The sequence below is a fragment of the Chenopodium album genome, chromosome 21 (assembly GCF_948465745.1).
Source record: "Chenopodium album chromosome 21, dcCheAlbu1.1, whole genome shotgun sequence".
Classification (NCBI taxonomy): domain Eukaryota; kingdom Viridiplantae; phylum Streptophyta; class Magnoliopsida; order Caryophyllales; family Amaranthaceae; genus Chenopodium; species Chenopodium album.
Genome location: NC_137854.1, coordinates 19,842,993 through 19,915,081, shown reverse-complemented (window position 1 = coordinate 19,915,081; position 72,089 = coordinate 19,842,993). Strand labels below are relative to the sequence as shown.

Genomic DNA, 72,089 nt, shown 5'->3' with positions numbered 1-72,089 from the left:
AATTAAATTGAAATCAAGTTAAATAAAGTTTAGACTGGTTTTGGACCAAACCCTCAGAAATTATCAACCTTGCACGTCTAGGGCGAAGGCAACTTCGAACTTGGCTAAGAGACTCAAGATCTTGTGAATGCGGAATATTTTATTTGTAAAAAGCTAGTTTAGAAAGAGAGAGAAAGAAAAGAATTAAGTAATTCTTGAGAGGGAATAGAGAGAATTAAGGAAGAATTGATGACTGTGAATGATTTTGTAGATGAAGAGTTTTTGAGATGATGATGAGAATTGATTTCTGAAAATAGAGATTCGGACGCTATTTATAATGAAAATAATCCGGAAAAACATAGAATTTGATAAGGAATAAAACTCCACACTGTCGCCAGGAATTCACTCTGTCGCGACGCGACAATGTCTGTCGCGCGGCGACAGGGTCTGTCGCGCGGCGACAGACTTGTCGTTTGGCGACAGCCTGTATTAGCGCGTTTTTCTTCACGCGGAATCCGATCTTTAATCAACTTGATCTACGGAATCCGTACAGAAGATAAAATACGTATTTAAGATAACAAAATAATATTTTATTCCAAATAAAAATCTTTTAAAGATAATTAATTATTAAATCTAACAATATTAGAATTAAAAGGAACTTTCTAGAAACTTCTAGAAAACTATAATTAATCCTAATAATTTTAGGAATAACAATTAATATTGGGCCCTCCTCTAGATCATTGGGCCGTATTAAAATAAATAACTGGGCCCAGTTTAGTATTTTAGCCATAACTTCCTCAATATTCATCGGAATCGGGCTTATAATATATCGTTAAAAAGGTCTTTTAAAGCCCCATCCATCTACACCATTATTGGACCCTTATCATGGACCAAAATAAACTGAAATGGACGTTTTCATAAAAATAGAGTGGGTTTTCAAAAACAGAGAGAGAAGAATTTAATTAAAACTAAACCGCAACACTTGACTTTCGAATCACTTTCACCTTATTCGATTATAACACAACGTGCAAGGCATTCATCACTGGGTTTGGTTTTGGGGAGACACAAATGGGTGTCTACAGAAGCCCCCACTTTGACTGAGTTTGAAGAAACTTAAGTTTCGAAAAACGAGAGTCAAAGTATCGATAGGGACGGAGAATGATTCAAAATGTTCTGCGATTCCAAATCATTCTTATAACGCCGATACCTGCAAAACAATCATTAGTTAAACAGATAAAAGAGTTAAGAAACGCGTATCTTGCACCGTCGAGCACACGTCTCTGAAAGTAACCATTTTGTTGTTTCTTCTTTTGTTGTTTGTGACAACCTCCACTATGCCTCGTGAACGCCATCCTTGAAGATAACCATATGTCGTCGCCTTCAATATTCTTGGTGACAATCCTCCACAGTATTTCGGGAACATCATCAAAAATAACTGTATGTCGTCATTTCCTGGGTGTGGCCGTACGTCGCCACAGCAGTATGTCGCCGCTATAGACAATCTCTTCTTTACCTTGAGGGACCGCCGAAGGTGGCCTTGCTTCGCCATCTCCACCATTTGTGACACTACCTCGTCACGACCGTACTTCGCCGCTAAACAATTTCCCTTTATGTTGAGACATTGCCAAAGAATCACTTTACCTATTGACCCTTAATATCATTATTTATCATTGTTTTTTTATATTTGTGCCGATACTTTGGTGCTTTTGCCTTTGTAAACCATACTTTGGTGCATCTATTGAACCAATATTTCGGTGCCTTTATTGAACCAATATTTCGGTGCCTTATTTGTTGAACCAATATTTCGGTGCCTTGAACCATTATTTCGGTGCCTTGAACCATTATCTCGGTGCCTTATTACGAGCCAATACATAGGCGCTTTAAGCTAAATGAGACGATCTTCATCAAGTCGATCACTCAGTGCATTTTCGATCAAGCTGACTAAATCATGTCAATTGCTCAAAGGGGCTAACTGGCATACCAAGGAACCCAAAATTGCTAAAATGGACCCACAAAAACCATAAGGAAGAGCCCAGCACTCTGTCGCCGCTCTTGCGCTGACCAGAAGTGCCTGTCGCAAGCTTTTGCATCTGTCGCCGCGCGACAGAGTCTGTCGCCTCGTGACAATTCTGTCGTTTGGCGACAGAATCGGGGTTTTAAACCCGTCTTCTTCTTTCTCATTTCGCTGCTCTGCTTCACAAACTTCGCGAAAACTTCAAATTACTCGTTCTTGCTCATTTCTCAACCAAATTCGCTCAAACTTGTTGCAAATCGAAGCTTTTCTCATCTATTTTCCCGATCTATGTAAGTTTTGCTCAAACTCTACTCGGTTTTTGACGAATTACTCGTTCTTGTTCGCGAATTTTCGAAAAATTCGAAAAATCATTTTGCTTAATTTGCTTTGCTCGTTGAATTTTATGCCTTGAATTTGTTTAATTATGCTTATATATTACTTTGGGAGTATTTTGAGACTTGTTTGACTCAATTTGGTGAAGAAATAAACAATTCACCTTTATAGGACCTCTTAAGGTCGTGAAGAACAATGTGGGTCGTTCTTTGCATTTTGACTGCTTTTACTTGTACAATTTGTCACAATATTCATCATATGTTTGCAAGAAATTGTTTGTTTCCTCAAAGAACACTTCCATGCTTGTTTGAGATTTTGCTCTGTTTTAGTACTACGTACTCTGTTTTTTTTTTTTAACATAGTATCATGCGGCTTAGGCGAACTTTAGATACTGTAGAGCCTTAAACTTAATTACTTTTACATACTTTAGCATGGCTAGACGACGCGGTTCCGGTTCTCGGTCGAGGGACACACGTCGAGAGGACGAGCCTACAAGCGAGGGCGAGGACGTGCCTTCTACTTCCGGGCTGGGTATCATGCCTGATTGGGACGAGCGCACTCTATTTCACGCGCCGGCTCATCATCTGTCGGAGAGAATCCGACGAGGTCTAGCGAGTGGGAGGACCCGTAGCCATGGTTCGGGTAATTCCACCATCATCTCCCTGTATGACAACTTCATCTGCCGCGATGAGGGGCTTCGTCGTCTTTGGGAGTCATGTGGGTTGACTCCTCTGCTGCAGGCCACTCGGGCCATGTTTTCATACGATGGGGGTAACCTCGTCGTCCGAGCTTTGGTGGAGTTCTTTTGGGACACCACTAACACTTTTCACTTTCCCTGGGGTGAGATGACAGTCACTCCAGCTGACTTTAGTCTCATTACGGGGCTAGAGTTCCAGTCTACTCCTCTACCTTTCGATGCTGGCGTTACTGTTTACTCGCCGGAGGTTCTGGAGTTATTGGGGCCGATCGTTATTCGGGCCCAGGCTGAGGCTCAGTCGGGACAGCTGAGTTCCCGATGTATCCGTCGCGGCACGCTGGCTGCAGCTTTCGAGGATGATGCAACTACCCGAGAGCAGCGGGTGCGCATCTTTGTGCTGATTCTGCTATCAGGGACATTTTCCCCTGATCGAGGTAGTAGAGTACTTCTATACTACCTGTCCGCCGTTCGCGACCTCCAGTTGGTTGGGACATATGACTGGGCCAGCATGGCCTACGCTGATTTTTTACTGGGCTTGCGGCGTTCCTGTCGTCACAAGGCCTTGTCTGGAGAGATAGCCCTTTCCAGTTTCTGGAGGGTCGTAGAGGTACATCTCCTTTCCTTGTGACGTTTTAACTCTAAATTTAGAAGCACAATCTTTACTAATTTTCATTTGTTTCGTATAGATCTGGTTCTACGAGTACTTTCCTTCTCTTGCGCCTGCGAGGCCTTCTCCTCGCGTGCTTCCCATTGCTGCTAGTTGGGGAGGCCGCAGAGGTCCGCCGGAGGTGCTACGCCTTCGAGAGATGATCCTCACGGTGGGTTTTTCTTTAATTCTTACTTTCTCTTTTATCACCTTTTAGCGTTAGTATCTTACTTAGAGATGTTTCAGGAGCCTAGCCCGGTATATCGACCTTGGGCTGCTTTTCCTATCCCTGCGCTGGCGGCGCAGTATACGGCTGAGCGTCGTTACTTTATGGGGACATATGGCGCGGTGGTCTACCTAGGGGAGAGGGTGGCCATCCAGCACTCCTCGGATACTTTTGTTGTTCCTGCTCCTCCACCTCGGCATATGTTCCACGATGCCTTGCAGCGGGATCGTGCTAGTGGGCCTTCGCGAGGTACTCCCTGGAGGTCACACGTTCTCCTCGAGCAGAGCTATGAGGAGGACCTGCTACCATTGCTAGCACCGGCTCCTGTCCTTTCAGAGGAGGCAGCGGTATGTTTTTATTCGTTTAGTTTATCTTTCTTAGGTAGCCCCCAAGTATCTTTCTAACTTTTACTTTTAGCAGGCGGGTCCTAGGGAGTTCATCCCTCCGAGGATGTCTATACGCTACCAGGGTACGTATGGACCGATTGAGGAGCTTATTCCGCCGGCTCCAGTGGGAGAGCAGTTTGTGGAGCGGTCTATTCCTCGTCACCAGACTCGAGTAAGTAGTTTTTTTTTTGTATACCATCCTTATGTTGGCTTTATAATTGTTATTAACCTTGGCTATTTTGGCAGTTCTCTCGTGAGGTGGTGACGGCTATGGCCAGGTGCATTGACGCCTTTCGCAGCCAGCTTGTGAGGTTGCGGAACCGTGCTACCTGTCGTAGCAACGACGCTGAGGAGGTATTACTTTTACTTTTACTGCTTTTGACTTTATTTTCGTTGCATTTGCTAACTTTGATTTACCTTTGCAGGGGCAGCCTATTCCTTCTCCACGCACTCGATCGAGGCCCGAGCCTAGGAGGGAGACTACTAGGTCCGACTCGAGGCGTCGCCGGACTACTTCTGGTGGTCGAGGTGGTCGTTCTGAGGCCGCCGCTGTAGAGGATTCGGCGTCATCACCTGAGGACATTCCGACCGGGCCGACCGTTCGAGGTGGGATGGGTGGTGGGACATACGAGTTTGGCTCGTCGTCGCAGCAGCCTTTGCAGCCCCAGCCTCTTTCCGTCGGGTTTCAGGGTGAGGTTAGATGGCCTGGTCCTGAGTTGCAGTTTGCGCCGTCTGGTGGTCCAGGGGACGATGATAGACATACTCCGCGGAGTAGGGCATTTTTCGATACATTTGGCATTCCTCGCGACTTGCGACCTCCAGCGCCATAGTTGTACCTGTGTTTGTTTTATGTTTGACTTTTGTAGGACTTTGCCTATTTTATTTATATGACTCATGTACCAGACACTAGTATATATATATGCATTTTATTATTTATTGAACATTTTATTTACTTAGTTTGTTACTTCATAATGAATGCATTGTGTATGTAAGTGTGTGAGAAAGTGTAATTTTTGCGCAAAATTTTTCCGTCATTTTTAATATTAATGGAGGGTACCGACTCTCCCCCCCAAAAAAAAGAAAAAAGAAAAAATGAAGGCAAGCTTAAAATTAATTCAGCTTTAATATAATAATAATAATAATAATAATAATAATAATAATAATAATAATAATAATAATAATAATAATAATAATAATAATAAGAGTAATAATAATAATAATAAAAATCATAATATTGAGGGTATGAGAAGAGGAATAGAACAGTAAGTCAAGTCAAAGTCGAAATCAAATACGTAAAAACACGGTTTCCTACGCGCAATAGGTGACGCTGCTAAGGAAACAACTGGCGCCGCGTAAACCATCCTGTCGCCACGCGACAGGCTCTGTCGCCACGCGACAAATTTGTCGCCTGGCGACAGACGCGCTTTCCTGTTTCCTACAGGAATTGAAGTCTGTCGTGCAGAAAAAGTTATAAATAGCCCCCGAATCATCCGTTTACTGCATATTTTAACCAGCTTATTAAATAGTTAATTAACTAGTAATCATGCCTTTAGCTAAAAGAACCTTTTGTGGGTACATGGATGAATGGTGTCGTCACTTAACTGCTAAAGATAAAAAAGCATTAGATCTTTCTCATATGGGGGGTATGTTTGGAGTCAAAGGGATGAGTCTTGATATTGACTTTATTTATTCTGCCATAGACTATTGGAATATTGATACTCATTGTTTTAGATTTTTTCATGATGAAATATGTCCTTTACCGGAAGAATTTGGGGCCATCATAGGTTATTATTCCACAGACCTTGCGGTAATGCCTAGAATCAATGAATATTACTATAAAGATTTCGAACACTTTTTTGATTTGAGGGGGGCGGCTTTAAAACACATAGTGCATGGTAACATGGTTAATTTGACAGAATTTGCACATTATTTTTATGATAATCCCAATCCCGATTTCCGTGTCTATAAAAGAAGGGCTTTCCTGTATTGTTTATTTAACCAATTGCTCTTAGTGAGTGGTAAAGATAGTGAAGGGCAATCGATAATTATATCTGTTATAGAACAAGTTGAATCTGGGAGAAATCCAATGCCATTAATTGTTGGAGAGACTATGCTGTGGTTAGATGCACTAAGAAAGAATTCAAGAGCACCTTTAAGAGGTTCTCCAATTTTATTACAGGTATAAAATAATGTTATTATTAATTTATCAAGAACTAAAGAATATTATTTTTACACTGTAACACATATTTGCAGATATGGCTCATGGAAAGGCTGAAGCTTATTAATCCTCCTGATGATATTCACACATATGTTCCAAATTGCATAGTCCGCCGAAAGAAGCGATTTTTGAAAATCGGTCGCCGTGAGTGGAGCAAGGTGTTCGCTGCCGGTGACTTTACCATAAACTGGATTGTTCCTTGGTGGAGGATTGAGGCGATGATTGGTTGTAGTAGCCAAGCATATTGTCGTCTCCCGAGCTTGTCGAGGCTAACCTTTTACTTTCCTTGTAGAGTCATGAGACAATATGGTCTCGCACAAACCATTCCTACAGGAGATCTTCGCCGTCCTTATGAATTTCCTGTGTCATAAGAGATTGAGCGCTTTGATGGATACTGGGGTGGTAGGCCCTTATGGGAGGTGATTACTCATAAGGAACCACCTTGCTTGTCAAATAAAGTGAAGAAATGGCTTGATGGAAGATTCCAAAAATCTCAAGTTACAATTGAAAAGACCAATGTGAAGGATCGTCTAGGTGACAAGAAGGTCCCTGCTAAAGAACGCCTAGGGGAAAGAATTGAATTCAAGACTCCTATTATGCCTAGAAAGAAGAGTGCCAAGAGGAATCAAGGAAAAAGAAAAGTCGACTCTACTAAGAAGGAAGCTTGGGTAGAGAAGAAACATGGAGTCCTAGCGGAAGGAGAAATTATCTATACTAAAATAGAATGTAGATCTTCTAACGGTTGTCTCCTAGCGAAGGTTATGGATCAAGAGGAAGAGAATGAAGACACAAATTGGAAAAGAATGAAGAAGGAGAAAAAATATTAGAACATTGCTTTTCTTTTGATTTATTAGACAAAGTTAATTTGTTTTAGTTAATTTTTCAGCTTTTATTTTATCAATAATGTGCTTTCTTTATTAATCAATAAAATGTCAGCTTTTATTTTAATTAACTTTCAATTAGAGCAATGAAAACAATTACAACATTTATTTTTCGGAGTATTAATTCGAGTACGAAAGTCGAATAAATTTCCAGAACATGCGAAACTGGTCTAGACACTTGCAGAAGACTGGCGCTGCTATCTGATGTACTGTCGCTGACAATTGGGCTCTGTCGCCTGGCGACAAAATTGTCGTCTGGCGACAGAGGCTATTGTCTGGAGCTGGTTTTGAAATTTTGCAGACATGCGCGTTTTACTTCGGGGATACAGAATTTGAAGGAATTAAAGTGGCCGCACCCTGTACGGGTTGCCTACGTATCCTTTATTTAAGGAATCAGGCCGAACGTAGCTCTCTTGAGCGTTTCACTCAAGTACTCATGGGTAGTATTTCTTAAGTTGGTCAAGGTTTGTCATGTTTGAAAATTCATTGCCATCCATATCAGTTAATTTAGCCGCGCCTCCTGACAGGATTGTTTTAACAATATATGGTCCAGACCAATTAGGCCGGAATTTGCCTCTTGGATCTAAGACATTTTTCCTTAATGCTTTTAATACCAAGTCCCCAACCTTGATATTTCTAGTCTTGACCTTTTTATTGAAATGTCTAGCCATGCGGGTTTGATAATATTGGGTATGATGTAGAGCTTCTAGTCGCTTTTCATCGAGTAGGATTAGCTCTTCATATCGTGGTCTAGTCCACTCAACTTCATCGAGTTTACTTTCTAACGCAATGCGTAAAGAAGGTATTTCTAACTCTACAGGTTGTACGGCATCCATTCCATATACTAAGTTGAATGGCGTATTTCCTGTTGATGTTCGGATTGACGTGCGATAACCCCACAGTGCAAAGTGAAGTTTGTCAGGCCAATCTTTATAATTTTCAGTCATTTTCTCAATGATCGTTTTCAAATTCTTATTAGCGGCCTCAACTGCTCCATTTGCTTGAGGTCTATACGGGGAAGAATGGTGATGTTGAATACCATACTTTTGTAGCAATTCTTCACATTCTGCTTGAAAGTGAGTTCCATTGTCACTTATCATTTCATGTGGGACTCCGTATCAACAAATTATGTTTCTTTCGATAAAGAGTGCTACATGCTTGGCGGTGAGTTTAGCATATGATCGTGCTTCCACCCACTTTGTGAAGTAATCTATTGCAACCAAGATGTATTCATGGCCTCCTATTCCGGGAGGTGTAATCTTTCCAATTATGTCTATTCCCCATGTAGAGAAAGGCCACGGTGAAGTGTAGGTGTAGAGAAGAGATGGTGGGATATGTTGCAAATTTGCGTAAATTTGACATTTTGGGCATCTTTTTACATATTGATGACAATCTTTATTCATGGTAGTCCAGTATTATCCTTCTCGCATTATCTTTTGGACTAGCATTTTGTTGTTAACATGTGTTCCGCATATACCCTCATGGATTACTCTCATAGCCCTTTGAGCATCTTTTTTGTCTACACATAATAGAGCTCGTCCCTTAGGTACCCTTTTGTGTAGTTCATTTCCTATGAGTACGAACTGGGAAGCTAAGAGTCTTAATGCTCTTTTCGCTCTTTTGTCAGCATGAGGAGGATATTCTCCTTTGGTGACATAATTCAATATATCTACGAACCATGGTTCCTCCTCTGGTTCTCCTTCTTGAATTACTTCGCCGTCTTCTATGGCCTGAATGTATGCTGGTTCATGCCTTTTTTCGATGGTTAAAGGCATTTGCTCAATTTCCTTAGGTATTCTAACCATTGAGGCTAGCCTTGCCAAGGCGTCGGTGAATTGGTTTTCCTCTCTAGGTAGGTAAGTGTATTCCACTTTTTCCAATTGATCGGTGAGAGTTTCCAAATATGTTTGGTAAGGAGCTAGACTTTCACTCCTAACCTTCCATCTTTTGGAGATTTGATTAATAATTAGGGATGAATCTCCAAATATCCGGAGTTTCTTTACAACTAGAGCTAAAACGGTTTCGAGGCCTACCACGCATGCTTCATATTCAGCTGCGTTGTTGGTGACGTCGAAATCTAATTTGATGGATATAGGGACATGTTCTTCCTTAGGTGATACTAATAAGACTCCTACGCCGCACCCCTTTTGGTTTGAGGCTCCATCAAAATATAGAGTCCATGTATCATCCTCTGTCATCATTAAATTTTCGTCCGGGAATTCATTCTCTTCTAAGGGTGTTGAATCTTCTATTGGGAAATCTGCTAGAAAATCCGAGACCACTGATCCTTTAATTGCTTTTTGAGGCATAAACCTTATGTCGAATTGGGCCAAATTCACTATCCATCTTGAGATTCGTCCATTAAGTGTAGATCTTTCGAATAGATATTTTAGGGGATCCATTCGTGAGACTACGTAAACGGTATGCACGAGCATGTAATGTCTCAATTTAGTTGTGGCCCACACCAACGCGAGGCACAGCTTTTCCAATGGTGTGTAGCGTGTTTCATACTCGAGCATTTTCTTACTTAAGTAGTAAATAGCATTTTCTTTGCTTTCTACCTCTTGTGCGAGCATAGCTCCCATTGTTTCCTTTGTGACGGTTAAGTATAGTCTTAAGGGTATTCCGGGGAGTGCTGGGGCTAATACGGGAGGATTCGCAAGATAGGCTTTGATCTTCTCAAAGGCTTTTTGACACTCACTGTCCCATATGATTGGTACATTTTTCTTAAGCTTTTTGAATATTGGTTCGCATATCGTGGTTAACTTGGATATGAACCTACTTATGTATTGCAACCGGCCAATAAATCCTCGAATTTGCTTTTCAGTATTGGGCGGTGGCGTGGACATGATTGCTTTAATTTTGGTGGGATCTATCTCTATCTCTCTAGAGCTTATGACATAACCCAAGAGTTTCCCTGAGGTAACTCCAAAAGCACATTTAGAGGGGTTTAACCTCATGTTGTATTTTCTTAATCTTTCGAAGAATTTCTTTAAGGCTATTGGATGTCCTTGGCGGTCTTTTGATTTTACATTCATGTCATCTACATAGACCTCCACTTCTTTATGCATCATATCATGGAGTAGGGCAGTTGCTGCTCGTTGGTAAGTAGCACCCGCGTTTTTTAACCCGAATGGCATTACCGTATAGCAATAAGTACCCCAAGGCGTTATGAATGTTGTTTTCTCCATATCTTCTTCGGCCATGAGGATTTGATTGTATACTGCGTATCCATCCATAAATGAGAGAAGTGCATGGTTTGCTGTGTTATCTACCAAAATATCGATGTGTGGCAAAGGGAAGTCGTCCTTTGGACTTGCCTTATTTAAATCTCGATAGTCGACACACATTCGAACTCTACCATCTTTTTTCGGAACCGGGACAACATTGGCGACCCATTCGGGGTATTTGGATACCCGGATAAAACCTGCAGTTATTTGTTTTTGTACTTCTTCTTTTATTTTAAGGGCCACGTCGGGTTTCATTCGACGTAACTTTTGTTTTACAGGTTTCATTCCTGGAATTAATGGTATAGTGTGTTGAGCTATTTCTCTATTAATGCCTGGCATATCTTCGTATGACCAAGCAAATATATCGATAAATTCTTTAAGTAGATTAATTAAATCGGTTCTTTCTTCTTTGTTTAGCGTCAGTCCGATTTTAACTTCTCTTTTAGTGGTTGAATCTTTTGAGATATCAACCGTTTCTGTATCCTCAATTATTGGTGTCTTATTTTCAAGTGTTTCCATTGCTTTAATTATTTCTTTGTCATTTTCATCATTAGTTAAGCAATGCTCGTCATCTTTAGATAAAGAAAAACAAGAGGAATAAGGGGAAGAAGACATATTATTAAACTCAGAAGTCATTACATCAAATAAAGAGATGTCCACCGGGACTTGATTGCTAACTATCCTAGGAGTAGAAAAAGAAGATGAGGGTGCTACAACTAAAGACTTAGAAGACTCGATGAGGGAAGACTCTAGCTCAGACTCTGACTCAGACGACTCTTCGAATATTGGTCCTTGCCCTGTAGTTATTGAAATCTTCTTTCCATTTATAGTAACTATCTTCACTGTCTTGCGCCATCCACGCTCTTGATCTTTTATTGGAGTGATAAATTTGGAGGGGTCAAAACTTTCACTTTGGAGAACCGCTTGGATAAGTGAAGAATCATCTTCCGCATATCTTGATTCGTTCTTTTCCCTTCCAAAGAGGAGTCCCATGACATTAAAGTCGAAACAAGGGGGTGCCTTTTCCTTATATGTTGGGGCTGGGATCTCGTCTAGGAAATAACAATCCAAAAAGATTTCGAATCCAGGCTGTTTTATACCATTCACAACAAAAGGTTCAGGAAATTCGTGACAAGGGTAATCCTCTCCTTCTCTTATAAATTGCCCGTTTAAAGTGAGAGGGTATTGATCCATGGGTATTTCCTTTTTTTGTATGCGGGCATTTCTTCGTGCTTTTGATTTTTCCTGGGCTCGTTTTAGGTCTTCACGGGTTGGTTCAAAACCAAGTCCAAAAGTATCCAATTTAGGGAGGCCAGGTAAGCTTATGTGTTTAGCTACTCCTTTCTTCTTTCCTAGAGTCATTCCAGGAAAGTGTCCTTGTTTTCTTAGGATAGCATTTGTTATCATGTTTGAGTGGAGGTCATAATGAAGAGGGGTCCTTTCATCTTCCTCTATTAAGGAGACCTCTTCGCTAAAGCCCCACAAGTCTTCATCGTTTTCGTCGTGTTTCACATTAATTAGTGGATTTTCTACTGTTTTAATCCTCATAGATGAAGCATCAATGGTTATTGGAATGCCTCCAACTATAGCCTTTACTTGTTGATGGAGAGACGAAGGGACGACCTTTAAATCATGAAGCCAAGGGCGTCCTAATAGCAAGTTAAAAGATGCTTTGATATCTACTACTTGAAATGTAGTAGCATGTTCAATTGCGCCTGCAGTTACATTCATAGTGATTGTCCCTAATGCTTGACGACGTGAATTATCATAGGCTCTTATTCCTTGGGTTGACGGGGATAAATCCTCCTCTCTTATTCCTAACATTCTTGCGGTTCTAAGTGGGCACACATTAATTGCTGAACCGTTATCCACAAGAGTCATAGGGACATTCATTCTTTTGCATATGACTGTTAGGTTTAGAGCTTTATTGTGTTTGTCACCTTCCGGTGGTAGATCTTTATCCGAAAAGGTGACCAAATTAATTGGACTTGGGAGATCGCTCGTGAGCAAGTTTGCAAGTCCCTCAGGAGTGGTGTCCGAATCTATGCCTACCTTAGCCAGTGCATCCATGACTGCGACTCTATGCTCTCGAGATGTGGCTAAAAGTCTCCATACATTCATTTCTACTTTAGTCTTTTTTAGCTGTTTGACAACATCGTTGTCCTCTATAATAGGCACGGGAATTTGCTGAATAGAAGGTATGGGTTGTGTTGGAGTGGGAGGTTGTATTCTCCTGGACCTAGTGAGGACATCTATGGGTGAGTCCTTCTCGTCCCAAATGTCACTTACTGGGTATATTGTTGATAGAGGAGTTTCTTCAATGTCTTTAAGGTACACATCCTCATCGTCACTGTCCCATACTCCATTAATCATGGCGTCTTGTGGAAGTCGAACTAACTTTTTCTCATCAATCAAACGTTGAACCAAGTCCTTAAACTTGAAGCATTGCTCTATTGTATGTCCTCCTGATTGATGATATGCACAATAATATTTGTCTGTCCTTTTCAGCGATTCAAATGGTCTTGGCTCGAGAGGTTGAACTTTTCCATTCTCAAAGAGCATTTTGAACATATTTGTGTACGACGTCCCAATTGGAGTATATTTCCTATTGTTCTTTTTGGGAGTGTCAATTAATTGGAGAGAAAATGGTTTCTTTTGCTTAAGTGGAGGTTTATTTTTAAGCAGCTCATTTTTCTCTTTTATGGCCTCGAAGGTTTGTGAGATTAATTTTTTCAATTCCGAAAGTATTAATGTCAATGCCACTACTTCTTGCTTGGTTGCGGTTTCTTGGCCATGGAATTCGAGAGCATCTTCAAAGATTTCTCCTTCAATGGTCTCGATAGGCTCTATGAGGCTAGATGGATCCTCTTGGTTTTCTTCATCGGAAATAGCTAAAGAGTCCGATAGTGGTGCAGTATTGATACTTGGTTTCTTACTTGCAGGAGGTAATGGGAGCTTGTTACTATCAATCAAATCTTGAATGGCTTCCTTTAATCTCCAACAATTCTCTGTAGGATGACCCCTACCTTGGTGATATTTGCAATGTTCATTTGGGTTCCAGCTAGCCGTTCTTCTTTCGACAGGTGGGTCCCCAAATGGTCCAATAGGAGTTATAAGACCTTTTGCATGTAAGCGATCAAATGCGGTGTCATAACTCATACCAATGGGAGTATAATTCTTCCTAAATGGTTTCTTTTATCCTTGATTATTATTCATTGCCAATACTTCATTAAGAGGAAAAGTGCTAACATTATTTGAGTGGGTAGATTTGGATGAAGAAGGATTGTCGTTCTTCTTATTTTTCCAGCCACTACTTGAGTTGTTATTAGCAATTTTCTGTTTAGCAAGGTCATCTTCAATGTTAATTCCAATGTCATATACCGCTTTGAAAGTATTCAAGTTGCTTTGATATTTGAGATGCTTAGAATATTTTTCTTGGAGGTTTTTAATGAACATCCTGACGGATTCCTTTTCACTAGGCACTTCAACCATTTTTGCAGTGGTTTCCCTCCATTTATTGAAGAAGGAAGTAAAACCCTCGTTTTCTTTTTGTTTCCGCATTTCTAATTCTCTATGATCGGTTTCAACTTGTATATTGCATTTATATCTTTCAATGAAAGCGCTCACAATAGATTCCCAACTAGAGGTCTTTTCTTTATCAAGTGAAAAGTACCACTGTTGACATACAGCTTCTAAGGATAATGAAAATACAGAATGAAATGCCTTTCTGTCTATCCCCTTAATACCCATTACAGTTTCAAAAGCTCTTAAATGAAAATAGGGATTGTCCATAGCCTTGAACTTAGGGATGTCATTTGGATTGAACTTTTGTGGAAGAAGGTCCTTATCCACCGAGACCCCTTGGGAGCTAATCTCTTGAAATCTAAAGTCGCTGGACAATTTGCCCAAGCTTTCCTGGATTAGGTCCATTTGTTTTTGTTTTTCAGGATTACTTATTTGCAGTGATAGGTTTTGCAGCATTTCAGCCAAGTTGGCTACCTGTCCCTTGACTTCATTAAGTTCTTCTTGACTAGCCATTTCCTTCTTAGCTTTCCTTTTCCTACCGACTGGTTTGTCGAAAAGTAAAACTTGAACAAAAGTGTTGTCTTTGATTAAACGCCCTTCCTTTCTTAACCACGCGCTGTAATTTAAACCATATTTGTTTTAATATTTGACTCTAATTGACTTGACTTTATGTTTAAAATATTTAGAAGAAAAAGTGAAAAAATGGGGTATATATCTTAAGGGAATTTAAAAATTGGGGTATATATTTAAAAATTGGAGGATTAATATCCGACTTACCCCCCTAAAAAAAATGACGGAAAACACGCATTCAAGACTCTCTAGACATGGTCATAATGTGACAAACATGTTATGTGTGTGCTTTTGATGGGACGGAGAACGGTAGGTCGTTGGTCTACCACCCCACCCTATCAAACAAAATTTGTAGCTTAACTAACCCCTATTTAGCGTAGTGGCAAGTCAAGGTCGAACCCAAGGGAATGGATATCAAGTGCACGAAGTCTAGATCAAGCTATTTCGGAATCAAGAAGGGGTTTGAGGTAGAACTAAGGCTAACTAGGTATGCAAACTTGTATTAAATCAATCTAAGACACTAGGGCAATGGATCCACATGCAATCATAATGGAAACGGTAATTTGGGAGGTCAAACCGACTAAGTCAAGCGATATGAAGGAAAATCATCATGTATCCAAAAGAGCATACTAAGGTGGTTCACCTAGAGGTCTAACTAGCGTCAACTACGCTAAACACTACCTAGGGAACGTCACAAAGCACCTCAATCGTGAAATTGCAAGTCTACTAATCAATGGTCCGTATCATAGCAAGCTTACAATGCAATCTAGTGTATTAATCAAAGATGGCCAAACCTCAATTAATCACACACATGCACATGAAAAATCAACCAAGTTTAATCATATCATCAACTCCATCAATTATCCCCAAATTACACTATTCCATCACTCATACATGCTTCACCATCTCCCTAGCTAGGAAACTACTCACTAGCCATAGAAATGGAGATCAAAACTACAACAATCATCAATTCCATCATCAACATACTTGAATTCAAAGACTAAACCAACAATCAATCAAAGTCAATCAAAATTCAATCAAAATCCAAATCAATCACCAACAATATGAAAAACTAATGAAATCAACTAAAATCAAACTTGTATTGAAATCAAGAAGAAGATCCTTACAAAACTTTAATCCAAATATCAAATACAATGAGGAATCCTTGAGCAATCACCAAAAATCATGAGCTTCTCTCTCTAGTTCTTGAGTTTCTCTCTCTAAAATTCTCCCCAAAAACTAACTATCAAATTCCATGTAAAACTAAAAACTTCCTCCTCCCAAAAATAGGTAGAAATAACTATATATACAAAGGAGAGGTCGGCAATGACGCCCAAAAATAGACCCTCGTAAGTGCGGGCGCTCGAAGGAGTGTGCGGCCGCACATAGCTGCAGCTTCCTCCTTTCTTCCTTGCCCTTGCTCACGAGGTGCACGCATCCTAGATGATGATGATGGAGGACAAGGTAGGCAGCAACTTCCTTGAATTTCTTGAAGGAAATGAGCCATGAGGAAGGCATAAACAAGACTTTGAAGCATGCTCCTTGAACCTCTCATTGACTTGAAACTTCTTGCACAAGCTTTAGGCATGAAAATCAATGGAAAACTATAGAAAGGAAGCCCGGGAATTCTTGGACAATCAATTACCACCTACAAGCAAAAGATAAAAAGCAAGTAAAAGAGAAAATTAACAAGTAAACTAGAAAAAGACATGAAAAAGAGAAACTAACTACAAAAAGCATAAAATGAAGAAAACAAGGATAAAACTAAGGAAAACTAAAGAAAAGAGAGATAAAATGAAATAAAAATCATCCAAAAAGGAACCAAATGAGTGCCAAAAATGTCACACATCAAATTCCCCCAAGCTAAACTTTTGCTCGTCCTCGAGCAAAACAAAGCAAGAAAAAGAGAGGATGAAAATTTTATTAAAAACGAAAAAGAAAGACTCAAGATAAGAATATACACTAAAACTCATTGTCGTAGGAATCACGGTTGTTTTTAGCTACAACAAGCCCTTTAAACCCCAAAGTCGCCTATGAGGACGAGTGAGGTCTCGTAAGGGTATCCTAAGAGTTTGACCCATAACTCTCCACCAAACATCAATGAGGCAAACCATAGAATTAAAAGAAAGAAAATGAAATAGAAACGAATCTTTGCGAAATGAATCAACATAAAGACTATAAAGCATGTGAATGACAATCTTTCTCAAGTTGTTAAGGTATGCACGTTTCAAGATATCCAAGGTTGATTGAAACATAGGGTATGCTAGGCATAGGAACTAGTTATCACAATTCACTTTCATCCCAAACAATCTTACCGCGTTCTTCCCACTAGTCTCAAATCTCCCCTTGGTGAGTGTCCCAATGATTCCTCGAAGGAACCGGAAAAGAAATATTTTAAGGCTACTCGACAATCTTGACTATGCATCCCCTTTCCTTAGGCAATGACCCATGATGCCCTCCCCCGAATAGTGACTCAACTATCTAGGTCGAAAGGTCTTTCCCCAAGGTTGTAACGTAAGGCATAAAGGGTGAAGGTAGGCAAAAATTTTAAAATTTGGTGATTTTCCTAAAAGTGAAGCAAAAGGGTGATCAATCCTTAACACCACAATCAAGAAATTACCAAACAAAAACAACACCCCCAAGCTTACTTGAAGCTATACTCACAAAAATATATACAAAAAGCGTACACGCTTCTCCCCCAAGCTAAAATGGAGCATTGTCCTCAATGCTTAGAAAGAGAAAAGAATACATCAAAATATTTTTGAATTCTTACTGTTCAATTTTTTTTTTTTTGTGTTTTTATATTGTAATTGCAAAGTCCTTGCCTTTTGCTAAATTCGGACGGCTTTTATAACTTTTGCACTTATTTGTCCATGCCTTTTATTATAAAGGACGGCTTTTACTCATACTCATTTGCCATTATTCACAAAGAAATCATAACACAATCTTGCTTTTATAAAAACCAAAATTCCAACTTAACCACCACAAACTTCATCTCAAATGATCATATTGCTTCACAAAAATCAAGAAAGGTAGAAAATGAAACAAAAGGTCAAATAACTAAAGATGTGGCTTGAAAAGAAAGGATAAGGCTCAAATGGTTGCAAGAAGGCAAATGTAAACCCAAAACAAAAGAAAATAACAAAATATAGTAAAAATGAAAGATACCACCCCGAAAAATGTGCCTTTGTCCTTCCTAGATAGTTCGGTCTCGTGTTTGAGAATCATACATCAAGCTTTATTAGATTAGGTTTGCATAGTCAAGGATCCACGCCGCTCATACAAGGAATGTTGAAGGCTAGAAAAACAAGTAACCTCACAAGGTTGTGGCAAAAACTCACCAATGGTGTCAAATCAACTATAAGAAGCAACTTCCAACATACCACAAACAAGTAGAATCCGGCTTCATGATCCTCCTAGTTCAAACCAACTACCCTAGCATACACTATCCTAGAGTCAACCGAACATAATCTCAAACCGTGCATACCTTTACAACCTAGGAAGAAAGTCATGAAAAAGACAAGTCCAATGTACAAGGTTCATCTCAAAAGAAAAGAAATGAAAAACAATGCCTCAAAATCACATCAAAAATAAGAAGAAAAATAAAAGAAAGTAAGATAAAAAAGGTAAAATAAAAGAGAGTAAAAGAAAAGAAATGGAGACATAGGAAAGGAAAACATAGGAGAAAAGCATGCAAAGGACTAGAAAGCATGTTAAACACATAAAAATCCCAATCGACAAACAAGTGATCGATAGAAAACAAAGTCACCGATCCCAAACACATTACGTGTTAACAAGCATCCATCCTCGAACCATTCAACTTCTCCTAAACTAATCCTATTCTATGCAACCAAGGAAAATAAAGAGAAAAATAAGAAAGGTCTCACCGGGATTCCAAGCATAGCAAAAATAAACGAAGCAATAAGAAACCACCTCGTAGCATTCCATATCCATAAGCTCTTCAAGGAACCAAGTGAGAAAAAGAAATAAAAGAAACTATGAACAAAGAAAATGGTTAGTAACTTCAAAATAAATAAAAGAAAACAACAAATAAAAGAAAATAAACAAAGCAAGAAGTATATACAACTATGCAACAAAGAAAAGCTAAACTACCAAAGAAAATAAAGAATCAAGGAAATAAAATCTAGACTAACTAAAGAACTACTCTAAATTACAAGAGTTGGATTGAAGGGATTTGGATTGAGGGGTTTGGATATAAGAGATCATCAACAACAACATGGCAAGCAAAACAAGTCCACAAACAACAAACATCCAAGCAAATAGGGCAAACAAGCTAGCTACAAGGAAAGTAGCCTAGAGATCAAGAAAATGAGGAAACCAAAAAGAGGAATGAAAATAAACATGCAAGCAACTAAGATATGTACACAACAACAACAAGGTCACCGAGCAAGTTACTAGTTCCCCCAAGCTAGATAGAAAATACATCTCAACATCCCGATCAAAACAAAGCAAGTATCAAAAATATGAGGGATGGAGGTAAAAAGCATGAGAAGCTAAAAGGGAACTAATAACTACTACCATCACCACCACCACTCCCACTTGGCCCGGCCCCATCGGGGTCTCTGTTGCGCTCGGGGTCATCGAAGGGATGAGGGTAAGGCTCCCATCCTCCGGTGTACCCCTCGGGCCACCCATAATGCCCCTTGAAAAGATCGTGTTGCCAAGGAGCAAGAGGGGTGTAGGTATCGGGCAAAGTGAGCTCAAAAGGGTGGTTGGGATGGACATGGGGGTAGTTAGGATCCCCCCTATAGTCACTACCACCCGGAGCCTTGTAATCATAGTTACCATGCTCGTCCGGGTAATAGTGACGCTCGGTGTCGGGGTTAGAAGGCCCCGACCAATAAGGATGCCCAAACGAAGGTAGAGGACCTTGTTGAGGCGGGAAATACGGATAGTTAACCGGGGGAGTAATGTTCCCACGGTTAACTTCCGCATCATAAAGTTGTTGTTGTTGTATAAACATACCTTGTTGCATCTCTTGAATACCTCTTATTTGGTCATAGAGGGCCCCAAAGTCTTGATCATACATGCCGTCTACGTGGACTTTTAATCCACTCATTTGCTCACTAAGAGCCTTCAAATCTTCATTGGCAAAAGCATGTTGCCCTTGCTCTTGTTCTTGCTCATGAGGAGCTTGTTGTTGTGGAGAAAAATGTTGTTGTTGTGGATGTTGTTGTTGTTGTTGATTTTGTTGTTCTTCCTCATCTTCTTCTTCTTCATCCTCCTCGGAATCAAAGTTGGGATGCCGGAAGGACCTGGGAACATGCCATACATTGTTGGCAATCCTAGCCAAAGAAGTCAAGCTAGGGTTAGGCAAGAAGCACCAATGCTCGTTGCCCCTTAGCCACTCATATCTCCCTTCACTAAAACCCTTGGAGATAAATTGGATTTGACCCAATTGTTGCATATCGAGGTAGATGGAATCTGCATCCCCGATCTCCTTACAAAATGAGAGATAATCATCGAGGCGAAGGTGAGTCAAAAGCCTAGTTACCATACCCCCACATGGGATCTCTCCCGTCCTCCTTTTGCGAAGGTCCAAGCAATATTGGGCAAAGATGTAGCCCAAGTTCAACCGGCCCACAAACTCCGGGCGAGTAGATAGCCAAAGGACTTTGAGCTCCAATTTACTCAATTTCCCCATCTCTTGCTTGGGGAACAAGACATAGCCCAATAGACGGTGTACAACCCTAAGACAAGGTTGGTATACGTTCGAGATCTTGGCCTTGTTGGCGATGAACTCACTACCACCGGAGATGTCTTCCCACCAAGAATCTTGATCATAATCCGGGAAGATGAAGTGTTCAACGTTAATAATATCCCCATGGGGATCAAAATCCAAAGCGACGTTGAACTCTTCTAAAGATTGGTCAAATATGTTGTTGAACAATTGGAACCGCACCCTATATACCCCTCCAATGGGTACAAGCTCCAAGGTAGCCAAGAATTCCAAGGTAGGCTCCTTGTAGGTGCGGTAGGCGTCGGCGATGAAAGTCCCCAATCTCAAATTCAAAAGCAATGACCGCACATCATTATCAATCCCCAACTTCAGCATATCGGATTGAAAGTAATGGCGGGTTTGTTTGAGGGTTCTTTCATCTTTCAGATTTTGATAAAAGGCTTTTTGTTTATCTGTGAAATTTTTCTTCTTTGGAAGAGAGGTAGGAGGTCGTGTTTGAGTGGAAGATGGGTTGGAAGTACTAGGCCTAGAAGATGTACTAGGCCTAGTGGAGGTACTTGGGCGGGGAGGTTCCTCGATGCTAACATCGGTTTTTCGCTTTTTGGTGAGTTTCTTGAGGTATTTAGACATTGTGAGAAGTATAGAAGATCACCAACAAACAATCAAGTAGCAAACCAAAGAACCAAGAGCACCACACCCAAATTCACCACTTACTACCAAAATCACCAAACTCCAATTTCACAATTCCCTTCAATCAAACCAATTCCAAACCAATCAACAATATCAATGAACCAAGAAAAATTTCTTTCCAATCAATCCAAGAGCAAACACAAAGCCAATACCGAAATCACCACTTACTACCAACTTTCCAAAATTTCAACTCACAAGAATTCAACCAAAATTGATGAAAATTGCTACAAAATCAACAAAAAACACAATGTCATGCAAAATCAATCATCAAATATCACCAAATCACAACCAAAATCAAGTACAAGCATCAAAAATCACAAAATCAATACTAAACTATTCATGCTCATACAAATTTGTAATTCATGCAAATTTATGATATAATTGGCAAAATTAAAGCAAGAGTTAGTGATTATACCATAAAAGAAGCAAGATAAACCAATTTTGAGCAAGCAATTTGAACTCCACACAAAACCCCCAATTTTCGGTCGCCAAGAGTAGGAGAGAGAGTGAGTGAAATTTGGGTCAAATTGTGAGGAATTTGTAGTGTAGAAAGATTTGTGAGTGATTTTGAGTGAGAATGGAGTGATTTTGGTGAGGATTTGAGTGATTGTAGATGATGAATGAGAGAGTTGGAGATGCGCACAAGGAGGAGGGTTTGAAGGAGGTGTTCGTGAGGTTGAGATGAGGAATGAAGGAAATGAAGGGAAAGAAGGAGGAAGAAGAAGATAATAGCATGTTCAGCATCTGTGCGGCCGCACAGCGCTGATGTGCGCCCGCACACGCAGGCTGTGCGCCCGCACATGCCTCGTGTGCGGCCGCACATCCCTGTGCGTGCTCCTTCCTTCTTTTTTTCTCAAAAATTTTGATACTTACTGCCTATTTGGGTGCGCACATGAATTATGATGGTGATGAGGAACAACATAGGCAGTAGCTAAAATCATTTTCAAAGTCCTCAAAGTTGAAAATTCATGTACACACCACAAAAATTCACTAAGTATCAATTTCCTCCATTATTCAAAATATGAATTTCCTATCTCACCTCTCTAAAAATTCTTACCCTTTTACCTCAAATTTCGACTAGAATCGAACAAAATATGAATTGTGCCATGAACACCTTCCATCCATCATGCATAGTTGTTGAATTCCAATCCCGCAAACGGACACCCTAAAGATCCAAATAAAGGGAAAAGTAAAAGAAAAGACAAAGTAATAAAAGAAACAAAAATGAGAAAATTCAAAAATCAAAGAGAAAGGTTAGAAACTCCGGGTTGCCTCCCGGGAAGCGCTTGCTTAAGGTCCTAAGCTCGACCCTTCCTCCTAATCATGGAGGATCAAAGAACACCACCTTCTTCAAGGTGGTTGATAGAGCAAATTCTTCTTCAACCTTTGGCAACTTCTCATTGTTGCTTGATGAAACTCTCACAAAGTTCTTTTCAAATTCTTCTTTTTCACTTCTCAACTTCTTCCTTTTTCTTGCCTTCTTTGAGTCACGGGCCTTTTTCTTCAGCTTGACTTCAACATCCTTAATCATGGAAGCTTTCTCTTCCTCATGAGAATTAAGCTTGAACCAATTTGGAAAACCAATGTCTTTCTCATCCTTTGGCTTTTGAATCACAAATTCTTCTTCACTAACATCATCAATACTTGCACAAACATCATCAACAATCTCAAAAACATTGTTAGTAGAAGAATCAATCATGCACATACCATCAATGGAATGAGAAAGACTAGCACATGCAATATCTTGGACACAAGATAAAGACTCATGCATTGGTTTTAACTTAAAACTCTCTTCTAATTTCCCACACCTCAAAGTAATTTGACCTCCTTTGACATCTATTAAAGCTCCCGAGGTAGCTAAGAAAGGTCTCCCTAAGATGATTGGAATATGTTCATCCTCCTCAATCTCTAGAACAACAAAATCCACCGGAAAAACAAACTCTCCAATCCTTAAGGGGACATCATCAATTCTTCCCTTAGGAAACTTAATAGAACGGTCGGCCAATTGAAGTGTTATCTTGGATGGTTGAAGCTCACCAAGATCAAGCCGCTTGAAAACCGAGAAAGGCATAATGCTAACACTAGCACCAAGGTCACACAAAGCATTTTCAAAAACCATTTCCTTAATTTGACAAGGGATTGAAAAATTCCCCGGATCCTCCATCTTCCTTGGGAGTTCACCATGGATAAGAGCACCTAAGCACTTCCCTCCTTCCACCGAACTACCCTCATCAAAATCCTCTCTCTCTTTTAAGATCTCCTTAACAAACTTGGAGTACTTAGGCATGTCGGGAATTGGTTCGGTAGAGGATGTAGAATCATGAACATCCTTAAAAGCTTCAAGGAACTTCCCAAATTGCTCATCCATTTTGAATCTCAAATATTTTTTGGGATATGGTAGATCGGGAAATCTCTCTATCTCACTCATCTTTTCACCAACATACTCTTCTCTTTTGTCAACCTCACAATAGATTTCCTTAGACTCAACCCTTTCCACTTCATTCTCCTTAGCACCACTCTCATCTCTTCCCTCTTTTGAACAAGAAACTCCCTCATCAAAATCATTTCCACCACTTGTGGCAATAGAGTACACGGGTTTCTTTGGTTCAACACCTTGGGAAGGCAAAGATGAAGGACTAGCAAAATCCTTAATAGTGCTTGCTAATTGAGTAATTTGAGTCTCAAGCATCTTATTGTGGGTCATCATCTCATTGAATTTCTTATCACTAACCGCCATATAGGTGTTAATGATCTTGGTTTGATTATCAATCAACTCTTCCAAGGTTGTCTTAGGAGAAGAAGGTTGTGAATAGGAATTTTCATTTTGAGTCTTTGGAACAAAACCGGGTGGGGGACCTCTTTGAGCATTGTTTTGAAAATTTCCCCTTCCTTGGTTGTTCCAATTACTCCTATTTTGATTTGAACCATAACCTTGAGTATGGTTACCACCACCATGATTATGGTTTCCATTACCTTGGTTATGATTTACATAACCTTGGTTTTGATTACCATAATTATGATTTTGATTACCATAGTTTTGGCTTTGATTTTGGCTACTATAACCTTGGTTATGGTTACCACGAGAACCTTGATTCCCTTGGTTCCTATAACCACCATTATGATTATAGTTGTCAAAATTGCCTTGGTTTTGGTAATTCCTATTCCATTGGCCTTTTTGATTATCAAACCTTTGAACATTGTTGTTTGACACAAAATTAACATGTTCACACTCATTGTTGTCAAATTCATCAACACATTCATTAGGACAAACACTAGAGTCATGATCATACGATCCACATGCATCACAAAACAAGCAACCCAAAGGCATATTGTGTGAAGAGGGAGGGGGTTGAGAGTTAGAAGGAGTACCTCTCCCCTTAAATTGGGAGGGAAGATTAGAAGCTTGAGAAGAGGTAGAAGTGCTCTCCAACTTAGCTTTGATTGCGGTGACTTCCTTTCCTAAGTTTGTCATTTGGGAGAAAAGGTTGTTGATTGCATTGAGATGGTCCACCGAATACAATGAAGATTGCTTGCTTGAAGGGTCTCTCTCCCCATCTTGCCAATCCCTATAATATGTCACCACGTCCTCAATGATGTCCACAACTTCTTCTTCGGTTTTGTTCATGATAGGGCCCCCGGCCCCTCCATCAAGGCATGACTTGCCTTGGGGACTTAAACCGCCATAGAAGATTTGGATCACTTGGTATGTGGGGATTCCGTGGTGAGGGCACTCCCTTTGATACTCTTTGAATCTCTCCCATGCTTCATAAAGGCTTTCACTCGGCCTTTGCTTGAACCCTTGAATCAAGGCTCTTGCCTCCGCCGTCTTCTTTTGGGGATAGAAACGGGACAAGAAAGCCTTTGTAACATCATCCCAAGTTCTCAAGGAGTTGGGCTTCACTTCCTTGTCTAGCCACTCCAAAGATCTTCCTAATAGAGAGAAAGGGAACAACTTGAGACGGATGAATTCTTGAGAGACCCCATTGACTTTGATAGTGTTGCAATATTTTTCAAATTCTTTCAAATGGTTCAATGGGCTCTCATTCTTAGCCCCACTATATTGCCTTCTCTCAATCAAGGTGATCATTGCCGGCCGGATTTCGAAGTCATTTGCCGGGGTAGTAGGTGGAGCTATTCTACTCTCAAACCTATATGCCCCGGGCACTCCAAGCTCCTTCAAGGCTATTCTAGGATTTTCACCCATTCCTTGTTCTTCTTGAATTTCTTCTTCACTTGAAGAGCTATAAGCCAAGGATCTATTATCCACTCTTCTTCTTGAAAGAGTCCTCTCAATTTCCGGATCAAGGGGAACAAGGGGACGATCACGGGTTCTAAGCATGCAAAACTTCACACAAAAATGTTAGTAGCACGGCTACAAGTGTAGCCTAGAGAAACAAAATCTTTTTGTATTTTATCAAAATGAAATAAACTCAAAAACAACATACACTCAAGCACCATTCCCCGGCAACGGCGCCATTTTGATGGGACGGAGAACGGTAGGTCGTTGGTCTACCACCCCACCCTATCAAACAAAATTTGTAGCTTAACTAACCCCTATTTAGCGTAGTGGCAAGTCAAGGTCGAACCCAAGGGAATGGATATCAAGTGCACGAAGTCTAGATCAAGCTATTTCGGAATCAAGAAGGGGTTTGAGGTAGAACTAAGGCTAACTAGGTATGCAAACTTGTATTAAATCAATCTAAGACACTAGGGCAATGGATCCACATGCAATCATAATGGAAACGGTAATTTGGGAGGTCAAATCGACTAAGTCAAGCGATATGAAGGAAAATCATCATGTATCCAAAAGAGCATACTAAGGTGGTTCACCTAGAGGTCTAACTAGCGTCAACTACGCTAAACACTACCTAGGGAACGTCACAAAGCACCTCAATCGTGAAATTGCAAGTCTACTAATCAATGGTCCGTATCATAGCAAGCTTACAATGCAATCTAGTGTATTAATCAAAGATGGCCAAACCTCAATTAATCACACACATGCACATGAAAAATCAACCAAGTTTAATCATATCATCAACTCCATCAATTATCCCCAAATTACACTATTCCATCACTCATACATGCTTCACCATCTCCCTAGCTAGGAAACTACTCACTAGCCATAGAAATGGAGATCAAAACTACAACAATCATCAATTCCATCATCAACATACTTGAATTCAAAGACTAAACCAACAATCAATCAAAGTCAATCAAAATTCAATCAAAATCCAAATCAATCACCAACAATATGAAAAACTAATGAAATCAACTAAAATCAAACTTGTATTGAAATCAAGAAGAAGATCCTTACAAAACTTTAATCCAAAGATCAAATACAATGAGGAATCCTTGAGCAATCACCAAAAATCATGAGCTTCTCTCTCTAGTTCTTGAGTTTCTCTCTCTAAAATTCTCCCCAAAAACTAACTATCAAATTCCATGTAAAACTAAAAACTTCCTCCTCCCAAAAATAGGTAGAAATAACTATATATACAAAGGAGAGGTCGGCAATGACGCCCAAAAATAGACCCTCGTAAGTGCGGGCGCTCGAAGGAGTGTACCCAGGAATGTGCGCCCGCACAAACCTGATGTGCGGCCGCACACGACAGATGTGCGGCCGCACACTCCTTGAGTGCGCCCGCACATAGCTGCAGCTTCCTCCTTTCTTCCTTGCCCTTGCTCACGAGGTGCACGCATCCTAGATGATGATGATGGAGGACAAGGTAGGCAGCAACTTCCTTGAATTTCTTGAAGGAAATGAGCCATGAGGAAGGCATAAACAAGACTTTGAAGCATGCTCCTTGAACCTCTCATTGACTTGAAACTTCTTGCACAAGCTTTAGGCATGAAAATCAATGGAAAACTATAGAAAGGAAGCCCGGGAATTCTTGGACAATCAATTACCACCTACAAGCAAAAGATAAAAAGCAAGTAAAAGAGAAAAATAACAAGTAAACTAGAAAAAGACATGAAAAAGAGAAACTAACTACAAAAAGCATAAAATGAAGAAAACAAGGATAAAACTAAGGAAAACTAAAGAAAAGAGAGATAAAATGAAATAAAAATCATCCAAAAAGGAACCAAATGAGTGCCAAAAATGTCACACATCAGCTTTATGTGTATGTGAGTGACATGCTTTGACTACTAGTGTATGACCATGGGACTTTAAGTGCCTAAGCTCAATTAAAGACTTAAACATTTTTTGAACCATTAACGAACTGATTAATCCGATTAGTAGACTATTAATTAGACTCGTCGTGATGACTCGAGCAAAAGAACTGGACTGTCGCTAAAACAACAGGACTGTCGCTACGGTTTAGAGCCTGTCGCCAGACGACAAAATTGTCGCCAGGCGACAGACGCTAAACTGCAGCGCCACAGTCCAAATTCCTGCGCCATTGCTGGAACATTAATCTGGACTGTTTCTAGTAATTTTACTCTAGATGGACATGCCTAAAGTCGTACTAAGTCGAATTGATTAATTTATTAGCCTTTAATTAATTCAAAATTAATTAATTAATTAGACAAAGTCCTTTTAGTCATTAGTCAATTTATTTAGTCTTTAATCACAAGTCAAACAAAAGGTTAGCACATATATAATACATACAAGCAAGGGTGCACAAGTAGTTCACATAGTCACAAGATGAGTTTGCAACCTAACCATGGCTCTAGTTCTCTAAAGTTCGAGGATATGGGTTAAGTAAAAAAAGGTCCATGGTTAAGAATCCATATGCATTGCACACAAGCCTACCGGGAGGGTTGGAGCGAATTGACAGGATTTCGCGAGTGCGAGATGAAATCGGACTCGACTCCATGGTTTGGTGGATTCACAAACATTACACGTACCCAAATCTGAACTTTGCACATGATCGTGGGATATTCCATTAGGCAGGTGAAGCAAGAACCCCCAGAGGGTTATTTCCATATGTAGAACACATATGGGTTCAGAAAAGTGAGAAAATGACTCAATCAATAAGCAAAATCGAGCCAACAACACTAGAAATGGTCAAAGCAAGAAGGTAGACCCCTGGCTCGGTATTGGAAGAACTTGGCGCCAGACTACAGGGACTGTCGCCGCAAAAAAGCTTCTGTCGCCAGGCGACAGAAACTTTTTACGGGCGACAAGCCCTGTTTTCTAGACGCTAGTTCCTACATGCCTTGGCAAGTTTCTGTGTTCTTCGAATTTTCCAGATTTCGTATTATCTTTTCGATTCTAGTCATGAAAGATATTTCCCAAATTTCCTACGTGTAAAATTCCTATGGATTGACTCATGGGGTACTCCCATGAGGACCTTTTAATGCATATGACAATAATGTTAATCAAATCACGCACATGAAATACTTAGAATTTTTCGAGTCTCATCCGCTCATTCTAAATAATTGCCAAAAATAAATAAATTTCAGGAATATAAATAGAAATCCTCCCCAATGGAGTCGCCAAAAACTGTAGGGAATATTTCAAGCATTATGATAACCCCAAACTTGAACCCCACTGTGATCATACACTAAAGTACGGTGGCGTTCCAAAGGGAAAGACAAAGAGCAAAAAGAGTCGCCAACAAGTTTTAGGAACTTGTAAACCCAAAAGACAATCCAAAGGACCATCAACTACTCCATAAGGTCTTGAACCAAACAGGGTCCGGGGATGAGGGTACGAATCCAATCTACAAAAGAAAGGACCCGCCCTATAAAATAGGCCTCTACTTTGTTCTGCTCGTATTCATGTGCGCTTTTCGAATAACATACAAACATTATATTAAACCTACCATGTTTATCTATGTTGGTTGAATATTAATGCACAAATAAAACTATTATTGGCGATCACTTGAGTTAAAATCACATTAGCCTAAACCAAATTATTAATAATCTTATTAAGCGTGATTTCAAATACAAATTCCCTTTAAACCTGCATAAAAGGCGTGATCAAGCAATAACGATAAAATATATCAAGCAACATAATAAATCAACAATAAATAATAACGATGATAATAGCATGATAAGGCATAATAAAGCTTAATAATAATAGCAAGACCCTAGGCATGATACTAACAAGATTAATAACAAATCCTAGCATGTCACTAAGCAATAAAGATCAAAGCTTTAAACCTAACATGGTACTAACATGATATTAGAAAGCATAAAGGCACCCTAAACATGATACTAGAAAGCATTAAATAACATCCTAACATGATACTAGGAATATTAAAACAATAATAAGCATGCTTTCTACATTGAAAGAGAGTAATAAGATTACATACTTTGAAGCCTCGTACCTCTTTCTAATAACAAAATACACAAGTTAGTAAACTTCAATGAAAATAATAAAGAATAATTAAATAATTAAAGAATTAAATAATTAAATTGAAATCAAGTTAAATAAAGTTTAGACTAGTTTTGGACCAAACCCTCAGAAATTATCAACCTTGCACGTCTAGGGCGAAGGCAACTTCGAACTTGGCTAAGAGACTCAAGATCTTGTGAATGCGGAATATTTTATTTGTAAAAAGCTAGTTTAGAAAGAGAGAGAAAGAAAAGAATTAAGTAATTCTTGAGAGGGAATAGAGAGAATTAAGGAAGAATTGATGACTGTGAATGATTTTGTAGATGAAGAGTTTTTGAGATGATGATGAGAATTGATTTCTGAAAACAGAGATTCGGACGCTATTTATAATGAAAATAATCCGGAAAAACATAGAATTTGATAAGGAATAAAACTCCACGCTGTCGCCAGGAATTCACTCTGTCGCGACGCGACAATGTCTGTCGCGCGGCGACAGACTTGTCGTTTGGCGACAGCCTGTATTAGGGCGTTTTTCTTCACGCGGAATCCGATCTTTAATCAACTTGATCTACGGAATCCGTACAGAAGATAAAATACGTATTTAAGATAACAAAACAATATTTTATTCCAAATAAAAATCTTTTAAAGATAATTAATTATTAAATCTAACAATATTAGAATTAAAAGGAACTTTCTAGAAACTTCTAGAAAACTATAATTAATCCTAATAATTTTAGGAATAACAATTAATATTGGGCCCTCCACTAGATCATTGGGCCGTATTAAAATAAATAACTGGGCCTAGTTTAGTATTTTAGCCATAACTTCCTCAATATTCATCGGAATCGGGCTTATAATATATCGTTAGAAAGGTATTTTAAAGCCCCATCCATCTACACCATTATTGGACCCTTATCATGGACCAAAATAAACTGAAATGGACGTTTTCATAAAAATAGAGTGGGTTTTCAAAAACAGAGAGAGAAGAATTTAATTAAAACTAAACCGCAACACTTGACTTTCGAATCACTTTCACCTTATTCGATTATAACACAACGTGCAAGGCATTCATCACTGGGTTTGGTTTTGGGGAGACACAAATGGGTGTCTACATCTTCCTATTTTGCCCTCCAATTATTTTGCAGTGAAAAGGACAAAACTCACCGTACACATCTCTTTCTTCTCTCATCTTACACATACAAACTTCTCTGTTCTCTCTCCTCTTCTCAATCTCGTCCTTCTTCCTTATCTCACCGACGACACTCATGAAGAACACAACTACAACCACAACCGCCCATAATTGCTTAGAGAAGGAATTCTTCTCCCAATTCAGTCGGATTTCTCATCAACTCTTCCGATGATGTCGACCTCAATCTTCTTCCTAATGGCGGCGAGTGATCTTTTATTCAAGAAGTATCTCACCATGCTCATCTTTCTCTCTCTCTCTCTTTCATACAATCCCTCACAAAGTCACAAGGTGGATATTTAATAAGTAATTATTTCAATTTGTTTGTAATTTTACCCCATTTCAATCCCTAATTTCGTTCTCTATTTTCTAGGGTTTTTCTTAGATCCTCTGATTTTGTTTTTTTTTTTTCCTTTTTATCTTCTTGTTTTTTAGGTTGATGAGCTTCGAAAAAAGATCGAGGTTACACAAAATTCTGGTATTGAGTGCGGTTACGACGCGTGAGAAGAAAAACTTTATCAGTTATAATAATTCACCCATATTTCTTATTTGGGGTTTTAAAGATCTGGAGAAATTTGAGGAGATAGTAAAACTTTGTGCGAAAAAACAAATAATTCTTTTTCGGCTGAGAAATTTTGTTAGTAATCGTAATTAATTAATTATCAGAACGTGAGATAATATATTTACTGGTAGAATTGTTGAATTTACTTTCTTAGGGTCTCAAATATTAATTTTCTGTATTGCAGGTGATGATGTCAAAGTAAGTAAATGATCCATCAATTTATCGTGCTTCGACATATCAATTTAGTATAAATATATTAATTGCATTTTCTTGGCTATTTTCATCTACTGCTCCAGCAATCATATATAAAGTAATAATTTTGGTTCCAAATTGCTATTTTTCAATTGATGAATTCTGGTTTTTAAGATATATTTTTGCCATAATTTTTTTTATTTCCAGTTGATGCAGAAAGGATACGACGGCAGATGCAGTTGTGGCCGGAATTACTGTTCTTCACTCACTTCACCTTTTTCAAGTTCATATAGCCAACCACTGAGAGGAAGAAGTTAAAAAAAGAGTTTGACTTATCACAAAGCTCAAACTTTCGTTGTCTCTTATCACTACTAATGTCTTCTTTATTTATTGTGATCAATAACTTTTAAAATTCATTCTAAATTCTACATTTCACCCCGGCCCAACCCTTTTTGGTAAATCTGATTGATCTTAATTTTGTATTTAGTGAGAATTTGGGGAGATGAGTAGTCAAATTTTAAAATATATTTAATAGATGATTTTTATTAGTACGTAGGACTTTTTGTTGGGTTTAATCTTAAATTCAATTTTGGATGTTTATTTTCCAAAGTGAAGTTTTTGGTTGGATACAAGTAGTGAAGTTGACTATGGCAGATGTAATGTTAAATTGTATATTAATGACAATTTGTGTAGAAATTCTCTGACAGTGATTAATTAATAATACTTGTTATTGGGGTTCTTATATCATATATGCTGAAGTGCTCCAATTTCTTTGAAAATTGCTGAAGCCATTGTTCATAGGCTATTACTTCATGTAATAAAGTGTTAAAACTATTCTTCAAAAATAGCTGAGGGCATTTTACATGCATTGTATTGCAATGTCAGTGAAGTCAATGAGGAGAGAGAGAAGTTGTGGAGGCAATAAGAAAGGGAAGAAGGTGATGATAAAAGTGTACTATCAGATTTTTATTTATTTGTTAATGTGAGATATTGTTAGAAATTTGTCTAGCATACGATTGAGGGGTTAAATTTAATGGACCTCATTTGGATCATTGGGCGAATGTTGACTTTAACTATAAAAAGTTATGGAGTAAGAAAGTAAAATGCTTATGTACTTAGAGATAAAATATATGTGTCTTAGTCAAATATTATCAAGTAGTAGACATCTTTCACAGCTATCATCAATATCACAGAAATTAAGGTCACTATTGAAAAGTTTCAGGGTTATATCAGTAGCCATCTACACTATTTCTTGGAGATTAATGTGAAGAGGTGTGGAGGAGAGTTAAGGGTAAAGACTAGATAAGATTGTCAGTATTATAGGGACATCTCTTTATCTCATCTTCTAATTGAGTGATGTCCCAATGGTTTCTTTATTAATGGGCTATTTTTCATTTCATCACAATCTCTCTTTGACATCATATGCAATTGGGAATTAGATAGTGTTGTGGCTTAATCATATGCCTTTGTCCATTATTGAAGGTTAGAGACAACAAAGGCTAGAAAAGTGGGAATATTAAATTGAATAAAAGGAAGACAAAAGAGTGAAGAATAGAAAAGATATGAAATATATTATGCTATTTTCTATCCAATTACTCAATATTTTAGTGTTATGATATATCTTTTGAGGTCCTTGATAAAAGTAAACACCACACTACAGCTGCTGGTTGTATAGTTAACTTGTACAAGTTATAGGATAGAAAAGATAGATTAACACAATAGTGTGAGGACAGTCAGTTTTGAAGACATACATAACTGAAAATCTGGATCTTTTATATTTCAGATTTGCATCCAACCATCCAGTAATTTGTCCCCGGAGTAGGATATTTATACTAAAAGTGCTTTTTAAAGTTGTTGCTATTGTATGCCTCTGTTCCAATATAATACTCCTTAGGAGGGATGTGTTCTGGTAGTTTACGGTTTTTTTTTTTTTTTTTTTTTTTTTTTTGAGGAAATAGTTTAAGGTGTATTGGTTGCATGATAAAGTAGGAATGACAAGTGATTTGTGTATTAACTTAATGATAGAACATCCTTCTTAGAGGTTTTTTTTTTTTTTTTTTTTTTCATATGCTGGTTTCACAAGCTACAAGTTTGAGCATTTCATATTTTATACATGGGTTTTTCATACACCGACACGAGCTAAAAAATGATTTTGGGGTGCATCCTATGCATGGCACACCCTGCTGTATATTAGACATCTTAGAAAATCTAGCCCCATCATGACACTTATCAAAGGGTACAATATTTTACTTTAAGTAATTTAAACATACCATATACTTTTCGAGTGTTGAATGTATCTGTTGCATTAGTCTTAATCTAGCAACAAGTGAAGGGTAAAAATGATACCCTCTAAAACTTGTTGTTTTTTAGGTTGTCATATCAATATATAATGACAAGTTCATGCAATAGTTTTAAAGCTTTGAAGTAGCAGCTTTGTTCTGTGATGTACCTTTTTTTACCCACTTCCCCTGGTTTCGCATACATGTGGTATATGAAGCAAAACTTCTTGCTTTCTGGAATTTTGAAACAAATAGCTCCTTAGTTTTTGTATTGTATACTAGCCAAATTTGCTGCAGTGATTGGGGGTGAAGGATTCAGTTTTTGGATGGTAAGTTATCTAAGACTGGAGAAACAAATACAATAGTGCAATGAACTTGAGGTGAGTACTGACTTGGGAGTTAAAATTCAAGGATTGAAATGTAATGTGTGAATATTTGTTTTTACTTGCTTGAGATAATTTAATCTGTAATAGAAAGGAAAAAATAGATGAGAAATTTGTACTACAAGATATAAAAATTACCTCGATACTATTGACATTGTAGCTCTTTTTTAGTTTTTGGGGTTGCATTTCAGGTTAAGATCGAAAAGGAAGAAATCATATTTAGAAGTTTTTTGACCATGTGGTTTGGAGAAAGTGCGACAAATAATGTTAGGAGAAGTTTTTACAAGGCTCGTCAATCAGCTCCTTGCATCGTGTGATTGTGTCATGCATGCTCTTTGACAAATTTTACTCTACTATCCATGTATAGTGATGCACAGTATCTTTTAATGTATGGTTTTTTCAGAAGTGATAGTGCTAAAGTGATTATGTAAAAATGTAAAATTACATTGAAAAAGGAAGTGTTTAGTTACAAGCTTATATATTTGTGATTTTGTGGTAATTTTTTTTGTATTTTTTATTAAATGTTTTATTTGGAAGTTATTGTTGTAGAACTTTGAGTTAAATATCCATCTATGACAAGGGATTCCGTGATTATTACTATTATTAGAGAGAGAAAGTTCACTTAAGAAAATAAGAGTAATTAGCTTAGGAAAAGGTTTATTGGACCAATTAAGCTTATTACAAATTCTCAAGTTAAATTCTGAAGAATGATCATTTGAGAGAGAGAGAAAGAGAGAGATTAATTACAAAATAACACATGAGAGAGTGAGAAAGAGAAATAGAAAGAAAGAGAGAGAACATTTAAGAAAGATTATTTGAGAGAAACCAATTAAGAAAAATCCCTTGACAAAAAGAGGGGGACCACTTTTAAAAAATCACTTGTGAAAAATAAGTAAGATTAGCTTAATAAAATGCTAAAAAGAAAGAGGAACCACTTAAGAAATATCACTTTAAGAAGAAAAAATCACTCAATAAAGAAAGATCACCCAAAGAAGAAATATCACTAAAAAAAAAAGAATGATAACTTAAGAAAATCAGGGCAATTTTTAAGAGAAACTCAAGACAATTAGTTTAGAGAGGAACTTAGGGCAATTAGTTTAGGAGAGGGAGAGAAAGAAACCATGAGTGAGAGATACAACTTAAGGAAAGACCCATGACCTAAGAAAGTTAGGACGATTAGCTTATGAAAACTTAATTATCTTAGGAAAAAGGCTTAATAAAATGCGAGAGAAAAAGAGACCACACAAAAGATTAAGAAAATCAAGGCAATAATCTATAAAGAGAAAAAGAAGAAGCCACTTAAGAAAAATCATTTATGATAATAAGGTCAATTGCCTTTGGAGAGGTGAGAGACCAATTAAGAAAGATCACATACAAAAATTGAGGCAATTAGCTTAGAAGAGAGAGAGGGGGGGGGGCATGTATAAGAAAGATCACTTAAGAAAATTAAGGCAATTAGCTTAAGAAAAAACAATTATCCTAGAAAAAGGGTTACTAAAATGAGAGAGAGAGAGAGAGAGAGAGAGAGAGGGGGGGGGGGGGGGGAGAGACCACTAAGGAAAAATCACTTAAGAAATCAAAATCAGGACAACTAGCTTAGGAAGCGACCTACTACAGGTGAGGAAGATTAATTATGAAAGATCACTTGAGAAAGAGAGATATATATATATATAGAGAGAGAGAGTACTTAAGAAAAATCATTTGAGAGAGACCACTTTAAAAAGATCACTTAACAAAAAGAGGGAAATCACTTGAAAGATTACTTATGAAAATAAGAAAAATTAGCATAGAAAAAAGAGTTACTAAAATGCTAAAAAATAAAGAGAGACCACATAAGAAATATCATTGAAGAAGAAAAAACACTGAAGAAGAAAGAACACTAGAGAAAAGAAAGATAACTTAGAAATCAAGTCAATTAGTTTAGGAGAGAAACTTAGGACAATTGGCTTAGGAGATGGAAAAAAAGAAACCATTAGTGAGAAAGACCACTTAAGAAACTTAGGACAATCACCTAAGAAAGTTAGGGCGATTAATTTATGACAACGAAATTAGCTTAGGAAAAAGGCTTCATAAAATGCGAGAAAAAAAAAGACCACACAAAAAAGATCACTTAAGAAAATCAAAACAATTATCTTAATTTAAGAGATAGAGAGAAAAAAAAAAAAAAAAAAAGCAACCGCTTAAGAAAGATCATTTATGAAAATAAGGTCAATTGGCTTTGAAGGGATGAGAGACCAATAAGAAATATCACATACAAAAATCAAGGCAATTAGCTTAGAAGTGAAGAGCGAGAGAGGGGTCACTTAAGAAAAATCACTTAAAAATTATGGCAATTAGCTTAGGAAAGGCTTTCTAAAATGAAGACCACTAAGGAAAAACCACTTAAGAAGATAACGGCAATTATAGTTTAGAAAGCGACCTATTAATAGACTAGAGAGACAGAAGTCACTTACAAAAGATCATTGAGATATACCACTTAAGAAAGATCACTTAACATGAAAAAGAAGAGACAACTTAACAAAGACCACTTAAAAAGAAATTAGCTTAAGAAAAAGAGTTACTAAATGCTAGAACGACATCAAGAGAGATACCACTTAAGAATTTTCAATAAAGAAGAAAGATTACTCAAAAAGAAATATCACTTAAGAAAAGAAAGATCACATAAGAAAATCAATAGACCACTTAAGAAATCACTTTAGATAATTGGGAAATTAGCTTAGGAGAGGGGCATGCTAATCGGGAAAATCAATAGAAAAACTTCATTTTTTTCCCTTACCAAAAACATTATTATCAATTTTTTAAAAACAATAACCATGCTCAATACTACTTTAGACACATATGTAACTAGCACCCGAATATAAAATTTATTTTTAAACTCATTACGTATTTGGAAAAAAAAAAAAGAAAAACCCCCAACATTGCCGCACCTCAAGACAACAATCACACCCTAAAATTCCAAATTCCAATTAGTAACGCGCGCGAAGCGCGCGCAAAACACCCTAGTATCTATCCCTACCTTATAAAAAGTGGAAAGATACTCTTATGAACAGTGCGAAGACAATTATACCCCTACAAAATGTTTAGTTACATGTTTGCCCCTCTTTAATATATACATTCTTCCTCCTTTGGCTTTGTCTGGTTCATCTTCTCCATTCAAGACTCAATAAAGTTTATTCGTTTTTCATCCTCTCTTCTCTAATATCCTGGCACACATCTTCTGTATTATCCTCTCCTTCACTTTGGTCATTTTCTACCCTAAAATTTAGACTTTATTTGATTTTTAATTTTAATTTTTTGATTTAAAATATTATAAAAGATGATCTGAATGTTAAATTTGGGTCCAAATCATTTGATCAATGAACCGTGCTCATCAAATTAACAATCGAAAGACTTTTGGTGTACAAGTTTATAATTCGTGCGAGTGTTGAAGAACGTATTTGTTAAAATGATATTTTGATAATAATCGGTTGAATTTCGTTTTAATTCCTGATGTTGGTTTATATATTTGATTTTTTGGGTTTAGGCGTTGCCGAATCAACAAAATGTTGATTACTCAAGCTTCAATCTTGTTCTTATTGGTGATGGTGGACTGGTGGTATAGGTAATTTTTCTATTCCGGTTAATTTTGAAAAATTATGAAAATGTTGATTAGGTGGTATTTCATAGGGATGTGAGTTAGGATCAAAGAAATAAGATTAAAATGTATATTTAAAGTGTAGGTTATTGCTGATATTTTTTGTTAAAGAAAGTTATTGCTGAAATTTTGTTTATACTGCAGAGAAAAAGTTCATCAGAATGCATAACTTGTTTTTATTTTTCAATGTTAATGTTTAATTTAATTGTTTCTTGCAGGCTATTACTTCTACTGGGACGAAGAAGGGCGAGTTGTATGTAGCTCCTCTTTTGTGTATATTTCAGTACCTTATGAAGAAAATAGATAATTATAACTTAAAGCTAATTATATGCCGAGGTTATAGTTATAAATTACAATATATAAATATGTCAAGAATTTTTGTAAATTACTCCGTATTATATCTATATTAGGGTACCATGTTGTACATGATTTTATTGTAATGAAAATGTTTATTCACTGCCTACCTATATAGGATTCTCTATATCAAGGTAAATATAATACAATTCCCTCACGATATAATATTCTTTTAACGAAATTCCAAACATTGCATGGATACGCAAATTGTTGTACCAAAATACAATATAATGGACACAACCCTAAGACATTAGCGCAAACTGCTATAACTCTCCCTAAAGAGCAAGCCATTTTACGTGCATGACCCTAAATATTAGCGCCAACTTCTATACTTCTGTTAAAGCTAGCAATTTCGCGCGCATCGCGCGCGTAGGACCCACTAGTAACTATTAAAAGTGAGAACTTGGCAAGTTGAAAAATCCTTAGTAATAGTGTGGTGACTCTTTTGCCCCTCAAAATATTCAATTACAGTTTTGCCCCTTCTCCACTTTTTCACCTTTTGTTTTCCCTATTATTCACTTTTCCTCTCAGCCATATGTTTTCTGACCTTCATTATTCACCTAGTTTTCCTCCTTTTTCTCCTCTTTTTTCACGTTCACAAGGTTTTTTCCCATTTGGGGAAATCCAGAGCTAGGGTTTCGCATGTTTCGTCCTCTACTTCTTCACGCTCTCTCTTTCCTCGCTCCTCGTCCTTCTCGCCTCCTTCACCATGGCCGCACTCGCAGCTCATCTTCAATTCCTCTTCTTCGGTAATCTCTCGCTTTTGCTTGAAACTGCAGTTTCAGCATTTTATTTTTGGATTAATTTGTGTTTTTTGTGTTTTGCTTCCGTCGGAGTTTCGATCTCTTCTGTTACGGTTACGGTTAGGATGATGATGCTACGCTCATCAGTTTTTTTCTCTTCCATTTTCATTTTCTCTGCTCCTCCTCCATTGAAGCAACTTCAGAGCCTTAGAGGTAAGATGGTTTAATTTTAATTATTTGAATATCAATTTGGCTATCTAAGTGCGATTATTTAATTGTTAGTATAGTCAATTTGGGGTTTTCGCTTACTGATTTGGCAATTTAGCACCGACAATTCTGGGTACTTGTAATTCTCCCCCTTTTTCTATGATCTGGATTTTTTATTTTTAAAGATATAGATCAAGTTTTGAAATTCTTTTGGTTTAATTCTGGAAATTGAGGTTTATTTTTAACTTAAATTTTCGATCTTTCGTGACTTAGGGTTAGGGTGTTCGTTCGGGAACTTTTTTGGGTGGTGTTCAAATAGTGGGGGATCTGACCAACGGCTTAGTAATAAGTATAGAATTAATAAGCCGATTTTACTCGCGGGTCTCACTGAGGTTGATCTTATGCGGGATGCTGAATTAGGGGAGGTAATTGCTTCTATAATTTTATTTTATTTTATTTTTTTGCTGTAATTTCAACTAAATTCTTAATTTTATTTTATTGTATTTGCTGTAATTTTAAAATAATTGGTGTTGATTTATCGTTCATTCTTCATCCACTATTTCGTATTTTCGTTGTTTTCTTCAGATAAGGATTATTGATAGGGACTGGGTCGGCCTTCGGTTTTCAGTGAGTCGCATTGCACAGTTCTTGAAGAACGGTCTCTTTGCTGTTGAGGTACTTTCCTCTTTCGAATTTTTTGGTTTTATTATTGGATATATAATTAATTTAACACTTTTAGTTTGTTTGCAACTTAGCTATCAATTATATTCTTGATTTTTGATTCATATTCTCCAACCATTTTTTCTCTACTTATTAATTCTTGTTGGTGTTTATATTATATTGTGGACCCATACGTATTATGCACGGTTTATAGATACTATATATGAAATGACTATGCAGTGATTGGTGTACGCAGTTAATGAATTGAACTACTACGTATAAGACTTCTCATTTTTATGGCTTTTGAAATGTTTATAAACCAATTGTGTGCATAGAGAAAAAGAAGGACGAATTAGCTTTAGAATATTATTTCGAATGGCGCATAATTTAGCAATTTTTTACTGTGCTCTTTTATTTTCTCAATGATATTGCACATTCTCACCTTTTATAATGGATTTCAGTTAATGTTGGATCTAAGTAGACCTGGTTATTGGGAGGGTCGGTGCGGGTCAATGTGGGTCAATAATGGGGCGGGTCAGTTGTAATTTTAGAAGGGTCAGGGCTAGGTCAGGGCTGGGTCAGGGTCAAGAGGGTCAAGGGTGGGTCAGAGTCGAAGTAAAATTAAAGTGGGTGATTAATGGGTCAAGAAGTCGCGGAGTATAGATTCTAAAGAATACTCATTTCAATATTGCTTCTGTAAAATTCCATTAATGTTTAAAAAAAAACAAAAAAATTCTAACAACTACATCCCAACACCAGTTCATTGCAAATCGTTTTAATAGCAAAAAAATACACTCATCAACTTATATTGTAGATTTGAGAGTGAGTGATTTCTAAATCTAATTTTTGAAGTTGGGAAAAAAATCAGATTTATAAGATTATTAAGAAAGGAATTAGAATTTGTGCCGAAAGGATTCTAGGTTGTGCAAATTGATAGCAGGAGACGGATCTTTCGGCACATCAAGAGAAAGATGACGACGAAGAATCTTACAGTGAAGTAAAAGCCTTGTAACTGTAAATTTGAATTAAAGAGAGAGGAGAGAGGAAAAGGAGGAGAGAGAGTGTTCATCTATTTATTTATTTATGTGGCCCTTTTAATGACCCTATATCTATTTTCATTTCTATAGGGTTGTTCACAAGAGCCCAATAAAGATCCTTTTAGAAGAGACCCTATATAAGCCCTGTCCAATTAGATAATTAAAGGGTCATAGCCCTTTATTTTTGGCCCGACCCTGCTGCCCATTGGACTACCCTGTCCAATAACCAGGGCTAGATCTAAGGTTATTTTTTTTCCTTCCCGTAGTAATAGATCAGATGTTCGTTGGGGGTGCATAACTTATTGTTCACGGAAAATTCACTTTGTTTTGTATGAGGCATGCAATATAGATAAAACTATGGAACCTCTTATACTGCAGGACTTTTATCATCAACAAATGCATACTAATGACGTCCCCAGAATTTTTGGCATGACTGCTTCTCCAATCAAAGAGAAAGCTAAAGATGAACTGTAGAATCAGCTTGATATATGAATAGTTTAGGACAAGTTGTACTTTTTTACTGTTATATTGAGGATGCTTGTTCTGGAGACTTTAATTTGATTAGTTCTTGCTTGTAGGTGCGTCTGACTCAAATAGTTACTAGAAAGATATTAGTGCCCTGGAAAACCTCATGCATTCTAAGGTTACTGCTCAGTCATAATTATTTACCTTGTTGTTTAGCTTTGGAGGCAGCAGCTTTTTGTCCATTCCATTTCATTTTATCTTATCATATTTGATGAGCTATCTTTAAAATGAAGGTCCATACCAGTAATAGCGAGGCAGAATTGGCTGAGTATGTTCCTATCCCAAATGCTAAGGCTCAGTTTTACAATGAGGATGGTCCCAATGCATTGCAAGCAAGTCTGATCAATGGCTTGAACTTGCTGAGAGAAAAGGTGTCATTTTATTTATTTATTGTTATTTTTTAAGAAATTTCCATAGAGGTTGAATGTGGCAATTAGAGTTGGATAAGGTTTTGGATTTATGGATTTTTTTTAATCAAATAGTAATTCCGAAGATATGAATTTCAGATTTGCCAAGAACAATAATTAACGGTTTTTACTCATGAGGCTTGGATGCTGCAGGTTGTAGAGTTTGATTTTTGAATTTTATCTTTACTTGTTTATTTCATCGGATTGGATCACTATTTTACTTCAACCGATTGATTTATGCAACTACTATTGTGGTTTTCAGTTCGGTATGTTAGAACCAAAATTGATAGGTTTCAAATATATTAGTGGTTATGCTTTTTGCCTATGAATAATTAAGCCTAAACATAAGTTAAAGCTAAAAAAATGCAAAAGCTGTTAATTATTGTGGTTGATGGAGGTTACATTAGTCTGGAGCTTCATAAAATCAACAATTTAGATGTCTGCATGGTGGTGGTTTACTCTGAGACTGATTGTTAATACAATTCAGAAGGGCTTGAAATCGAATAATTATCTTATGGTTTCTGTTTCTTTGAATGCAGTTTGTCGATTGATCAATGAGGAGACTATTATCACGGGTTTACCCCAGGTTGCTGACTTGCTTAATCACCCTAAAGAGGCTGTTAAGAAGAAGGTTATTTCTAAGGTTAGTGTTTGTTTCAGTTTAGTGGTAGTCATAACAACTTTCTTTTGATTTAAGAACTATGTTTTGCTCATAATGGTTGTTGTATTTTTTTTGCTTATTTTGGTTGATTTGTTTTCAATTTTGTCGATTGATGTAATATTTCGGTGATTGATTTGTGTTTTTTCAGTGAAAATGGCTGGTTTTAATTTGTTTTGGTTACCTAGATTTGGTTGTTGTGTAATGTTTTGTTGATGGTGGTCAGCAAGTTTGTTCTTTGGTTAAATTTATGCCTTATGGCCTATTGGTATGATTAGTGTTTCTATGTACCAGTATATCAATTAGTTGTGTTACTATCTGATTGATTATTGTTTTAGAAGTTACACATGCTTTAACAGCTATGCATGTGAATTATCAGAAGTCTATGAAGCCCTTGAACTCCGAGGTGGAGGTAAAGACTACATGGGAAAGGGTATTTCTAAGGTTAGTGTTAGTTTTAGTTTAGCGGTAGTCATAAGAACTTCCTTTCGATTCAAGAACTATGTTTTGCTCATAATGGTTGTTGTATATGTGTAGGCTATCAAAACATGAATGATATTATTGGCCCTGCTTTGGTTGGCAAGGTATGCTTAATGACGAGAATCTATTGGTGTTCAATCATCGGTTTTTTCTATTGAACTCAGAAAATAAGGTTTTTGGATGAAATCTTGGATTGATTGTCTTGCAGAACAGGACTATATATTCTACTCCATTTCGTTTGAGATTCTTTTATGTTGATTTTAAGTTCAATCAATGAGTCCTTTGTTCATATTGGGGATTGGGATTAATTTTTGTGGTGTAAGCATGTTAATTGTGATGGGTTTAGCTAATAAAGTTGGGACTTTTGTGAATTATATGATTTTCTTTGTGTATGATGTTCGGCAGTTGCGGTTCAACTTAATATTCGGGGTAAAATTATAATATTTGCTAATTGAAGTGGGTGAAATTAGATGTGCTATACTATTCTTATATACTTATGTTACATGCATGGAACTTATAAAGAAATTTCCATAGAGGTTGTATGTGACAATTAGAGTTGGATAGGGTTTTAAATTTATGGATTTTTTTTTAATCAAATAGTAGTTCCGAAGATACAAATTTCAGATTTGCCCAGAACAATAATTAACGGTTTTTACTCATGAGGCTTGGATGCTACAGGTTGTAGAGTTTGGTTCAATATTTTGGATGCTACAGATTTTTTTTTATTCAATATTATGATTGTTCAGTGTATGATAGATCTGTTTTGACATGTTGGTTTGATGTGTGCTAACTTCCCATATTTTCAGTGACGATGATGATGAAGAAGATGAAACTGAAGCTCTTTTAGCGGAGTTTGAACAAATAAAGAAGGAAAGGGCTAAGAGAAAATGTGAGAGTGTGACTGTAAAGCCTAGAAGTAATATTGACTTGGGAGGATTTGAAGCTGGTTCCTTTTGAGTTTATGAATACTGTAGCGATAAAGCATCAGACTCCAACCTCTTGTGTCCTATAGATATAACATGTGAGGACTGATTACAAATGAAATGGTAATCCGTTCTCCTATGCTTTTTTTGTGAATTTTGAGTTTAGGATATAGATGCAACATAAAGGAATGTAAAAAGGAAGAGGCTGCTATTAGTCTGTTAACATGAGTACTATTCCATTTGTTGTGAGTGATCCCATGATTCCCAATTTCCCACCTATATCTAATTTAGATCAAATCTTCAATTAATGCTACTTGGTTAAGTAGAATATTTCTCTCTGTACGGGCACTTAGTCTAAAGCTTGTGTTTAATTTCCAATTAAAACAATGTAATATCCTTTAAATTTCTAGATGACAAGAAGCTTCTATGTTAACAAGTAGGAACTTATGTTTAAATTTATTTGGAGAGAACTTAAAACGTTTATATATAATCTATAATTTGTACAATATTATACAAAAATTTACCAATTCATAACTATCTAATTACAACTTCTAAAAAAAAAAATTACAATTTCTAAAATTAATTACAAATGTAAAATAATTTTTTAAAAAAAACTTCAAATATGGGAATGGGCAAAAAAGTGATCCTTTGAAATCTAATTATAAAATAAACTTGGGTTTTTCTAAACTATGCTTCCTAAGTTATTGAATTTCTAAGTTATACTCATGCTTTTTCAAAGTTATAAGTTGTGCCTTCACCTCACCTCACGATATTTTATCAACAATACCCTTTGACAGCCATATCAGTTAACGAAAGTTAAGTTATTTCATCAACAATGGTGTCGTGGCGTTATTAATTTGACATGTGTCCCGTTCTAATTGGTAATTAACACTTTAAAAAAAAAATTAAAAATCAGAAAATAAAATAATAAAAAAAGGTTATTGTTAACGCCAAATACATAAATTTGAACAAAATCAATTCATTATTAACAAGCCATTCGGCATCTACATATATCAACGAAATTGTAGCATTAGTATTAACTGAACAATGTGATGAGTTACTCGGTCAGGGGTTACTCATGGGATTCAGATAGGGGTTACTCGAGAGGTTCACTTGGTTAAGGGTTACTTGAGGGATTACTCGAATTACTCGATCAAGGGTTACTCGGTCATGGGTTACTCGAGTTACTCAATCAGGGGTTACTCAAGTTACTAGGTAAGGGGTCATTTAGGGAGTTTGGTCAGTGGTTACTTGAGTAATTCGGACAGGGTTACTTAAAGAGTTCGATCAGGGGTTACTCAATCAGCGGTTACTTGAGGGTTCATTTAAAGTTACTTGTAGAAATACTCAGTCCGGGATTTGTTGGTCAGGGGTTACTTAAGATAGAGGAGAAGAGGAAGGGGAGAACGAAAGAAAGGGAAAGGGAGATAGAGAAAGAAGGGCCAAAATAGAAAGAATCATCGAGAGAGAGAAAGGGAACTAGGAAAACGAAGGGTTTGAAGAGAGAGATGACAAAGAGGAGCTAAGAGATAGGGTAGGCCGAAAGATAAAGATACCAGTTCTAAAAAGATAAGGGGTAGGCTAGAAGAAGGGATAAAGGGTGGGAGGAAAAAAAGTTAGAAAAAATGGGAGAGATAGAAATATGGGTTATGAAGGAAAGAGGATGAGATTCTTCAAAAAGAAAAAAAAAAGGAAAGAGGATGAGACTGATAAATGCTAAAGAAAAGATATAGTGACAGGAGAAATGCAAGGGGTTAGGAAGAGAAATAAAGAGAGTGATAAATAGGGAATAGGATTTAGAGAAAAGGACAGAGAAAGAGTATATGATATAATAATAAAGAAGGAAGAAGAAGGCTCGAGGGAGAGAGAGAGAGAGAGAGAGAGAGAAAGGGAGTAAGTGCGACCTATAATTTTCGATTATTGTTTTATCTTTTCTCACTTATTTGAACTCGATTTTGTCACAACATATATTATCAAACAACTTTTTGGTGCAACAAGACACACACCGTGTGGCAGGGGTTACCCGAGTTATTTTGTTAGGGTTTATCCGATCTATGCAGTCAAGGATTACTCGATTTACTCGGTCAGGGGTTACTTGTGAGGTTCAGATAGGGGTTACTCAAGAGGTTCACTCAGTTAAGGGTTACTTGAGGGATTACTCGATCACATGTTACTCGAATTACTCGGTCAAGGGTTACTCGAAGAGTTACTCGGTCAGAGGTTACTCGAGTTACTAGGTAAGGGGTTATTTAAGGAGTTCGGTAAGGGGTTACTTGAGTAATTCGGTCAGGGTTACTTAAAGAGTTCGGTCAAGGGTTAATCGGTCAACGGTTACTTGAGGATTCATTCAGGGGTTACTTAAAGAATTACTCAGTGCGAGGTTCATCGGTTAGGGGTTACTTAAGATAGAGGAGGAGATGAAGGAGAGAAGGAGAGAAAGGGAAAGATAAGTAGAGAAACAAGGTCCAGAGTAGAGAGAATTATCGAGAAAGAGAGAGAGAAGTAGGAAAAGTGAAGGGTTTGAAGAGAGAGACAAAGAGAGGCTAAGAGATAGGGCAGGCCGAAAGATAGAGATATTTGTTCAAAAGAGATAAAGGGTAGGCTAGAAGAATGGATAAAGACTAGGAGAAAAAAAAAGTTAGAACAAATGGGAGAGATTGAAATATGGGTTATAAAGGAAAAAGGATGAGATAGAGAGGTAAAAAAAAGATATAGGGACATGACAACTTATTTAGTTGGATTTATTTAAAGGCGGGGTGAGCAATTTAATTAGAGGCGGGGTTATTGTATATGGATTTTAGGACTGGACAACTTATTTAGTAATTAGCAAACTATTAAGGGGTGGACAATTTATTAGGGGTGACTTAATTTGCATATGGTTTTTAAGGGTAAAATAATTATTTAGGAGTGAGGTAATTGTATAAGTTTATTAGAGGTGAGCCAATTTTATAGGGGTGAACAATTTATTTAGGGATGAGCAAATTATTTAAGGGTAATCAAACTATTTAGGGGTGAACAATTAATGTAGGGGTGAGGTAATTATGATTTTTAGAGGTTAGTAAATTATTTGGAGGTGAACAAATTTTTAGAGATAATCTTTTATCTTATATCTAAAAGTTTGTTCACCTCTAAATAATTTATCTTATCTTTTTTAAATGGTGTACAATTGAAAGGCATGCATGTATTTTATGAACATGCATTGCACTTAAGTAAATGTGTAATTAATCTTGGCAACTCCTACTTTATTGTTAACAAGTATGACAATCATCTTTTGTTAATTTGGTACAACAACAAAAACCAATCCATTCACATAAAAAAGAACGGCCTATAATTAAAATTCACGTTATAATTTTCTTACTACATAAACAACGACATTACTAATCCATATATAACAATAACATTATATTTGTTGATACAATGAATACTATGTCAAAATATAACAAATTAATTACACATTTACCTTAAGTGTTATGCAAAACTATTCCGATTCGCCAAACGGAGCGCGCGCATCGCGCGCGCGTGGGGTCGATAACTAGTATTAACAAATATATATATGCATATGAATACTACTAATCGTATTATTATATATATACAATTGTTTTTCATAGAATAAACTATTGTAAATAGTAAGATACATGCGGCAAGTCATAGAATAAAATTGTAAAGCACTTCCACACTTCAAGCTTTTGACAGCTAGCTTGTCCATTATTTTTATTCACAAAAGTCCACTATCATTAATTAGTGGAACAAACTTGTCCATTATCTATTCATCTGTCATTTGCAATAAAGAGTAGCACACTAACCTGCATTATCTATTCATCGTTTCCCTAAATAATGTTGGTAAATTGTCTAATTCCCAAATTACAGCTAATCTTTTCTAATTCCCCCCATACCATCCACGTCAGCTAAGGAAATCATACCGGTTTTTTTTTTCTCGGTCCAGCAACAAACCGCTACTTCAAGTAGCGGTTTTCACTATAAATGTTTTTTAAAAAACAAAATATCAGTGAAATCAGCCAAATAATAAAACTACAAGTGTACCTGGAAAATCTTAAAACCTAACGTATCTTTAACACAACCACCACAAATAACCAGTTAATGAACTTAAACATTCTAATCCATGGAAGTATAAATTCTATTAAGGTATTCTGAGAGCAATGTCAAATAGTTATCAAATAATAAGATATAAAAACAAAGTCTCAACTACAAATCATCTGCAAAAAAGCATGTCAATTGTACTAAAATATACACCTAGCTCGTATGTTGCTTCTTCCCATGAAGTGATGATGAAGTTGATGTAGATGTATCGTCCTCTAGAATGTCATGCATGCCAACTCAAAGCTGAGACTCACTATTGCCACGCCGTCGAACTCTATGATACTGGTGTTGCACTAGTGGAGGAGATGTCACGATATGTTGAGGAGTAACAAGTAGAGTTTGAGGAGGAGGAGAAGGAGGGGAAGGTGAAAAAAGTGGAGCAGAAGTAACAACTAGATGTCGAACTGTAGGAGAGGGAGAAGGGGCATGTAAGGGAGAGGGAGAAAGAGCATGTAAGGGAGAGCGAGTGGGAGCATGTAAAGGAGAGCAAATGGGAGTCGGTGGACGAAAGACACGTGATGAAATACCACCACGATGAGGTTGTGGTCTAATCGGCCAAGTGTGCGCAATAGAAGCAGAAGAAGGTAGCGAAGTGGACACTCAAGGCTGCTGAATAAGGTGTGAATGCCCGTCTGCCCACAAAATGATGTAAGACTCTGTATCATCTGTATGGAAAATGGTAGAGCCTTGTCTGATGGCAAATCAGAGATGGTCTCAGTAGCTCCTGATAGCATCGTGTGCAAATCAGCAACAACATGTGCCTACATTGAAGTTAGTTTTAATGTTAGTACAATGAATTCAAAAACAAAATAACTACATTATAATTGAAATGAAATGATCAAATGAAGTTCATAAAAGTACTAAGTCAGAGCTAGATGGCTGGTAATGGCTCGGGGGGCGTGGCTGCGAAGGTGGAGTAATGATCAACCTCGTGATACGATGGTACCAAGCCATGTCTCTGTCATGACTAGTGAAGAAGTCCCGGTGAACGGGTTACCCTGGACAACTAATGCCTCTCGTCGACCCCACTCATGTACATGATCAGAATGTCGAATCTCCCAATTACGTTGTCCCCTTCAATCCTTCTTGTGTAGAGCAACATTTGTGTCAACTGCCTCTGGGATTGGCTGCTCTAACCCAAACTGACGCATGGCTCGGTCTGGGAGGTGGATTTCAACGACGTCAAAGAAAATAAGAGGGGCGCGTGTATGCCAAATGTGAATGTTAGAGCGACAAATCTCTGGAAGTCGCTCCATCACCTCCTCGGTATATGGCTGCCAAATCATCTAATTCCCAAAATAGGTATATTATTTGTATAAGTTAATATAACTATTATAATTAACGAATACCAAAGCATAAAAAAAAACAATAATTATACCTGGTCCTCAAGCTGATGGTCAAACACGTCTCGATAGTATGAGAGTCCAGAAGCAGTATGCGCACATGAAAGATGTACACGTAGCCAACTGTAAAAATATTTAATAATAATTCTTAGTTCTAACTTCTAAGGGACAACTATGTAAGAACTAAAACTGTAAGCAATACACCACCTGCACGCCAAGGAGTCCACACCTCGCTCATTCTGAGTCCCCAAAATGTCATCCTCCTCCTGATGGTAATCCTGCGGCGTATCTCAAGGCTTCCTTACAAAGGGTCTACCAATACAAATATGCTCCCATGACCACAACTGCACTAGGATAAGTGGGCCTCCAATCTGACACGCTCCTCTCTGACATGCTCGACAGAGCTGACGGTACAAAAAACCAAGAGTCGCACTCCCCCAACTATAGGTTGAAGTTGTCTCCTAATCTCTAAGTAAAGGCAAGTAGTAGAGTGACACTGCATCGCCACTCTTGTCAGTAAAGAGAATAGATCCCATGAGAGTCAGAATGTAAGCGCGACTATGTTGCTGAACAGTAACGTCATCGGCTCCCTCTGGAATATGTGAGAAGTGTCGTCTAAGCCATGTCAATTTCAAAGAAGATCCCTCCAGAAACGGCTTACCCTTATCATCAACGCCAGGTCGAACTCCAAGCAACTCCTCAACAAGGTCATGCCATCCCTCAAATGGAGGACCAATGAAAGGTGGGTCGTGAACTCTCAAATTTAACAAAACGGCGACATCCTGTAAAGTAATGGTGGCCTCTCCCACCACAAGATGGAAAGTGTATGTCTCCTGCCTCCACCTCGCAACCAATGCAGTGAGAAGAGAGCGGTCAAGCAAAAATCCTCCACCCGCTATTCTATGCACACCGTAAAACGCAACACGCTTTATATAGTCTAGTACTCCACCCTCTACCCTCCAAAGCCACTCCATATATTCAAGTTCGTGAGACATAAGTATGCTTTTCAAGAGCAACCAACAAGCCTCCAACTCCACATATTCAAGCGTCAACTATGAACCGGGGTCGATATGAGAAATTAAAGCCCCAATTCCGCAAATACAAACGGCACATATGCCGACTCATATTATAGCTAGCGGTCAAGATTTTTCTTGTGGTAGCTGTGGAACCTGGTTTTTAGTGGACAGAAATTAGTCTATAAAAGGTTCCACTTAAGTGTCTGATAAGACTTATAAACAAAACTTAGAGTCGCCACCTTATTTTTATCCGAATAAGGACGGATTTTTTTTTAAAAAAAATAGTCAATTTTAAGAAATAAATCTTAAAAAATATCAACTGCTAACTCCATAAAAAGAAAGGCACAGGGTTCGGGGTTTAGGTTAAGAGAATCGAACGTCTTGAACTCGTTTTCCCTTCCGTTCTAAGGAACGGGCTCTTACTATTGCATTGTCAAAAATAAAGTTTTAAGACATTCACCACATAAAAAAAATAATAATTAATATAAGGTAGGTTTGAGCAAAAAAGTTGCACTACGTACCGATCATAGTGAGACTTTGAATTCACTCACGGATCAAGACCTTCGTAGTTCGGACAGATGCCATGTTTTAAATAACCTTTTCCATTGGGTTTTTAATTTGGGTTGTTGACATAAATAACATTTTTGTAAGTGGGATTTTAGTGATCTTTGACGGATTCACTCATAAAAGTAAAATGAACCACCTTGGTTGAGGAAAATCACCCCGATTAGTGATCACCAAAAATGTCTTATGAATAAGACAATTCAACAAATGCGTCCCAATTGACAACATTTTAGAGGGTCAAGGTATTTTTGGAGCAAAACTGCAAGGGTTCACTATATAATCTCACTTTGGGTGTAAATTCACTCAAAAGTAATTTTTTTTAAGGTTTTAAGGGTTATGTGTTTAGGCTTAATGGAATCAAAACACGACACCTGTCAAAGCCTTACTTCCAAATAAAAGGAAACAATAAACTATTTAATCATATCCGATTGTCAGTTAATCCATCGGGTAATTATAATGGGATGTAAGCTTATTTTCATGGAAATGGATAATTGTTACAACCTTATATGACTAAATAATTAATCTTAACCTCATGTTAGAAAACGAGGCCATAACCTCATATTAACTATCATTACTTATTAAAAACAAACAAGAAAAGTTATGATTCATTCTTGTGTCACAAAAGGATTTGAAATAAAAAGGTTCACGAAATTATAAAAGAATATAATGCTTGTTAAAACTTTTATTCTGAAGTCATCTTAAAATAAAATTAAAGTCCATAAGACATCATTTATTTCAAAAGTCATCCTATAATAAGATTAAAGATTTTAAAACAACGACATTTAGAATTAAAGACTTTTATTTCTGAAGTCATCTTAAAAATAAGATTAAAGTTCCTTAAAATAACACTTAGAATTAAGGCTTGTTAAAACTCTTATTTCTAAAATCATTTTTAAAATAAGATTAAAGGCATTTTAATTAAAACTCATAAGTTAAGAAGTAAATATATAATATAGTGTAATATAGGTTTCGTACCACCATTAGTTTCTTAAAAAGAAATTAATACAATTTTTTTTAAAAAAAAAAAATTAAAAAAAAAATTAAAAAAAATTAAAAAAATTAAGAGAAAAGCGTGCATATTTCATCTCTTTGATAGCTTGAACTAAAAAAATCATTAAAAATCATAGAAAAATCAAAGAAATTATTGTCAGATATGGTTGGAAAGCTCTTGATAAGTTCTATCACTTGAGCTAAAGAAATAGAACTGAATCTGGTCGTATGGGTTACTTAACAGGCCATCTTAGGGACGTGGTGAATAAATCTTTACTCTTGAACAACATTTGCTTAAACTTTTAATATCTTATGTCTTTAAGCTCATTTTGAGAAGTAAATCATTCTTAAAAATATACTTTAGGCAGACACATGAATGTATTAACCTTTCATATTTAAAATGCATTAGAAAGAGATGCAATGCAAAATGCAATTACCCCCCCTCCCCTCTTTTGTAACCTATCACCTCACCAAAAGGGTTGGCTTTCTAATGTAGAGTAATGAAAGATTTAGGGCTAATTTAGCACCTAATATCATCATTACCCCTATTGGTAACATCACATGAAAACAAACACATTAGTTAGCATAATAATAATAATCAAGGAAATTAAGAAAGGAATAAAGATAATACCTTGAGCTAGATGTAGCAATTTTTTGGGTAACCCTTCTTACTTATCAAGAATGAAAAGATGATCACTCCTTAATTAAAGTGCAATAAAAGAGACTAAGTGACTTTATTTTGGAATTTTGAGATAATAAAAGAAACTAAAGCAAAATGAAGCTAATGAACTCTTTTTTTGATTTTTGATTAGAGAAAATAAACTTGAAAAATAAAACTAAATCTTAAGAAATAAACTTTTTTTGGATTTAAGATAGAATAGGAATACCTAAGCAATTAAACTAAAATTTTTAACAAAGATAATAATAACAACAATACTTGAACTTGAAATATTTTTGTGTTTTTTTTATAGGAATTAAAGATAATAACAATACTTAAATTAAAAATAAAAATAACAACTTAATTATAAGATGCTTTTTAATAAGCTAATAACTTAAAAATAAAGCTAAATTAGAGAGATTTTAACTAAAACAAAGATTAGATGAGAATTTTTTTAGAGAGAATTTTTAGAGAGAGAAGTTGTAAGAATTTTTTGTGTGTCTAAAACTTGAGAATTAGGGGGGTATTTATAAGAAAATAAAGGGGTTAATTTGTAAATACAAGAAAGTAAATAAATTAAAATTCAAAGATTATTTTGGTAAATATCAAGATTTTTGTAATAATGAGAATCTTGATATTAAATTCTCTTGTTTTACGTGTAACAAACTACCTAATCTGTTTTGCAACGCTTAAATTGATAAAACAAAGAAAACTGTAATGAAATCAACTTTAATATTCACATAATAAAAAGGTTCTAAAATGCCATGGTATATAAAAAAAAAAGAAAATAAATGACCAAGTCATGTCATAACTCAAAAATAATACTCACATGGTATATGATAACAGAGTGCCTAAATTTAATTCGTGACTATTATACTCACCAAGGTGTTAAAGCAACACTTATACAATTAAAAAAAAAAAAATCAGCTCTGAGATGTCAACTCTAACAGATACATAAAGACATTAAGTTACAATACTAATAGGGTTGGACAAAATATTTCAGAGTAAGTAAAAAAGTAAAAGAAAAATAACCCCTGCCCTTATTAGATAGTACGTATAAATTTACCCAAAGATTATCTAAACATATGACAAAACCTTATAAATACAAGCATTTCAAATAATAACCCTTACTAAAAATATAAAATAAAGTATATCATATAAAATCATAAGATTGACATGATCAACGTGAAAATACATCATACAATATTAAGTCATACGACATAAATTTAAGGTGGTCAAGAGTAAAATATATTCCCTTGACCGAATGACCTTAAAAAAAAAGGTGAACTCTTAACTTGCTTTACTCTACTAAAACACAAATTTATATTTATCATAGTCGTAAAAAAAAATACAAAAGATACAAAACTAGATCAAAACAACAGAAAAACAAATAAAACGGAAGCCAAATTCACGTCGGCAAAGCAAGTAAATGTAACAGAAATTACTATGTGGAATAGTGCCAAATAGAAATTTATCACTCCAATTGAAGATCAAGAGCGTGGATGGCGCAAGACGGTGAAGATAACCACTACAAATGGAAGGAAGATTTCAGTTACTACAGGACAAGGACCAATGTTCGAAGAATCGTCTGAGTCAGAATCTGAGTTAGAGTCTTCCCCTATCGAGTCTTCCAAACCTTTAGCTGTAGCACCCTCGCCTTCTATTTCTACTCCTAGGATAGTTAGCAATCAAGTCCCAACGGAAATTTCTTTATTTGATGTAATGATTTCTGAATTCAATAATATGTCTTCTTCCCCGTATTCCTCTTGTTTTTCTTTATCTAAAGATAACGAGCATTGCTTAACTAATGATGAAAATGATAAAGAAATAATTAAAGCAATGGAAACACTTGAAAACAAGACACCAATAATTGAGGATACAGAAACGGTTGATATCTCAAAAGATCCAACCATTAAAAGAGAAGTTAAAATCGGACTAACACTAAGTAAAGATGAAAGAACCGATTTAATTAATCTACTTAAAGAATTCATTGATGTATTCGCTTGGTCATACGAAGATATGCCAGGCATTAATAGAGAGATAGCTCAACACACAATACCATTAATTCCAGGAATGAAACCTGTAAAACAAAAGTTACGTCGAATGAAACCCGACGTAGCTCTTAAAATAAAAGAAGAAGTGCAAAAACAAATAACTGCAGGTTTTATTAGTGTATCTAAATACCCTGAATGGGTCGCCAATGTCGTCCCGGTTCCGAAAAAAGATGGTAGAGTTCGAATGTGTGTCGACTATCGAGATCTAAATAAGGTAAGTCCAAAGGACGACTTCCCTTTACCACACATCGATATTTTGGTAGATAATACAACAAATCATGCGCTTCTCTCATATATGGATGGGTGCGCAGGATACAATCAAATCCTCATGGCCGAAAAAGACATGGAAAAGACAATGTTCATAACACCTTGGGGTACTTATTGCTACACGGTAATGCCATTCGGGTTGAAAAATGCGGGTGCTACTTACCAACGAGCAGCGACTGCCCTACTCCATGACATGATGCATAAAGAAGTGGAGGTTTATGTGGATGACATGATCGTAAAATCGAAAGACCGCCAAGGACACCCAATAGCCTTAAAAAAGTTCTTTGAAAGGCTAAGGAAATATAACATGGGGTTAAACCCCTCCAAATGTGCTTTCGGAGTTACCTCAGGAAAACTCTTGGGATATGTCATAAGTTCTAGAGGAATAGAGATAGACCCCACAAAAATCAAAGCAATCATGTCCATGCCACCGCCCAAAACCGAAAAGCAAATTCGAGGATTCATTGGCCGGTTGCAATACATAAGTAGGTTCATATCCAAGCTAACCACAATATGTGAACCAATATTCAATAAGATTAAGAAGAATGTACCAATTATATGGGACGATGAGTGCCAAAAAGCCTTTGAAAAGATCAAAGCCTATCTCTCGAATCCTCCGGTATTAGCTCCAGCACTCCCTGGAATACCTCTAAGGTTATACTTAACCGTCACAAAGGAAACAATGGGAGCCATGCTTGCACAAGAGGTAAAACATAAAGAAAATGCTATTTACTACCTAAGTAAGAAAATGCTCGAGTATGAGACACGCTATACACCATTGGAAAAGTTGTGCCACGCATTAGTGTGGGCCACAACTAAATTAAGACATTACATGCTTGTACATACCGTTTACGTAGTCTCACGAATGGATCCCCTTAAATACCTATTCGAAAGATCTACACTTAACGGGCGTATCTCAAGGTGAATAGTGAATTTTGCCCAATTCGATATAAGGTTTATACCTCAAAAGGCAATTAAAGGATCAGTGGTCTCGGATTCTCAGATAATGGCATCTCATACATTTGAGGGGCCTTTCGAACCATTAATAATGTTGGATCAATCTGGTTACTAGTAGTGGAGATGGTGTTTATAGAGACAGGAGGCTTATGATTGGGAAAGGATTATTAGTGATGCTAGGTTGTGTGTTATTAAATTTATCAGAGGATGCCCCAACTGAAAGCCTTCCTCCATCTACTAGATCTTGAATGCGGTGCTTGAATGCTGTGCAATTTTCAATGTCATGCCCGGGCCCTTGATGGAATTCGCAGTGTTAGTTTGGGTTGTAGCTGGGAGGAGGGTTTCTTGGGGGTGGCCTTAGGTTCAAAGGTTGAACGAGGTTGGGATTTTTTAGTTTGGAGAAAGCTTAAGCATAGGCTATGTTTAAAGGAGAAAAATTCCTTTGTGGCCTAAGTTGGAATGCTGGAGCAGCGGCCCGATATTATGTATCAAATTTGTTGGTTTTGAAGTTATTGAGTCATTATTATTGGTTTTCCTGTTGCCCCCAAACTTAGGATTGTAAGAAGTGTTACTACTACTTCCCTCATCTTTCTTGATATCTCCCTTTTTTATGGCATCCTCCACCAAGGTTCTTGTTGATATGAGAGCCTTGAATGACAGAAAATACTGGAAAACCATTCGTTCTTGATAGACGGGAAGAAGATTCTTCACTATCATCTGTAATTGTTCTTCTTCGTTTGGCCTATTTACCATCTTTGCAGCCTTATTTCTCCACCTAGTGATGAAGGTAGAAATCGTGTCATTGTGATTTTAGGCAGTTGTCTCCAAATCCCTCCTTGTTACATCGATCTCTTCGTTATATCTTTATTGGCTAGAAAATTCTAGCATAATATCAACCCATGAAGTTTTCTTTGAATTTTCTAGATTAAGAAACCAATGAGCAGCAGCCCCATCTAAATATTGTTGAAACAATTGTGCCATTAAAGGTTCATCAACACCCCAAGGACTCATAGCCCCTACGTACAATTTCAAGAAATTGGTGAGATTTCCTGTACCATCGAATCTCGTGAGATTCGGCATCTTAAACCCAGGTGTTAGTCGTGCATTCGAAAATAAGGTGAGACCATGAATATCCAACCAAGGTTCCGCTTTGGTCATACCCCTTAGTACCTCCTTGAGCCTGAGAAAATCTTCCTCGACCTTGGTAGGAGCTTCTCTGTCACCATTTCCATCATCTAAATGCAATGGTGAAGCTACCTCTGAATCATGGTGAGGAGGAGGAGCACTTGCACTCTGTCTTAACAAACTCTGTATTGTTTGTTCTATAGTACTTGACGATCAAGGATAGCTCGCATCATTCCTTGAAGATCATTAGATGGATCAGGGTTTAGCAAACTTTCATGTCCAGGAATCTCAGACAATTTGCTCGGTGGTGGAGAATGAATTTCCCTTGGCGTTGAATGACCCGGTGAGAAGGCTACCGAATCAGATTGTAAAATGTGAGAAGAGGTTTGCCGGACAAGCCTAGATCCTGCGCGTGTCTAGGTAGATTTCCTGGGTTAAAAAAGGTAATATTACAAAAAACTTCTATGACAAGCTAAAATGATAAAAAATAAATAAAAGATTTTTTTGTTAAAGAAATGAACACCCTTTTTTTATTTAAAAAAAAAAAAAAAAAACTTGGACCCTACTATGAAGATTCCTTGTGTGTTGAACACACCATTGGTCATTGGCTAATATAAACCCGAGACCTGAATAAGGATCGTTCACTCAAACTTCTTCTCTCTCTAAAATCTCAAGTGTTTTCTTTTGAGATATGTACACACCCATTTGTGTCTCCCCGAAACCAAACCCAGTGATGAATGCCTTTCACGTCGAACCATAATCGAATGAGGTGAAAGTGGTTGAAAGTCAAGTGTTGCGGTTTAGTTTTATTAAAATTCTCTTCTCTCTGTTTTTGAAAATAACTCTATTTGTTTGAAAATAGCCAAACCAGTTTAGTTTGGTCCATAATTAAGGTCCAATAATAGTGTAGTTAGATGGGGTTCGAAAAGACCTTTCCAACGATATATTATAAATCCAATTCCGATGAATATTAAGTAAGTTATGGCCAAAATACTAAACTAGGCCCGGTTAATTATTTACATACGGCCCAATGATCTAGAGGAGGGCCCAATATTAATTATTATTCCTAAAGTTACTAGGATTAATTATAATTTTCTAGAAATTTCTAGAAGGTTCTTTTTAATTCTAATATTATTAGATTTAATAATTATTTATTTTAAATAGACTTTTATTTGTAGTAAAACATTATTTTATTATTATTATTATCTTAAAAATACGTATTTTATCTTCTGTACGGATTCCGTAGATCAAGTTGATTAAAGATCGGATTCCGCGTGAAGAAAACGCGCCAATACAGGTTGTCGCCAAACGACAAGTCTGTCGCCACGCGACAGACCCTGTCGCCTCACGACAGAGTCGATTCCTGGCGACAGCGTGTAGTTTTATTCCCTATCAAATTCTGTATTTTTTCCGGACTATTTTCATTATAAATAGGGTCCCAACTCTCATCCTCAATTCTCTCTATTCTCTCTCTAAGCAATATAGCTTAATTCTTAATATATCTCTCTCTCTTTCTAAACCAACCTTTTAAACACAATTCTGCATTCACAAGACTTAGAATCTCTTAGCCAAGTTCGAAGTTGCCTTCGCCCTAGACTTGCAAGGTTGATATTTTCTGAGGGTTTGGTCCAAAACTAGTCAAAACTTTATTTAATTTGATTTTAATTTAATTATTTAGTTGTTCTTTATTTATTTTCATTGAAGTTTACTAACTTGTGTATTTTGTTATTAGAAAGAGGCACGAGGCTTTAAGGTAAGTAGATTAGCTTACTCTCTATTTCTTTCACAATGTAGAAAGCATGTTTATTATTGTTTAATTCCTAGTATCATGTTAGGATGCTTTTAATGCTTTCTAGTATCATGTTAGGATACTTTTATTGCTTTCTAGTATCATGTTTAGGGTGCCTTTACTTATTTCTAATACCATGTTAGCATGTTAGTACCATGTTAGGTTTAAAGCTTTGATCTTTATTGTTTAGTGACATGCTAGGATTTGTTATTAATCTTGTTAGTATCATGCCTAGGATCTTGCTATTATTATTAAGCTTTATTATGCCTTATCATGTTATTATCATCGTTGTTATTGTTTATTGTTTATTATTATGTTGCTTGATATTATTTTTATTGTTATTGCTGGATTACACCTTTTATGATTGTTAAAGGGAATTTGTACTTGGAATCACGCTTAATAAGATAATTAATAATTTGGTTTAGGCTAATGTGATTTTAACTCAAGTGATCGCCAATAATAGTATTATTTGTGCATTAATTTCAACCAACATACATAAACAGGTTAGGTTTAATATAATGTTTGTATGTTATTCGAAAAGCGCACATGAATACGAGCAAAACAAAGTAGAGGCCTATTTTATAGGGTGTGTCCTTTCTTTTGTAGATTGGATTCGTACCCTCATCCCTGGACCCTATTTGGTTCAAGACCTTATGGAGTTGATGGTCCTTTTGGATTGTCTTTTGGGTTTACAAGTTCCTAAAACTTGTTGGCGACTCTTTTGCTCTCTTTTCCTTCCCTTTGGAACGCCACCGTACTTTAGTGTATGATCACAATGGGGTTCAAGTTTGGGATCATAGTGCTTGAAATATTCCCTACAAGATCTTTCTCACTTTGCTCAAAGTCGAGTTATGTATCCTAATGCCTTACTTGTTAGAGATTTAATTCACTTCTTCTCAAACACTTCACGCTCTTCTCTCCAAAAATTACGAGAGAGAGAACACAACGAGATTCTTGGTGTAACACGACCAGAAGATCATCATCTCAATTTTCTAGGGAGAACCTTTCTCTCCCCTATGATCAAAATTCTCCGGCTATCCCACCTTCAGTTTCTCTAGTGAAACTTGCATTAGTGACTGGTCCACCCCAAGTATTCGAGATAAATAGCTCTCCAGAGTCACTCCTCTTATTTGTGGTAGACACAATGGTGTTAGCCATGTCTCTGTCCATACGTTTCCCTATGGACTTGATTTACCCCATCATAGCTACTATAAGTCAACAAAACCTCCCTTTCACTAGCCAACTCATAGAGAGTCCAAATCTATCATCACATTACCCTTTTAATCTACCCATGTACTCGTCTCTCAGGCTATTGTTTTGGGATGCTCGTGGGTATAGTATGAGTCAAATATTAAGTAATATCTCCATACTGCATAAAACATATCTCCCTACTTGTTTGGTTCTACTCATCTCAAATTTGTCAATCGGAAGGGAGGTCTCTGAAAATATAGACGTAACAAAGTCTTGTATTCTTTCAGGGCATAATTCTCTCCCATCAACTCTGTTCCTATGGAGTGACACGTGTTTCTTTTCGATCACTCGGTTGTCTGAAGGATCCATAGCCATATCGACTTATAATACCCCTGCGCTGTATTTTTTCTGGAACTTCCTCACGCTAGGGGAGAGGTCCACCTCACAGCTCGGTCAATCATCCTTGGTTAGGTATATCAGATTTCACAACCTATAATCATTTAACAATGATGATGGGTGGTCCTTCCAACTATCAAATATCTAAAGAGAATAGAAACTACCTCTGCGTCATAGGCGCTACATATCTCGTCTCCCTGAGACTTTATGGTCAATCGGTCAAAGGAGTCTCTTCATAATAATAGATAGACTAACTAGGGCACTTTCAACTACTTCTTGGTCACAAGAAAATCCTCATACTCTATCTCTAGCAATGGCTCAGAGGGATATAGAGGTGGGTATACATTACGAGAACCTAGGCATATTTGAAAGTTTGGTTTTGGCTCAAGGCTTAGAGGACCTAGCTTTTCCTTTTTCTCGCTTTGTTTACTGCAAAATGGGTTTCAAAAGGCTCGCTCTCTAGAGGTGAAACAACTAGAAGTAATGATTGATGTTAACCGCTTCATCTCATCTCTGGCTAGCTTAGACTAGATGTTTGCCCGGCACATGCTGAGCAAAAGTTGTGTGACATACTACTCCTAATGCGCTCTCGTGGTTGGGAGATTAGTATTTGACATTCCCCTCAAGACATGCTTCGAGGAGCCTGCCTCATAGTTGACCATTGCCAAGGATTTACTTGGGGTCAAACAGAGGTGTTTGAAGCTCCACCATCTCATGAGATTCAGTTTGGGCCTTTTTAACCCTTGTATTATGTATTTTAAAACATTATTATGGTTGTATCACTATATATATGAATTAATGTTCTTTTCTGTCTATTTTCCACCTCATGAAGGAAAGTAAAAAAATAAAATAAATGAAACCTGCAATAATAACAAACTGTTAGTGGTCGTGCCCGAAGGCTGCCTACGTATTCTTGAGTGCGAGAAATGTAACATCCCAATAATTCTCCCTTTTCCAAACTACTTACTTTAAATAAAATAGAGGAGAACTATTGACATGTTACCGCCACGTGTTAAAATGTTAAGGCTTTATCAAAGTATCGCTGCGGAAAAATCAAACTTAAGTCTTTAAAATAACATAGTTTAAAACGAATAAGTCAAAGCTTACAAATTGGAACCATATAAGTCCCTAATTTAAAACCAAACCAATAATCAAAATCCAAAACATAAATGAATAGCAAGGCATAGATAAATTCGACACAAAGAACGAATACGCTTAATCACACCATCCCTTGACAATGCGATTGTCAAATCCCTAAACTTCACATCATCAAGCTAACCTGTGCAATACTGCTCCCCAATAATACAAGTGTAATAATTGGATCATCACAGGGTCATTGAAAGGCAAAGGACATGACCAAAATAAAGCACACAAAAGCACGCAATCGGCAAAGCTGAGTACATACAAGCTACAACGCACCAAACCTAACATGCTCAACTAATTGAAGTAAATAAACATACCACACGAATTCATTAATTAAGACTCTACACTTAAACAATGCAATTAACTCAACATACTTACTAATTAATTTCAAACACTTGACTCTATGTTTAATTTAATTTATTTAGTTTGGAGTAAGCAGTAGACGAGGTTGTCCAATCCACCAAATCATTTTGGTCCCAAATGACCATTTGAAATAAAAGTTTAGCACGATGCAAGAATGGGCATGACTCCATTCTCACAAAATTAGTCTAGGATCCCATCTAACTTTCATTATAAAATAAAATGTTAATACCAAAAGAGAAGAGGACATGTTGATCAAACAAGCCTCGAAAAGCCACGGGCTACCACCGTGTACCGCAACCCATAATTGTCAATACTCTAGAAGTGCACGCTTTCCAGAGTTTTGTTGCTCATCCTTGTTTCACTTTACGTGATTACAATTTTAATTAATATCCGACTCATTCAAGTAGACCATACATAACAATCATACATCAATTCACTTTTAATCTTATTTAGGACAATGGTGATCACATCACAAATTGACCTTTAATTCCATTAAACTTCCAAATTATCCAAAATTGTTGAACATAGTCAACTCACCTAGCCATTTCGGCTTAATCCACCTTTACTCTACATACTAACAAGTCATGATTGAGTAATAAATAAATAAACAATAATCTTTTGGAATAATTAATAAATTCATTCCACTTTAACCATTCAATTCCAATCCTTTAATAATCCAATTGTGGTTAACAAACCAATCAAAAAAAAATATGCTTGTATTAACATTCTATACAAACAATTAATCCAATATAATTTGACATGCTTGCATCCATAATCCCATACAAACACAATCATTTCACCAAAACATGTCTCATAAACATAAGGACATGAATTAATTCAATGTATAATCAAACAATTTCCATACAAGTGTTCTCTAATCATGAAACTAAGCTCTTTTATTTGGTACCTAAACATGATACTACTTATAACGAAGTAGACATGTACGTACCTCGTGTAAACAATCCTTTGCGCCACTTTTATTCACTTAAAAGTCTCCGAAGGAATTATCACTTCCTAGAAAACAACCAACAACAATAAATTAATACTTAACCAAATTTCCAGCAATATAAATTTGATTAAAAGTCCTTAAAACTTCATTAAAAATATGTTTTTATGTTTAATTATGCATTAGAAATCCAATAGGAACAAAAGCCCCAAATTAATTAGTCATAAGAACCCTAAAATCCCAATATGAATAAATTGAAACCCTAGGTTTATAATTCATAAAATCTGAAAATTTATAACATAATTAAAATATGAAATCATTAGTTTACAACATCAAAAACATAATTTTGATACTAAAAATATAATCTTTATACTACAAAATCAAAAGCCAAAACAATTTAATAATAAACAAGATAGTAGAGCAAAAATAAAAGGAGGAGGAAAGGGGGCAGCCACGGTGGGCCACGGCTGGGCCGCTGGTGGGTCGCCGGCGATGGGCGGCGGTGTGGCAGCAACCATGGTGAGTGAAAACTCACGTAAGTGAAAACTCACGTAAGAAAAGAAAGGGAAAGAAAGAAAGAAAAAGAAAAAGAAAAGAAAAAAAAAGAAAAGGAAAATAAAGGAAAAAAATAAAAATAAGAAAATAAAGAGGAGGAAAAAATAATGGGGAAAATTTTGGGAAATAATGGGTTATTTATAGGAGAGAGAGTTGTAGGGTAAGTTTTAAGATTGGTCCTCATAAAATTAATGGGCCAATTAAGTATGTAAAGGTGAGTTTGGCTTTGTTTGTTTGGACATGAATTATAGAATGAAGGTATGTATAAGAAATTTGTACCAAAATAATTTTTGACCCAAATTAAAAATTGAAACTTTTGAAATTAAATTCCGGAAAAATACAAATCAATATAATAAATAATAATTTCATTTATAATATATTTAAAAATACGGGGGATTACAAGAAATGTGCTAAGTGTAATGTGATTCAGGAAATCAGATCCATCGTAGTTCAACATAAAAAATAAAAACTAAATTTTTGCGACTGCGCTCAAAGCGAACGGCCTACGTACCCTGTTACAAGATTTTTTTTATTTTTCATTTTTTTCTTTTTTATTCAGGGATCAAGTTGCTCTTAGTTCACATAAAAAAAAACTTTTAAAACAAACTTTAATGAAAATGTAGCAAGGTCACTACCATGCATCTATTTCCTCGGTCAAAAGTCGCTTCTCCCAAGCAGCTTTTCGTTTGGCGACATAGAAAGGGTTATCTTCTTTGTCCAAGACCCATGATGCCCATGCTTTACACACTACCATGCATGACTCTATTGTAAAGAGGTCGATGTTGTCGAGGAAGATGTAAGGTTCCATGATTTCTCGAAGGGATGCCACTTTATTTGCAGATGTTTCAACCCCCTCACAAGGAACTGCTACGTCTTTGTCGTAAAGCCATTTAAACCTCCTTCGGATGTCATTAGCCTTTGCCTTATTAGGCATCCAATTTGGCTTGTTCCGTTCATTATTTGGAATAGGAAAACATATCGTTCTCTTTGCAAATGGTGGGAACCTAATTTCAACAACTTCATCATTCTCTATGCAATGACCCGTTGTACTTATGGTGTTTATCCAACTGCCATAGTTTGACGAGCTTTCTCCTTCATAGACTCCCCTACTATAGTCCCCACATATAGTTACAATGCCCCATGATGCTCTCATTTTTAGCTTTTGGTGCAAGCTAGATAAGACTACTTTACACCCGTGCAGCCAATATCTTCCTAGTAACAAGTTGCTTGTGAGTCGGAAATCCACCACCATAAACTCTATGTTGAACAAAACATCCTCATGTACCAAAGGTAGAACTATAGATCCCGTCACTTCCCTTGGTATTTTATCAAAACCCGTGACAAAAATGGAACGATAGGTGATATGTAAATCATTGTACCCCAACTCGTACAGGTATTCACGAGAACAAAGATTGACGTCGGCTCCGGTGTCAACTAATATGTGATTAATATAACTTGAACCATGCCAGAGAGTGATATGATTATGATAGTGATTTGGGGGTAACTCACTATCGGTATAAGTGAGCCCTAGGTCGACATTGTGATAGTCGATGTTTTTGCCTTATTGTGAGGAAGAATGAAAAGCATCTAAGGTTTTGAATACATTTTGGAAGTACATTGATTCATGGATAGGCACATCATATAGAAGTTCAGGGCCAGTTTGGCGAAAATGGGTGATTGTGTTTTCTTGGCGAGAGGCCTTGGCTTGCTCAATGGTGGACACATTTGGGCGTGGGTCTTTATTATTTGAGGATTGAGGCTGTAATATTAACATTTTGGAGCCTTCTTGAATAGTTAAAGAATCATTAGGCTGTGTTGGTGTTTTTTGGGATTGAACAAACATAAGGGGATGAAATTGGTACATCCAAGGCTGTCCAAGTTTGATATCATAGAGAACTGGCACGTCACAAACTAGGAAACTCGTGGTAAAACTTATACCTTTGTATTTAACAATAGCATCGATTTTCCCACATACATTCTCATATACATCTTTATTACAAAGATCATTTACTGTTACAGGTTTAAGTTCTTCCTCCTCGAATTACCAATCAACAAATGTATGATACGGGCACATGTTAATAGAAGACCCTTCGTCGATGCGAACGTGGTGATACTTGACATTGCGGCATACCGTTGCATGATCTAGTGTATCTTTAATAAAACCCCTTCTGATCAAATCGTCTTTCACTTGGTGAGGATCAAGTTTAAAGATTTCCCTCAAATCTCTAAAAGGGGTTGAGGCATTTATGATTGTCTTTTTGAGGTAATCACTAAAGGCCTCCCGATACATTGAGGAGTTTGATAGCAAGTCCCATAATGATTTTTCATAGTTCTCCTTTTTCGGTCTTGAAGTTGAATTCTCCCCAAAAGTCACCATATTGCATACTTTGGTTGCCACGCTTAGTAATAAGACTGCATCTCCATGAATAGTTATTACACCGCCCAGGGTTGAAAACCCGACCTTCTGATGAAGCACTACCACAAAATAGGGAATACATAACGCATAATATAGAGCTGTCAAGTTAGATAGGCGATCTCTATCATTCTATAGTTAGCCTATGTAAGATTAGCGCTTTGAATATTGAAACCTATAGAGCGCCTCTCCTAGTTAACCGTTCTATATCTTTTGTGTAGAAAATATGGCTACAAATATACAACGCCTTTCTAAGTTAAGCGATCAATATAATTTTAACATGATTAAATAAATAAAAAATAAATAAAAATCTTACCCTAACAAATAAAACTCCACCCTCAATCCTCAGTACTCATTCCTCACGCCGCCCTCTTTTTTTCTCTCTCCTCTTTCTCTGCTCTCTCATCTCCATTCCTCTTCCTCTGTTATCTCCTCTCAAACCCCACTAGGGGGCTAGTAAATTTGTTTTACAATTTCCAAATCAAGACTAACATATGCTCATTTGTAACATTTCCCTCAAATTTTCAAAAGTTAAATTTGATTGCATTCAATTTAGAGGTGAGAATTGTAGATCGAAGAAATGAATTGATTGCATTCAAAATTTCAAATCAGTTTCAACGAACTGGTAATGCTCCGCTCGAATGTCGCCGTTGTTAGATCTGGGTCCGTTGAAATGAGGTGTTGTCACCAATAAATCCGCCATTAACACCACCACCACCACTTCTTCAGTCTCCCTCCTCGCCCGCCGTCGTTAACTTCCCTCTCTTTCCAATGCTGCTTTTTCTCTCTCCTCCAAACCCTAGCTTCGTCTCTTTTTCCAAGGTTTTCGTTTTTTATTTTATTTCATTTTCTTTTTTCTGTTTATTTTACTGGATCTGTTTGATTGATTTGATTTGTATATGCAAGATCGATTAACGATGTATTGTAAATTTAATTTGTGTGTTATAAAATGTTGATCGTAGTGAGTATTATGTTTTTTCAGCAGTGTTTAATTAATTCTATTAATGGTATTGTTTACTACATTTTCGTTGATTTCTATGAACTCTGATTTGTTTTATCTTGGAGATTTATTGGATTTGTGCTGATTTCTATGAACTCAATTACGAGTATTTTAGATCTGTGGGTGTTTGGTTTTCATGTTATAACTTCTGATTTTCATATTTTATCAATTGATTTTTTTGTTTTATAATTTATGATTTTCATGATTTTATCAATTGATTTTCGTGTCATTATTCCGATTTTCATCTCTTTTCAACTGATTTTCATGTAATAATTTCTGAATTTTATCTTTTATTAATTGATTTTATATGATATAATTGGGATTATATTCTGATTTAAAACTTTTGATTTGCGGGTGTTTGATACGGTGCAGGTTTTCTATTTTTGTGAGGCTATGCGGTGGTTGAGGTTGGTGGAAGCGTGCTGGCCTAGTTGTGGATGATTGCGGTGCAATTCAAGTCGGTGCACTTCCTCTAGAGTTGTTAAGCACATTGATAATTAATTAGTTATGTTAGAAACCTTGTAATATAATTTTTTTTCTTCAAGGATTGAAATACTTCTATTTTAAATTTTTTATATATAAAATGTTAATGTTATGGTATTTTTTTTATTATTATGTATGAATTATTATTATTATTATTATTATTATTATTAATTATATAATAATAACAATAATAATAATAATAATAATAATTTTTTTTATTAAAAAGTTAGGAATAGAGAGCGCCTATCTATGATAGGCGTTCTGGTTTTATGTAGCTATAGAGCGCCTTTCTTAAGATGACAACTCTCTTTTCCTTGTTGTTTATTTACTTTGTTCCTTAAATATGAAGAGCCTGTCTTAGATAGGCGATCTATATTGTGTAGATATGGAACGCTTCAAAGAGGTGTTTGGTAGACTTTATAGGGCACCCCCTCAGAAGAACGCCTCTAAGGCGTTCTATATTGCTGGTTTTAGGCGTTCTATATTCTTGGTTTTGTAGTAGCGAAGTGCGAAGGCAATTGCTCCTATATGTTGTAACCATGATTTTCCCAAGGTGAAAATGAGGATTTTCGGGTTACCAATTACTTGAAACTCAGCATTACAAACCCAATCATGATATCCTAATGGAAGAGTGATTTCTCCAATTTCCTGCATAAGAGTGTGATCGCCTGTTCTAACCACCTTTTTTCGAGAGTCTTAAAGGAGCATCTTCACACCCCAATTGCTCAAGAATAGTTTTACTGCATATGTTGAATGCAGACTCACTGTTCACCAAAATTCCTGAGACTTCATAACAATCCGATATCAAGGTAATGGACAAGGGCAGGTCATTGATGTAGTCGTTCGGCAAATCTGCATTGGTGAATCTTAAAGTAGGTGGAGTCCATGATCTCGGAATTGGATTTTTCCCATCATCAATCAGTTGCTGGACAGCATGTCTTAGATCACTACAAACATTTGTATTGTGCCCATAGTCATGACAGTAGTTGCAATACTTTCCCATGTCAGCCCAGGAGACGGCATAGTGTAGTTATTGTGTTTTGACTTGAGGAAACCCTGTTTTTTCAACCGATGATAAATAGCACATAGTGAATCACACTTCCTAGAGTAAATCTGGCAAATAGAACTTCAACGTCGTCCTCCACTACACATTTGTGCTCCTGTATCCATGTCACGGTCTCTAAGCAACAAGTAAACTGCAATTTTCAAAATCATGGTTAAGCAAACCTTCAATGTATTGAGGGGTATAAGACTTTCCTTTGAAAATAACATTAACTCATATATAAACTCATCGATAGTGATTAAACCATTCTTTAAGTTCAAAGCGTTTTAAAGGGAGATTTTGGCATTACTTAAAATGCACCACGTGTGGTGTTTGTTAGTCTTAGAAAGTTAAACTCTGTTGATATCATACGAGGGAAAGTCTAAGGATAACTCTTAGTTAATATTGGGTCCATAAGTAAGCTTTCTAAAAAAAAAAATTCACTTAAAACAAGTTTTTGTTGAAAAAAAAAAAAAAAACCTTTCATGACAACACGAATGAATCATTAACACAAATGACAGTAGAGACTTCATGTATGTATTGATGCACATGTTTCTTAATCTGAAGGTCAAATCATTTTGAGGAAATTATTAACCAAGTGGCCTCGTATCACTTCCAACTGTGAACACCGAGGGTGGACGTTCCTAACAGAGCCGATTGCAATAGGGAACAGATGTAGGTTTACGCCCTTAATTCATTGATTTGTGGTCTAAATTCGACCTTACCAATAGGCAGAGGTGTCGGCCTAAAAAAGAAAAAAAAAATGAATGCTCATGCTCATGACAATTGATGAATGATGAATGACCACATGAGTATACTTAAACAAATTAACAACGCAAATTCAGGTTTAAACCACTACACCATTTATATATATATAAAAAAAAAAGAAGTTCCCCAGTGGAGTCGCTAGACTGTGGTACCTGGTTTTTAGTGGACAGAAATTAGTCTATAAAAGGTTCCACGTAAGTGTCTGATAAGACTTATAAACAAAACTTAGAGTCACCACCTTATTTTTATCCGAATAAGGACAGATTTAAAAAAACAGTCAATTTTAAGAAATAAATCTTAAAAAAAAATCAACTGCTTACTCCATAAAAAGAAAGGCACAGGGTTCGGGGTTTAAGTTAAGAGAATCGAACGTCTGAAATTCGTCTTCCCTTCCGTTCTAAGGAACGGGCTCTTACTACTGCGTTGTCAAAAATAAAGTTTTAAGACATATTAACCACATAAAAAAAATAATAATTAATATAAGGTAGGTTTGAGCACCAAAATTGCACTACGTACCGATCATAGTGAGATTTTGAATTCACTCACGGATCAAAACCTTCGTAGTTCGGACAGATGCCATGTTTTAAATAACCAATTCCATTGGGTTTTTAATTTGGGTTGTTGACATAAATGTCATTTTTGTAAGTGGGATTTTAGTGATCTTTCATAGATTCACTCATAAAAGTAAAATGAACCACCTTGGTTGAGGAAAATCACCCCGATTAGTGATCACCAAAAATATCTTTTGAATATGACAATTCAACAAATGCGTCCCAATTGACGACTTTATAGTGGGTCAAGGTATTTTTTGGAGCGAAACTGTAAGGGTTCACTATATAATCTCACTTTGGGTTTAAATTCACTCAAGGGTAATTTTTGTAAGGTTTTAAGGGTTATGTGTTTAGGCTTAATGGAATTAAAACACGACACCTGTCAAAGCCTTACTTCCGACAAAACGTTTTGCGTGAGACCGGACTCACGTGAGTCCGGGCTCATTAATTAAAAAGGCGCGGGCCTGACCAACCCGACCAAAGCCCGCACGCCATTTTATAAATTGTCTTAAATTTGTCGTTTTCATCATTTTAATCATTTTCATAAAATTTCGAGCGCCGTCATTCACTGAAATTCAACCACTTCATTTTCCCAAATTTCATAAAATTCAAATCTGCAAAATTCATATAATTCAAATCTGCAAATTCCAGAAAAACATGGAGAAATCAAACAATAGGATGATGATTGAAGGAGATTCTGATTCACCTATAGAATCAATTTCCAGCTTAATTACTGCTGAAAAAGGTACAATCTAATTCATAATTTTCATTGCATGTAATTTCAAATTTCATATAATATTAATTTCGATTTATAATTCGCATGATTTCAGATTGTATTATACCGATTTTGAAATATGAATTTCGACTTGTAATTCGCATGCAAGCCAAAATGTATTTCAGATCGTATTAAATTTCAATTTAATATCAGATCGTATTTAAATTGGAGTTAATTTCTACTTATTATTTGCAATTAATGCCAATCGAATTTCAGATCGTAGTTAATTTCAACTTATAATTTGAAATCAGGTCTAATTTATTTTCAGATAGTCAGTTTACTATAGTATTCGATCGAATTCAATTTCAACTAATGATTTGCATGCAAAGATATTTTTGATAATTTCAGATTGAAATTCAAATATACTAACACTAATTATGAATGCAGCAGATAATGTTATTATAGAAGAAAATATAAATGAAGAAAGAGATGATGCAGAAAGAGATGAAGATGCTGCAAGTATAATAGGTATACTGATAATTAAATGTTCTGTAAAAGTATACTCTGTAATTTATTGATGGTATTGCAGATAATATAATTCCTGATTAATAAAACCTATTTCCTAAACAAAATTAGTAAAATAATCTAATTCCTGAAAATTTAAAAATATTTCTAACTGCATTTAAAAATCTAGTATCCCTGCCTGATTATTATTATTTTAAATGTGACTATGATTATTTTAAAACTGACTATCATTATTTAAAACCTGACGATCATTATTTATTTCCTGAATAATTTTATTTTAAACATGACTATCATATATCTGAATATTATTAACCTAAAACTGACTATCAATATCTATTTTCTGACAAGAACTATCTAATTCCTGACTAATATATGATAATTCCTGAGTATTATAAATTTTAAAACATATAATTATTGTATTTTATATTAATATTACAATTCCTGACTGTTATTATCTATTTTCTGACTAATATTATCTTAAACCTGACTAAGTTATAATACATGAGAATATTATTATCCTAAAACAGACTATCCATATCTATTTTCTGACAATAATTATCTAATTCCTGACTAATATATGCTAATTCCTGACTAATGTTATAAATTTAAAAACATTAAATTACTCTATTTAAATATTGATATTATTATTCCTGAATATTATTATCTATTTTCTGACTAATATTATATTAAACCTGTCGAGTTATAATGTATCAAAATATTATTATTTTTAAACTTACTATACATATCTTTTTTCTGACAAGAACTATCTAATTCCTGACTAACATGATGTAATTACTCTATTTAAATATTGATATTATTATTCCTGAATATTATTATCTATTTTCTGACTAATATTATATTAAACCTGACGAGTTATAATGTATCAAAATATTATTATTTTTTAACTGACTATACATATCTAATTCCTGACTAACATCATGTAATTCCTGACAAGAACTATTTAATTCCTGACTTACATAATGTAATTCCTTGGTATAATAAATTTTCAAACATTTAATTACTGACTATTATTATCTGTTTCCTGACTAATTTTATCTTAAACCTGACTGAGTTAATTTTATTTCTGAATAATATATCATAATACTTGATCTATAAAATTTAATTCCTGTTTAAGATATGCTAATTCCTGAGTATAAGCTACTGATATCATCAACTAAAACAAAAAAGAAAATAACATCAACCAAATTTCCAAAAATAAAATAACATCAACCAAATTTCCAAAAATAAAATACATAAACTAAATTTCAAAAAATAAAATACATAAACTAAATTTCCAAATTATATATTACTGAAATGTTATTTAATTATGATAAAGTACAAAACATTGAAAATAAACTACAAAGATAATCTTCCTCAATTTTAATTCTTTTTGCCTCTCTGCATGGATGATTTGCCTCTTCTCTTTTTCTCTTTAATTTGCTGGCTTCTTCTTCAGCAAAAACAAAACGCAATCCATTCAAAAATTCAGCCCAGTCTTGCACCATGCCATTATGAAACCCATAACCC

General features: G+C 36.4%; 1 protein-coding gene, 2 long non-coding RNA genes and 1 pseudogene across 11 annotated transcripts; all 4 read left to right on the top strand.

Annotated features, from left to right (window-relative positions):
* The first annotated feature begins 24,809 nt into the window (after positions 1-24,809).
* LOC145603227 (small nucleolar RNA R71) lies at positions 24,810-24,908 on the top strand (annotated as a pseudogene).
* Positions 24,909-30,560: 5,652 nt separating this feature from the next.
* Positions 30,561-32,067, top strand: LOC145602858 (uncharacterized). The gene is made up of 2 exons (XR_014104632.1): positions 30,561-30,857; positions 31,002-32,067. It is a non-coding gene; the product is annotated as an uncharacterized LOC145602858 (long non-coding RNA).
* A 5,053-nt stretch (positions 32,068-37,120) lies between these two features.
* On the top strand, positions 37,121-38,065 carry LOC145600103 (uncharacterized). Its single transcript, XR_014104240.1, has 3 exons — positions 37,121-37,224; positions 37,506-37,583; positions 37,835-38,065. It is a non-coding gene; the product is annotated as an uncharacterized LOC145600103 (long non-coding RNA).
* Positions 38,066-38,561: 496 nt separating this feature from the next.
* Positions 38,562-43,914, top strand: LOC145602822 (uncharacterized). 9 transcript variants are annotated; one of them, XM_081658974.1, is made up of 9 exons: positions 38,562-38,926; positions 39,194-39,345; positions 39,506-39,595; positions 41,196-41,260; positions 41,376-41,513; positions 42,089-42,192; positions 42,587-42,651; positions 42,745-42,791; positions 43,494-43,914. In XM_081658974.1, the coding sequence occupies exons 1-5, from the start codon at positions 38,680-38,682 to the stop codon at positions 41,482-41,484; spliced, it is 663 nt and encodes a 220-aa protein (XP_081515100.1). In that variant the 5' UTR covers positions 38,562-38,679; the 3' UTR covers positions 41,485-41,513; positions 42,089-42,192; positions 42,587-42,651; positions 42,745-42,791; positions 43,494-43,914. The 9 variants fall into 9 exon arrangements, 8 of the variants coding, with proteins under 8 accessions (XP_081515100.1, XP_081515101.1, XP_081515104.1 ...); XM_081658975.1 differs by having other exon boundaries at positions 42,567-42,651; XM_081658978.1 differs by having other exon boundaries at positions 42,549-42,651.
* The last annotated feature ends 28,175 nt before the right edge of the window (positions 43,915-72,089 follow it).

Bases quoted from the DNA above. Each gene is read 5' to 3' on its own strand.
- LOC145602822 (XM_081658974.1), top strand. From the start codon at position 38,680: ATGGCCGCACTCGCAGCTCATCTTCAATTCCTCTTCTTCGGTAATCTC. The intron at 38,927-39,193 runs GTAAGATGGTTT...TTCGTGACTTAG, and splicing joins GCAACTTCAGAGCCTTAGAG to GGTTAGGGTGTTCGTTCGGG. The intron at 39,596-41,195 runs GTACTTTCCTCT...TCTTGCTTGTAG, and splicing joins ACGGTCTCTTTGCTGTTGAG to GTGCGTCTGACTCAAATAGT.